Genomic DNA, 72,089 nt, shown 5'->3' on the forward strand with positions numbered 1-72,089 from the left:
ACCATCATTAAGAACCAACAAGAGAGTTACCCAATCTTAAAATGTTACTTTTCATATTGGGCACATAATGGACCCTTGAAATCATTTGATGACTTCCATCTTTAGCACAAAAAAGGATGTTACCTTTCCCTTCATAGGTATTTTTGAGTTATCTCCAAATGAGACATTTCCACTTACTCATTCGTTGACCTCTACGAACATGCTTCTTTTTTTGCACATGTGGTTGCTTGCACTAGTGTCAATATACCATGTAGTTTTTTTTATCTTCATTATTTCCTTTGTGTGCAAGTAATACCATTCCATCTTCTTCGATCTTTGTTTCCACATAGTTAGCCTTCTCTATGACTCTGTTATTGGGACTCCAACAATCTGTAGCATAGTGGCCAAACTTTTTACAATTGTAACATTGAACTTGAGACTTTTCATACCTCGAGTTCGAATTCCTTCTTCAATGGCTCGCGTTGAGCTTTCTCATTTCTCATAGTTGTTGTTAGAATTATTGTTGTGGTTATTCCAACCTTGTCCACAACCATGGCCTCTACCTCTTCCTCGAACTCGGCCTCTTCCTCGACCACGTTGATTTCTATCATAGCCTTGGATTTTTTTTTTTCTCCTTGAGTTGCATCTTGAGGAGTTGTTCGGTGATCCCTTACTTTTTCTTATGCTTATCTTCATAAACTTGCAACGATCCTTGGAGTTTCTCTATCGTCATGGAGTATCTTTTCAATTATTCTAGTATCTTCCAACTCTTCACCGTTTCTTTTTATTTGATTGGAAACGGTCAACACTCTTGTGAAGTAGTTAAAGATAGACTCGAATGCTTTCATTTGTAGAGATTCGAATTCACCTCTTAATGTTTGGAGACAAACATTCTTTACTTGTTTGGATCCTTTGCAAGAGGTTTACAGCTTCTCCCACGCCTCCATAGTGAAGCTTAAACTCAAAATCTTCTCAAAGCCATCATCATCTAATGCTTGATAGATGAGGAAGAGAGCTTCTTGTCTTTCTTTCGCAAGTCTTTTAAACTTTCCTTATTGGTTGTGGTTAGAGTAGCCTCATTCTTTGGTTCGCTATAACCTTTTTCAACGACTTCCCAGACATCATGTGCACCCAAAAGAGCCTTCATCTTGATACTCCAGTTATCATAGTTGTCGTTTTTGAGTGTTGGAACTTGGAAGGAAGCTATACCACTAGCCATATCTCTTAATAAAATGAGAATTTTAAAAGTCTAACTGCATGGATGAATCTCGAATGCTGAAAAACCTTAACTAGGAGTGTCCCAAGGTCAAAATCAACTTACTAAGTCAAAAAATCAAAGTCAACCTCCTAGGTCAACAATCAATAGTTTGGTCAATGGCTTCGTGGCTCAGTTAATAAATGACTTAAATGGTTTGGTCAACAACTTTGACGGCTCAGTTAACGACTTAGTGGCTCAACATGTTGAGTTGACTCAGTGGACTTGGTGGCTTAACTCGTAGAGTTAACTTTGTTGGACTCCGTTGACTAAGTGAGTCAACTAGGTAGAATCTGCAACAAACTTCCGACGGCTCCTAGTGTTACTCTTATTGATTTTGCTTCTCTAATTGATGATATAACACAAGAGAAGAATGTCTATATGTAGGCCATTGTAATCAACCACAACCATATAATTTTAAACAAACTCACTAACCAAACATCATAATTGTCCACTAACCAAACATTATAATTAACCACTAAGCAAACATCTACCCAATTTCTCCATGATTGTCCACTTACCAAGTTGGAGATGAGTCATCAACCCCTTCTTAATAGTTGATGAATCATGGAGGTCTTTAGAAAATAAATTTACAAATCAACACAAAGGAGTAGTAGAGCTTAAATATATTAACAATAGCCAACCAGCATACATGCTCAAGTTTAAGAAGTTTTGTTTGACAATTGGAGTGCAAGCCCGCTTTGCATTATTGGGGGGGGGGGGGGGGGGGGGGGGGGGGGGGAATGTTAGAATAATTCAAAGATATTGAGATATAAGAAATCTGTTAGTCAATTAGCTTTGAGAATAGTCTTTGGAGTTTGGTAGAAAATTCAAATAAGATATTTTGTTAGTCTAAGTCAATTAGTTGGCATATTTTAGGAGTTTGCTAGGATATGCAGATAAGATATTTGTCCCATGTTATTTTTTGTTAGAAAAATAAGGGATTTGTGTAACCAATAGGTGTTGGAAGTCTATATAAACACCTGAATATTGGATTAATCATCATCCAAAAAAAATTCACATCCTTCTAGATTAATAAAAAGTTTTTGTTATCCAAGTTCTTGAGAATATCTTTCAAATTTTTTATAATAACATGGGTGATGTATACTAATGCATTCACACTCCATGTGTGGGGGAGATGGAGATTTATCTAATATTCTGGTATGGCTTACCATTGATTGTAGGCTTTGTTGATTCATAAGGGAAGGGGATTTAGAGCATTAAGTTTTTGTGCGACACGTGTAGACTATTTGGCAATTCCATTGGATCATGCACATAAAAATTGTTACAAGTAGAAGTGGGTAGAACCAACTATATACGATATTAGATGGAATCTCAACTTGAAGGAATGGGCTAAGACACTGTGTCCAATTTTGAAAACATAATATCAACAAGAGTTTAGAAAATGTGGATGTGTTTGAAGAGAAAGACTAGGTGATTTAAGTGGTCTTAAGGTTTGGCATCCCTTCCTATAACCAGCAGTTCACATTTGGAATTTCCCATGTATATATATCATGAATATATAAAAAACAAATGAGTAATCTATCTAGGTTTTAGGAATTTCTTGCAATTTGGATAACCTTTTTTTTGTTTTTTTGTTTTTTCCTTTATAAGGATAGTGATTTGAAGTGACTTATAGTGATGAACAACATTAAGTTTGATAATTTCTAAGCTTATATAAAATTAAGAACATCTCCAAACAAAATGTTGATTAAAAGTCGTATGAATCATGTAGTTGCCCTATCACTATTATGGTGTACAAAATTGATCTGATGACAAGTATTCAATAAATATTCTTTTCAAGGATAGAGAACCAGATCGATTATTTAGGGTTAGGGAAGGGGAAAGGTCTTTCAAGGATAGAGGGAATTCTACAGATGCCCTAAACCTTAAAAGAAAGCAACAAATGATGAAATAATTGAATCAATATATAAAAGAAAATAGTAACAAAAAAAGAAAAAAGAAAAAGAAATGGGCCTTGCTACCCTAAACCCTAGGGGAGCAAGAGGAACAATCAATGATGGCCTAAAAGGAACAATGATTTTAACCAATGAATCAATAAATCAAGTCAAATGGCAACCATAGATGCCTAAATCAACTGCTAAAACCCTAACCTCAAGAAATAATAACAAATCTAATTATTCAACCACACTACAAAATGGGCACATTCATGATCACACCAAATCAATTGCCAAAACCCTAACCTCAAGAAACCATGACAAATCTAATTGTTCAACCACACTACCAAATGGCACAATTCACACCAAATCAATTGCCCAAACCTGAACGTCAAGAAACCATGATAGTTTTAATATTAATGACACTTGTAAATGCCAATAAATTTCCTAGCATTTTTCTTATGCATAAAACTATAAAATGATGTCATTTTGTTTTTAATTTTAGCTAGTGTGGTTGACATTGGCAAGGCCAAAATGGTGTCATTTTGGTCAAGCCAATAACTCAGGGTTTTTTAGGATATTAGCACCACTTGTAAACACTTGCAAATCTTTAACCTTTTTTTTTTTTTAATTTTTACTGACACTCGCATTTTTAATCATATTAACGATGCTCTTGTAAACTCCAACAGATTTATGGAGTTCTCTTTTATTTTTACCGACGTTTAAAAACACCAATAATTTGAGACCTGGCTAGAACTTGCTATGTTGGGACTTTTGGGTTTGCCTATATTTTTTTTTTTTTCTATTGGCATTTCACACAAACACTGTTAAAAAAAAGGTAAAAACACTACCGCAAATCTTGTAGTGTGCATAGTCAAGATTTTTTTTTCCCTTTTACTTTCACGTGGATCCCATTATGAGTGGATACCTATAATTCTACATGACAGCTAAAGAAAATGATTGAGTTGTAACTTGAGAGCCAAACATAAGAGTTGTGAATTGACTGCATCTCTTATAAATCTTGAACATATTTTGATTAATAAAAATATTTTTCATTTAATACTTCTCAATGCGTTCAATATTTTTATGTTTTCCTGTTTAAATGAAACTCAAAGAGTGTAGCGATGTCAATCGAATTATAATGAGATCATACTAATGAGATCGAATGACTTGTGCTTCACTCTTAAACTATTCCTGGTGGTAGGACTATAGAGTGGGGCCTCTATATTACCAACAAGATCGATACACACTATGCATGCTTACAAGGGAGTAGTTTTTCATTAACTACTTGTGTGGTGACACTAATGCAAGTGTAGGTGTTTATTGTTGAATGAGTTTATTGAATGACCTAAACCAAACACCCAAATGGTAACTTTTACTAAATGTCAATTGAGAATTCTCTATGGTGATAGGTGTTAGTAATCCTTTGACTTGAGATACCATGATTGTCTTGTATGAGGAGCATCATGCTTTGATGACACTATACGGGGTCTAGGAAGATAGGTCTCTAATAGGGTGGTTATTGGGTATCATCCGAATCATACAAAGATAGGTGAGTACCCAAGATGCGATCTATCGACCTTTGTAAGAATCTCAAAAGGTATATGCCTTATGTGAATGATGAAGTCACAACTCAAGAAGTCGTTGGCTAACATGGATAGTTGAGAATTAGTAAGAGTTATTAATTCAATTATATATGGTAGTTGTGGACTTAGCATTGGTACACATAGTGTTGGTTATTAGAGGTTTGACATTTCACCATATTTCTAGACCATACTTGGGCATTATGATAGAGGGATCGAATAATACTGGAACTTGTCGCGGAAATGTTCATCTAAAGTGTCGTTTGCATTTCATTATGATACGAGGGCCATGATATGTTACTAGACATCAATCTTGGTTTAAGGGCAAGATGGTAATTTTTGGTCATATGATAACATAAATTATGAATCTTAATCAAAGAGTTTAATCTGGAGTATGATTCTTTAATTTCCATTTGCCATCTTCGTAGTGAACTTATAAGGTCACACACAGACACGGAAAAGCTTTGTGGCAAATTCAATGGGACGGAAAAAATGTTTTGGTTCAGATGAATTTGTGGGTTCTTAAGAAGAGTTAGCACTCGCGAAAAAGTCTACGGGATGTAAAAAATGAGCAAAAAAGAAAGCAGGACAGAAATCGACAATGGCGCATGCATAGCCCAAGACCTACACGTGAGTGGGATTTAGATGAATTCGTGGGTTTTTAGAACGAGTTAGCACTCGCAAAAAAATTCATGGGATGTCAAAAATGAGCAAGAAAAGAAAGTAGGACAAAAACTGGCAATGGCACATGGCATGGCCCAAGGCCCGCACATGAGTGGCCTAGTGTGCAGCCATCGTGTGCAGCCCATCAACGAGCTGGCCGCAGTCCAAAATGTCCAAAAAGTGTCAGGCGTTGATTTCCAACTCTAGTTTGATTCTCTCCCCTATTTAAGGCCATGAATAGCCTTTGTCTTTGAAGGAACAACTTTTGAGAAAAGTTAGAATTGCCTCCAAGGAAGTTGAAAAGAGAGTTTTCAAGTGGCTAAAAAGCTATAGATCTTGCGTTCTTGGTAAAAGAAGATCCAAGGGGCGTTTTCGTTGGCATTCATAGAGTTTCTTCTTTGATGTGTGTAAGTTATAGAAGGTGGGTGACATCTCAAGACACAAATATTCAACTTCCCATGTGTTGGACAACCAAAGGTTAATGATTCATCATTCTTTAATTTATATTAATAAAAAATTATATACTCGTAAATTAGATCCCGTCTTTCTAAATTTCATGATTGACCAAAGAGTTTAATTAATTGAAAAAATTTAAATTTTTACTACGTTTTGTTCTAGGAAACCCAATAGAAAACCCATCCGCCATTCATGTCATGCATAGAATTGGGATGAGACCCAATTGAACCACCACTGATGGGGCCAGAATATAAATAGATGGGGCATGCAGGAGCTTCCATACAGCTAGGGTATCGTTTGCGTACTAGTATCCTTTCTTCTTCTTTCTTTTTTTTTTCTTCTCTAATATATCATACTCTTTATTGATATATACGACATATTTTTTGGTATTATGAATGCTGCACCCCGTCTCCTCATTTTGTCACTACACTCTTTTTTTTTTTCCCACTGCTTTTTTATTTTAATTATTTTATATTCTTTGCATGTGGGTACCAAATTAAATATTGTAGAGAGCCTGGATCTCGATCAGCTGAAGCATGTGCAAAAGTCAACGGTAGGTTTTTTGGATTATGAAATGAAATTAAGAAGGCGAGACAACCAAGGAAAGACAAATTTACTCTGAATTTTGCTGGAAACAAGAAAATATGAAAACAATTAAAGACTTTTTTGGTTGACTTTGAGCCCTCCTCCAAAGAGATAAGAAAGGGGGGCCAAGAAATTGGCTGAGAGAGCTAGAGAGGTACTCGCTGGGTTAGGTGCTGAAAGTCGGGACAAATTGGCTTTTGAAGCACACATTGGAGGGTTTCAAGTGTTCAAATTAAAGGGTAAAGCACTAAAGCTACAAGGTTTGATATCCTCAAACTGCTTCAAAATCAATTGCATACGTTTCCGAAGCTATATATATATATATATATATAGATATGTTTCTTTGACATAAAATACATGTTCAAGCTTCTTGTGTGTTCTGTCTTCTTCGTCTGAAATTCTATAGTTTGCATGCGATGTTTTCATGCTAGCTGCTGTTTTATTTTTGTCGTGAATCATGGTTCAAGAACATACGTGCAATCATAATTCATTGATGCTTATGTATATATATATATATGCACATACACACACATGCATAAACATAATTGAGACAATAAAAATTATATATCTGATGATGGTATTTGAGACCGATCATCACGTGTCGCCTCTACAAATGGCCCTCAGGAATAGAATCTACAAGACAACAGAGTGACGGAACTAAAATCCCCCGGGGTGGACCTTGGAAAGAGGATCTAAAAGCATTGCCCTTTGTTTTTTGTGTGAAAAAGCAGTAACAAGACCCTGGGAAGCCTTTTTTAAAAAAATATATATATATAAATTAATATATGTAATATTTATATGTATAATATTTTGGATATATATAAAGTTTAGATAAAGAGAGAAGAGAACTCTAAGGAAAAACTAATCAATTTACATTGAGAATTTTTAACAATAGGGGTGGCCTTGACGGGACAGATGAAATCCAATTAACTCTTAATTCTTATTTGGGTAAATTGATGGATGTTGTCTGTGTTAAAAATCAATGGATTAGTTGTTCCGCTTAAGAAATAAAATTTTAAAAAATTTCCAACAACAAAATAAATTATATGGGGTGCTATGTATGTGACTCAAATTATAAGAGATCTAGCAAAATTTTCCAATTAAATAGATACATAATTAATAGATGTGGCTTTGATTGGAGTGTAGGTTGTGGCAACGTAATAAAGATGGCATCAACTAATTTATTACAACCTCATTATGATGCCGAGCTCGATTTCATCGACTTCATGGCCACTCGTCTTGGTAATTAAGCTCTCAAGTCATTAATAATTAGTTGGTTAATTAATTTGCACCATCGTGCATTTTCTTCTTAATTATTGTTTTTCTTTCTTAATTTTTATAGTTGATCGAGACTACACAAGGCGTATCCTATTGAACCAATCCTTCCCTGAAGGGAGTCATCAACCTGCGCCTCCCATTCAAGGTACCTTTTCATCAATTTGAAGAATGTGAAAAATATTAAGCCAAAAACAAAGAACGCAGACAATTTTAAAATTTTGATTTCATTGTTAATTGTAAATATTATTATTAATTGCCTTTAATGAGATAATATTGTCAGTTTAAATATGTATGTATAGTTTTAGTTAAGTATAAATAGATTTTTGATAACAATGATTTAATTATTTAATTAAAATATAATATATTACTTTATTTATTACAGACAACAAGTATAGATCAATCATTATTCTATTATAGTTCGTAATGGAAGAAATTTATGATGTCACTATATATATATATAAATAAAGTCGTCTTTATTCCTTACAAAAGTAATCATAATACATGATTGATGCCACCAGGATAAGGGTGAGGAAGGAAAGGAATATTTAGTTCGCAATGGACAAAGTCATATAAGTTATTTCATTTTTTAATTGTCATAATTACGTACTAATTAATTAAAATACCCAATTAACTTTAATTGATTTGGTGTTTATTATTCACCTATCATTATCAAAATGATCTTAGAAAGAATTTTTGTCATAATCTAAATTGTGTTGGACCTAATCTATAATTGTTTTCTGTACCTACTTCAAATTAAACTCCCTTAGCCTTGGTTTTCTAATTAATTGTTTCTCATATTAAATTTGTTATATCTAAATTCTTTGTTTTACTTTATTCCTAACAATTAATTAATTATCCTGTTACTTTGGGTACACACTAGACAAAATGACGATGCAGTTTACCCCAAGAAAGAAAAAAGAATCATTTTTCCTATAAAAAAAAACATAAAAATATTATTTGATTCATGAACACGTAAAAATGCAGATGAGTACTGGAAATACATAGCATTGCACAGAGCTGCTGTGGAAGGCGATTGGGAGAGCGCCAAGAAATTCTTTGAGAAAAACCAAGATGCAGTCACTGCCAATATCAACTCGAACCTGGAGAATGCACTGCACATAGCAGTCCAAGCAGGAAAAAAGGCAATCCATGTCGTGAAGAATTTGGTGGAAGAAATGCCGATTGAGGCCCTCGAACATAAAAATGTTTATGGCCAAACTGTACTTAGCTTCGCTGCTATTGTTGGTAACATGCGTGCTGTGGTTATTCTGGTGCGAAAACATTCCCGGTTGTTGTATATTCGCAACAAGTATATGCTTCTACCTGTCCACTTGGCCGCCACATATGATCACAAGGATACTTTTCAATACTTGTTGTCAGTCACTCAAGACCAGCATGGTGTTGTTAGGCCCTTTGCAGACAGATCTGGGGTTCGCCTTGTTATACAAGTAATATTTTCTGGATACTACGGTGAGAACCTACAACAGTACTCTTATGCATGGATGCATCTATATATATATATATATATATCATCTCTTGTAATGCTTGTTAATTTAATTTGTTTTATCAAGTAGATGAGGCCCTAAAATTAATTGATCGGTATCCCGAACTCGCAAAATTACAACTTCCCAATGGTGATAGTGTTTTATCAGCAATTGCTTTGAAGCTGTCGGCGTTCCCAAGTGGGAGTCATCTATCATTTTGGGAAAGCGCTATCTATTCTTGTAAGGATATTACTTTTTCAATAAATCCCCTTCTTTCTATTTGTGCAAGAGCTTAATTATATTATATATGCTTTTATTCAAGGTGTTCCACTGAAGTTGGACAAGTATGCTAAAGAACGTAGCAGATTTGACATTGAGGACCCAGTACCAAAGCATAATTTGGCTCAAACTTTTGTTCGAAGTTTCTACATTCCAGGTTTAGTTGTGTAAAGAATTAAACTAGTGCCTAGCACAACTAGTACAAATTCAAGGGCATGCACGTTCCAAATTCTGCTTAGATAAGGTAGTTTTCCTAATTGATTTAATTGCTTTGATGATAACTTGCAGTGAGCCAAAGATTACAAGCCATGCTTCACAAAGTTTTGGCCTTCTTAGGTAACGTAATTAATTCAACATATATACACATGGATTTCTAGTTTAATTAGTTGTAACAATTGATTTTGGCTGAAATTTAATTACCGCATTAATTCTTGACTTAATTTTGCAACTCTAGTGCCTCACATTAAACAGATCGGGGAGAAAAAACAAGTGCATCATCAAGCAACTCGGCTCGTGAAATTGTTGTGCCAGCAAATTGCAACTCTAAATGACTACAAGGCTTATGAATCAATTGTGAAAGGCCCACTGCTTTCCGCAGCAAAATTAGGAGTTAAAGAGGTGGTGGAAGACATATTGGATTCGTTTCCCGATGCAGTTTGGTTTTCTGATGATGAATCTCGTTTTGTATTCGAATTGGCAATTTTACATCGTCAGGAAAAAGTTTTCAACATCATATATCAGATGGATCTATGCAAACATCTCCTGTCCCACCGCTTCGACAAGGAAAAGAACAATATCTTGCACTTGGCGGGGAGACTGGCGCCTCCAAGCAGACTAAATCTTATTCCTGGTGCAGCACTTCAAATGCAACGTGAGTTGCAATGGTTTAAGGTACTTAACTCATTTCAGTTCGGTTTAATGATTATTTAGGAAAACATGACTTAGAATTTTACATCCACAACTATCAATCTTAAATTTGAGCTTACTGATAATAAAAGAAGACAAAACACATTTTTAATTACGCTTCTCATTTAGGAAGTCGAGAAATTTGTGCGACCCCAAAATAAACTGGAGAAAAACAGCCAAGGAAAAATTCCTGCAATGCTATTTACTACAGAACACAAGGACCTAGTACGTGAAGGAGAGAAATGGATGAAAGATACAGCAAATTCATGCACAATTGTGGCATCCCTGATTGCCACGATAGCGTTTGCAGCTGCAATCACCAGTCCCGGCGGCAATAGTAGTGACAGTGGCCTCCCAATTTTCTCTAAAAAAATTGCATTCATCATCTTTGCCATTTCAAATGCATTATCTTTATTCACATCCTCCACTTCTCTATTGATGTTCTTGTCCATCCTGACTTCACGTTATGAAGAAAGCGATTTTCTTTATGTTCTTCCTAAGAGGCTGATAATTGGTCTTGTCACCTTGTTTCTTTCCATAACAACCATGATGGTAGCCTTCACTGCTACCCTCTATCTTGGGGCGAGCAAATACAAGGAATGTATACTAATTTCTTCAGTAGCAGTAGCTAGTGTTCCAATCTATATTTTCACCTCCTTGCAATTCCCACTCCTCTTGGATCTAATCTATTCAACATATGGTACCATTTTTGGCAAGAAAAATGATTCCTCCATTTTCTTACAATCACCTACAGGCAAATAGTCTGAGCATTCAAACCTCCTTCTCCATCAGATATGGTCATTGTTTGGCAGAGGGCATTGATGAGGTTGAGTCTATTTTGTAATTAGAAATTTCTACGTTCCATAGACATTAAACATAGATAGGATCGCAAAATTTATACGATTTCATGCTAGTTTGTTTATTTCAAAATAAAAGTGTACCTGAATTAACCGATGATGAAGACGCCATAGCTTTCTTTATTAGTAAAATAATCCGATTTGATTTCTCTCTCTTAGCCTTAATTGATAGCAATGACAATGATGGATCCAATATTTGTTGGCTTTCTGTCACTATATATAGGAAAAGAGAGGACCATAACCGCTCTTAAGTAACAGTTGAACAGTTTCTCCTATTAAGATAATCGCCCCCCCCCCCCACCCACTATCCCACTAATCGGGCCACTTGGAAATAAAACTTACGTTCTCCCACTTGGCCTTATTACTATAATAATAGTGGTTGATAACATCATAGCATAACAAATTGTTCAATGTGAGTTATGGCAGTTATGCATTATTTAATGTCGTGCACTCCCTTCCATATACCACAACACCTACAACTTATCATAAAATTCATAATGGTCCACAATAATTTTCTTAAAGAATTTTCCTGTTTACTTGAAAATAATAATGAGTTCACAAACATAAGAAATAGGAAAATGTAATATATGCCAAAAACACATCATTGTGCTCAGTGTATCACAACATTAATCATCATTACAACCAAGTCCCATTCTATATAAGTGTTTCTTTAATGACTTAGGTTGTGAACCTTTTGTTAAGGGATTTACTATCATGAGATTTGTCCTTATGTGATCAATTGACACTCTCGCTTTTTGAACTTCCTCCTTAGCAAAATACTTCAATTCCATTATATTTCGCACCTCTTGAATATTTTTCGTTCTTTGAGAAGAAAATAATTGTAGAATTATCACAATAAATTTTTAGCGGCTTGCCTATGGTGTTGAGAAACCCAAGCTCTGAAATAAAGTTTTGCAGCCATAATGCATGAATTGTGGCTTTAAAACATGCCACAAACTCTACCTCCATGGTTGATGCAGCAATGATAGATTGTTTTGCACTCTTCCAGGATATTGCTCCTTCTACTAATAGAAACATATATCCAAATGTGGACTTTCTACGTACTGTCAAGGCATCTAGCAAAATCTGAATCCAAATATCCAACTACTTCTAAAATGTTGGATCTTCTTGTAATGGCTCGCCTCTCAAAGCTCCCGCTAGCATAGTAGATCCATAAGAAGGTCATCAAAGAAGTGGTACAGAATCAAACTTAGTTGGAAACAATCATTTCACCACCATGAAATAGTACCAATTTTCAAACAACTATAAGTTTCATCATACATCTCATATTTTTAAGACAATAAGTTACAACATACAACATTTACATTAAGCTTTTACCAAAGAAAGATCACTTCAAGTCTAGAACACAATGACTTCTTCCCTTACAAAAACATCAGGACACCCAAGATTTTTTTATCAGGAGAGCTCTGTACACAGGACTACCACCCAAGGATCAAATATGTGAGGACCCCCGCCCAAAGATCCCAAAAGCCCTTGAGCCCCAGACGGAAGCCTCAGAAGAGAAAGAAAAGACGCTAAAAATCCCTAGCTAAACAACAGGCAAAAGGAATAATATACGAGCACAACAAAAGCATGGCATAAACACACATACAAAACATAAAGGTAATGGGGTGACAACACAAGGCGCACCCCCTATCAAAACCTGGGCATAATGATCATGACATTCAAAACATGGCTAGCAAACTCCTGTACCCCAAAACCATAAAACATTCCCATGACCGATGGCTGGGACAACCCTATACAACCAACTACCTAATCACTCAAACGTTGTTGCCCTCACTTTTCCTTTACCTGGAATGATGTAAAGCAAGCGTGAGTCAGAAGACTAAACAAGAAAACAAAAGAATAACAGTAGGCTAGGAATAGAACTCTCACACTGATAACCACCAACAACATGCTGTGCAATAAATTAAAATGTCACACCATACCATGCACCAAGGTATTCAATTCTCAAAATAAATATACCAAAGCACATAACAGTCCTTAGGGCCCACATAAGAAATGCATAACCTGGAACCCAAGTCCCAACCTACAAACTTACAACAGCCATGATCTGGCTAGTATAATTCACATGAGCCCAATGCTCTCAACATGATCACATGCCGGAGTTCCCGAGTCATAGCTACGTACTCGGAGCCGAGCTCTACTCATAGCTATCGAGGGTCAACTCCATACCACATCATACGAGCCATGCAATGCAACAAATAATAGATGTAATGGCGTAGTAAACATCAGCGTGATACATTGGCCCCCATAATCTAGGTATCAGGCCATACTTCGTCCACATAGGAATACACATCCAATGCAATTCTTGTGCACCTAGTCATTCTAAAATGTTCGTGTCCAAACATCCACCACTTATGTACCCCCCAATGATGCAAGCCTAATCCGTTACAATGTCATGCAGTATGTCATATAATGATAGAGCTGGTCAACAGTGTCCAGGCATTGCTTGACAGTCCGTGACTAAGAGCAATCGGTCGATAGCCTTCTTCGGGCTGGTTGACAGTCTGCTCTATCATTGCTAAATGGTCAACTTGCCTCACCGCTCGACAACTTCTGTCCTCTGTTACGACCACTCACACCTGAGGGACCCATAACTGTACCCCAACCTCTAGGAACCTAGTGTCAAATTGGTTCGATATCATTCCCAAGGGAATAAGGGTTATACAAGTCCCTGTAAGAGTTTAACAAATAAAATCCCTGCAAATCTAATTTAATTTATCCTAAAGAAACCCATAACGCATATAAATAATACTTGGAATCGAATCAGATTAAGGGAGGAAATAGAACTCGTAAAGCGAATGGAATTTGCAAATGAAGTAGGGAGCTTGCCTTTTGATAGCGAATTTTAATGTTATTCTATTCACACGCTGCAACAATAATACACGCTGCAAGATAACATAATTTTACAAAAAATTAATAAAATCGCACTCTAAAATTAAATTCCAACCGTACAGAATTCCTAGTATATTTTTTGCAATTACATTGCTACTTTAAACTTCGTTACACAAATTTTCCTTACATTTTTCTTTGGATTTTCTTCCCTTTTTCCAACTGTTGCACTGCCTTCTTCTTGAATTTTTACCTTAGTTTCCTTGTTGTTTTGCCTGATTACATGTTGGGAAATAGAAGCTTTAAAGGCACACAAAGGTGGGTGGATGAGGGTTAGCTACATGTTAGCCAGCGGTGCCATCGTTTTAGCCCGAAATGACGTCATTTCAGGCTGACTTATGCTAGAAAATCTAACATTTTCTTTCTAGCCCGTGCGTATACTAGCTCTAACCCACGACCTCTCGCTTGGCCACCCGTGTGCGTGCCACCTGGTCCACCAACTCCTTCAATTAATATACACCCCCCATTAATTTTAAAGAGATCCCCGGCCAAATTTTAAAAATTACACATATACCCCATAATTTCCAGAAATTAACACCTATGCCTTACGTTAATAATATCACTTATACCCCAATTCTTTCCAAATAATTACCCATTTTTCTAGAATAAAATAATTTAACATTTTCTTTAAATTAACACCATAAGTTAATAAAATAAATTAAATGACAAATTAATGGGTCATTACAAAATACAAGCTTACTAGGCATACCCTCAGCCTCAGATCCCACCTACTTGGAATGATGGAAAGCAAGAATGAGTCACAAGACTTAGCAAGTATATAGAAAGAACGAGAAATGGTTATGACCGAACTTTCCTAGAATATCATGCATATCATTTCGTATATTGAAACACATGCACGATAATCCCATATATATAAACGACACACAATCCATGCCATGTCATATGTCATATCACAAACCATGCCATATGATTATATATCATGATAACCAGTCATAAAATAAATACATAGATGCACACATGGTCCTTAGGGCCCACATAAGATGCATACACTGGCACCCAAGACCCTGTATACAAACCTGCCAATAGCCAACGACAAGCTACCAAATCAATAATATGAGCCCAAAGCTCTCATACCACATCCACAAATATCATTTCCATCATTGTCATCATCACGTGCCAAAGCACTCACAATCACATCACGTCGAGCCCCCGACTCGTATATTAAGATCTCATACCACATATCAATGAAAGTCGCATTTCCTTTCCATCATTTACCCACAACCTCTCCATACAATGCAACACATAAGGAATGCAATGACTCTTGTAGCCTAAATGTGATGGCAAGGCCCCCATAAGCCAAGCATTAGGCCATGCTACACCCACATAATAATCCACACATGCCAATGCTCTACATGCAGATGCTCGCCTATCATACACAAGTCAACACTCAGCAGAAGAATTGAATAACAACATTTTTCAGAAATTTTCAGATTTCAAGCATATTTTCAAAAATCTGATCCGGGCTCAATATTTGGTCAAATACCGCAAACGATATACCAAATCAAATCCTAATGAGTCTAGTTTCTGGAACAACAACTCGATTTGAAATCGAAAATAACCACAAGGAGATATTCTGCAAAAAACGAAACAAGGCAGAATTCATAACAGTAATTTACAGAATTCTAGATAGAATTCAACAAGGTTGTTATGGATTCAAATCATAACCAAAAATTTCAATCTTATACCGAATCAAAGTCTATGATGTCTAGTTTATAGAAAAATAAGAGGATCACAATTTGGATATATCCACAGAGTGTTATACCCCAAAAACTGAAGCAAGAACAGATAATCCAAAAAATAGAGGAGAAATTTCCAGATTCTGGGCAAGGATTAACAAGGCTACTGTAGGCTCAAATGCAGCCAAAAATTCTAAAAAAATTACCAAACAAATATTATCGAGTATAGTTTACACGGAAATAAACGGATCTCGAATCGAATATAACCACAGAGAGTTATACCCTAAAGAGTACAACAAGGTCAGTTTACTTGAAAGCAATAAAATTTTCAGATCTTAGTAGGGATTTACAAGGCTATCACGGGCTCAAATCTTAGTCAAAAAATTCGATTCTTGTGTCTAAAATGAATCTTAAGATGTCTAGTTTACAACCCAACAAATGGATCTCAATTTAGATATAAACACAAGGAGTTATAGGTCAAAGAACATAGCATGGTCAGTGAATTCGAAAATAAGAATTTAAGAGTAACAACTTAAAATTGAAGGAACCAAGCCTTCTAAGATGAAAACAAGGTTGAAGAACTTACATTAAAAGATAAACAAGAGAATAAGAACTTACACAATCATAAGGAGAAGAAGAAGAAGATCTTGCATATGAAACAAGAAGGAAGAGAACTTGCCTTAAATGGTTACAAATCCAAAGAGATGAAGACACCCCTTCAAATTGGAAATTCTCCACTTGAAACTCCAATGAAAAAGAACAATGGAGGAAGAAGAGACAATCGGGAGAGGGAGAAGGGAGAAGGGAGCAAGAAAGTAAGAAGGAAGAAAATAAGGGGAAATGGGGGAGACTTGTCTCCCAACTCCCTCCAATCCATCTCCCTTTTGATTTTCCCTAATTTACCTCTCATATTAACACACACAATTCAAATATCTCTTACCCCTTTTGGTCATTTTGTCATTTTCTTAATTTTTTTTCTTTTTAATTAAGATACCATTCTCTATGCCATGGCCCAAGCCCAAGTCAAAATATATGGCCCAAGCCCAAGTCAAAATATATGGCCCAATCCAACTAAGGCCCAATGGACTTTTCTTGAGATTTGGATTCCACCCAATTCATTTACACTTAAAATTTAATTATTTATCAATGGCCTAATTAAAATAAGGCCCAAACCCATTTAGCCCACAACTTTGAGGCTTTTCCACACACTTTATTTATACTCACAAAAACATTGATCCGCCTACATTTATCTTCCCACAAAAATATTATTTTTATTAATTTGCCCCATTATCAATGCATATAATATTTTTAGCAATTAATTAATAAAGGCAACAACTCTAACGTGCAAACTAAAATACCCATAACACCTAGACTCACTAACGAGTCGTTAGAACTTTTGAACTTGCCGAGCTAATAGTTGGTGATCTCACAGTTGATAATTTTGAGCGTGATATAATAATAGAGCATAGAAGTAAGGGACTACAAAGGTTTTTCGACCTCCATCCTAGCTTCATGGCACTGAACTATACGCTGTTATTTCCTTATGGTAAAGATGGATATAGGTTAAGAATACTATTGATGGACATTGAAGGAAAGTGTTACAAATGAAACGTTTTGTCAATGCGAAAGTATTATTGCTTTAGGCTGCAATATAGAGAAAAAGAAGGCAAAACACTTTTACTTGTTGACAAACTTTTGCAGCAATTCATTGTTAATGCTTACATGGCTATCAAGGAAGAAAGATTTCAGTGGATAAAAAACAATCAAAAAAAATTACCCAATGAACTTTATTTTGGGCACATGGATGTTGTATATCGTGGAGATTCTGATTGCAACAAATTAGGAAAAACTATTGTTCTCTCTTTCCCGCTAGAAATTTCAAATATTTCATAACCAAAAATAAAAGATAAAGTGGACTTGGTCCAGGACAATGAAGACGAAGATGAACAAAAAAATAAAAATAAAAAGAGAAAATTAATCTACTAAGATTAGATATATCATATAAGATAGAGTATTATAATTTTTATGAGAAATATTTTGTAATTTAATAACACGTGACTATAAATTTAGTTTAATTGCAAGTTTCATTAAATATTTTTAACAAATATACTAAACTACATATTCTTCCATTACAAATCATTATCTAAAATTTTTGTTAATCTATTATTACTTAAATTTTTAAACTTTTATGACGAAAAATCTGTGTGGTTAGGATGCTAGATATAATGGCAGTAGTGATGCCTTAGCGGTGACAGTTTGCAAATAGGCCAAATATTATAACTGTTGTATTATTTGTATACGTCCAAATGTATAAACATGTGACGGTTACACCCACATGTTATATATTAATACAATCCGCATCTCTTTTAGAATTCCTCCTTAAAATCAAATTTTTCAATTTAGTTAGCAGATTATCTACAGTGTTAGGTTTCATATCTTATTATATCTTTTGTAACTGCCTAAGTACTCATAGTGAGTAACAAAAATATATGGTATTTTTTATTATTATGATATTTTCAATTTCTTATCATTCAAACATAATTTATGATATTTTCAATTTCTCACCATCCAAACATAATAAACATTTAAACTTCAACATTTATCAACAAAAGGCATGTCAACAGTCACACCTTAATTATACACATCCATTTACTACAAAAAAATTAAATGGTGCATAGCTAAAACAACAATGGTACTATATTAAAAACTAATTACAAAAAAAAAAAACACACATACATACATAACTATAACTGTACTAAGTTCATTTTATGATCATCCAACTACGATATTGACCTTTAAAAAATATATATATTGTACAAAAAAAATATCAAACAATAAGAATAAAACAATAGAAAATATTTCACACTAATCTACAAAGCTAACAAAATCTATAATATATTCCAAGCAAAAAATTATTCTAAAAAAATTAAAAATTAATATTAACAATATTTATAAAAAATATAACTCATATATCACTATTATCTATATAATAAGGTAAGAGGGTTTTTGAAAATATCTCAAATGTATGAGAGAGACATTCCAATAGCTGAGATCAATTTTCAGTGCATATGAATGGTTGAGATTAATGATGAATTTTAAATATATATGGATGAATTAATGTATAATGTGATTGATAATGATTGATAGACATAGCTCTCTTGCGCATGAGGAGAGCTCACTACCTCTCTCTTTCTCTCTCTCCCACTCCCACACTCACTACCTCCCACTCTCCCTCTCTCTTTCTCTATCTCACAGACCCACTCACCTTCCATCTCACTGTCTTTATCTCTCTCTCTCTCTCTCTCTCTCAGACCCACCCACCCGCCGTCTCAGTTGTTTGCCACCACCTGGAAGTCGTCACCACCTAAAGCTCCACGGCCTCCTCGCTGCTCAAAGTCGCGGCCGCCTCAAGCTCTTCGCTGCTCAAAGTTGTCGCTGCTCAAAGCTGTCTCTACGCCCTGAACCTCAGTGTGTGTATGTATATATTTTATGTATATATTGATTTTGTGAGTGAGGCAAGTTGTCTCTACGCCGCCTGAAGCTCACTGTATATATTGATTTTTTATGTATATATTGATTTTATGTATCACTTATTGTGTGTGTATGTATATATTTTAAGTATATATTTTTCTTCGCCTAAAGCTCCTCGCTACATCACTCACTGTGTGTGTATGTATATATACTTTTCTTCGCCTAAAGCTCCTCATTGTCGATACTAATTTTTCCCTCTCCCCTCTCTCTATATGTCTATATGCCCAGGGTTACGCATGTGTTTATTAACTAGAGATATGTGCTATTTAGTTTTGTTCTATATAAGGAGTCATCTAGTTACTCAAATGCACACTAATAAAAGGAATTTGATGAATTTTCAATTTGCAGAACTAAAGATGTGAATATATAGGGAGCATAAAGATGTGAGTATATGCACGCACATTAAAGATTATGTTTGTGTGATTCTAATATTTTATTGGTATTTTTTATTATATATAATATATGTATGGATTATTTTTGTTTATTATAATGTTATTTGAGATATCATAGTAAATTGTCAACTAAATTTGAGAGATTATATTAATTATTTTTGTTTATTAATTAAATGTTATTATAATATTTTGTGTGTAAGTAGAATGAGCTATGATTTAGAGAGGTGCTAAATTTTTTAATACTAAATTTTTTAATGTAGAATGAGCTATGATTGAATGTTGATTTACAATTTTAATGTCGAATTTTGCTTTTCACCTTTATTCCATTTAATATAGCTTTAGTTTTAATTGACGCTGATGCTCTTAATTAAATTTAGTTTTAATTAAATTTACATGCTAATGCTCTTAATTGTAAACAACTAAAAACAGTCTCTTCATAAAATAAAAATAAAATTAAATACAAAAATAACCCTCATAATTTCTCTATTTTTTTATTTCAAATCTAATGGTAATTTAATTATTATCATCTAATTAAACTAATCATATACCTTAAAAACTTCATTCCAATGGTAATTTCACATTATCTAATCATATATTATTATGCAACTATTGAATTTTATTTTTCACCTTTATTCCATGTAATATAGCTTTAGTTTTAATTGATGTTGATGCTCTTAATTAAATTTAGTTTTAATTAATTTTAATTAAATTTACATGCTAATGCTCTTAATTGTAAATAACTAAAAACAGTCTCTTCATAAAATAAAAATAAAATTAAATACAAAAATAACCCTCATAGTTTCTCTATTTTTTATTTAAATTAATCATCTAATTAAACTAATCATATACCTTAAAAACTTCAATCTAATGGTAATTTCACATTATAAATCTTATATATTTATTTATTATTTGAGTTTTGTAGAGCATTTAATATAAGAAAAATTGTTACAAATTCTTCACAAATTTCAACATAATATGTATAAATTATAATTATATTTTAATCTTAATTTTATTTACACCGTGCCTTTAGGCACGAGTATACGATAATCTATTTATAAGAAAACCATACATCGTGGAGAATAACGCCTAATTTATTTTAAGGTAAATTACTAAAAGAATGCTCAACTTTTACCATGTTTTCAAATTTAAAATCAAGTTTTGATTTTATCAATTAGGATATTCTAACTTTCATTTTTCTTTAAATTATAAACTGTCATTAAAGTTTATTAATTTTTATAGTTATCTAATGATATGGCGGGCTAAAGTGGAATTTTGAAAATGAGGTGGCTACCACATCTTGCCAAATCATTCTCATTTCTTTCTTTCTCTCTCCCATCCCTTTCTTCTTTCTCTCTCTTCTCTGTAGCAGCCATGGAACCCCTACTAAGGCAAAGGCTTTGGTTCTTACACCAACAAGGAGTTTCACCACTGGTGGTGGCAATTTCAGGTAAAATTAATTATATACACTCATTGAACTTTAAAATTGTAATTGTTTACTCAATGAACTTTAAATTCTCCTTCGTAGCGCAATTACTAGGTGCTCGTGGCCCCTGTTCTCCCTCACCACATGGTTGCTCAATGCTCGTGGCCGCTATTCTCTCTCGTTGCATTGTTGCTCGGTTGCAAGTGCTTTTTGCTTCTTTTGGAAGTGAATCTCTCAAGCTTTCACAGTAACCTCTATCCTCTCCATCTCAATCTCTTTCTCTTTGTGTATTTAAATCCTTCCCCCCCCCTAAGGTGACCCGCAGCCAATGTTGCTTGCTTTGTGTATTTACAACTAGTGCTTCTTTTTTCCAAGACAAAGGTGACCCACAAGCAAGGAGAATGGACCACACAAGCATTGTTGAGGACACTTTATTGGAGACCTAAGATGGTGGACCACATGAAGGTATTTTGTTTTTTAACTAAAAGATTTTGCATTCCAAATAAATTATTCGCCTTTTGGATTTGTGTTGAAAAATTTTCCCTTTTCTATCCCTTATTATGTTACATGTGAAAGCTCTCCCAAAACTATAACTGTAGAAATGAAATGTAATTGCAGAGCCTGAGGATGAGTTGGACGATGCTCAAAAAGAGTTTTTTTACTCTGAATATGACATGAACGATGGTGATTTTCAGTATGACAGCAATGCTTCAGAGTGGGTATCGATTGGTCTGAACTACGGCCCTACTGTTGAAGAGGAACGCACAAACATAGTTGGAAAGGATAGTGACTCTGATCGTTCATATGATTTGTTGTCCTAGGAGTTGAACACTGACTACTCATCAGGTGAGGAAGACAATATTAGACTCCCTATATTTAACGAAGAGAAAGAGATGTGGGATCCTCAATTTGAGGTAGGGAAGACATTAAGGATGTCGCACAATTTAGGAAAGCTGTAAAACACCATGGGGTAGCCACAAAGGTGCAATTTGAGGTTAAAAACGAATGACGATAAGAGAGCACAAGTCATATGCAAAAGTGGGTATAAGTGGAGAATTTGGGCGTCGAAGAATAAGAAGTTGAATTGCATACAAATAAAGACTTATAATCTCATCCATACCTATATTAGAGATGGCACAAATAGGCACTGCACAGCTAAGTATGTATCTGAGAGATATTTGGAAACCTTTAGGTTGGATCCGGAATAGAAGATAAAGTTAGTTATGAAAAGACTTAGGGATGACTTGAAAATAAACATCATGAGATAGACTGCTTGGAGGGATAGGATTTTGATTGAAGGGACGGATAGCTACCAGTTTGGGTTACTATGGAGCTTTGCAGAGGAGTTGTTGAGGATAAACCTAGGTTTCACCTGTAAGATTGCAGTGCATGAATTCAAATTCCAAGGAATTTATGTTTTCCTAGATGCTTGCAAGAAGGGATTTGTTGCAGGGTGTAAGCAATTGATAGGATTTGATGGATGTTTTTTGAATGGTACATTTGGGGGCCAGATGTTGGTTGCAGTTTCCTTAGATGCCAATGATTGCATCTATCCAATTACATTTGTTATTGTTTAAAGGGAGAATGCTTCCACCTGGAGATGGTTTATGAGACATCTAGGTGGGGACTTCAAGATTATTAACTACAACGAATAGACCTTTATGAGTGACTACCAAAAATGATTGAGGAGATGTATATATGCAGATGCAAAACATAGACTTTGTGTGTGCACCACATGTACACTAATTTCTTTAGAAAGGACTTTAAGGGATTAGCTTTGAAAGAAATCCTTTAGAGGGCTGCAAAATTAACTACGATTGCAGACTACAACTTTTAGATGCAAGAGATGCAGAAGGAGTCCAAACCTGCATATGATTGGTTGTTAGACAGGCCTGCATTTAATGGAGCAAGTCACATTTTCCAATGAAGGTAAAGAGTGATATATTGTTAAATAACCTATGTGAGTGCTTCAATAAGCTACTTTTGGAAGATAAGGAGAAGTTAATTGTGACAATAGACATGCACATTAGCACAATGAAAAGGATTCAAATAAGAAGGGACAAGATGAAGAGAGTCATAGGAGGAACGTGAATTAAGAAGGCAAATGAAAGAGAGAAGAAGGAGTGGTCGTTCGGGAGAGAAAGCAAGAAAGGTTAGGGTTTTCTTCTCATTCTTCTTCCTTGATTGTTTGTGCTCCAAGAGTTTTGTGAAGCTAAAGATTTCTTCATCTTTTTTTTTCTCCTTTATCTCTTCTTCCTAGTTTCTCTTGTTGAGAGTGAGAAGTAAAGGGATCTTGGAAGCATAGCATCTCTAGTAAGTCATCAAGAAGAGTTTTTAAGGAAAGTTCCAATCCCTCCTATCTCTTAAAAGCTTTTGATCATGGTATTTGGGGATTCAAGCATAAAAATCCCATGTTTTCCTAAAAGGTTGTTTATGTTGAAGGTTATGTAGAAACCATTGTAAATATCTCTTGTTGTTGGTTTGATTTTGTTGGTCTTTCTTGAGTTTCAAAGAAGGGTTAGGTTTACCCTACAATCCTAAAAGGAATGATTTTTTTTGGGTTAGGGGGTTGGTTATATGAGTGTAATACTTAGTATTACATGGTGTTGGAAAAAATAGGATTTTCAATATTTTTTACAAGACCTTGAGTGGTCTGGAGAGTATAAAAAGTTGGTTTTGAGAAATGAATTAATAAATTGTAGAATCGATGGCAGAGAATATCCTAGGACTTGGATGTCCAATAAAGAGGGCATGAGATTGGCAAGCATCTCAAGATGAGCCTAATGACGCTGAACGCAATTAGATCGAGAATAGTTTTCGAAATAGTTTTTTTATAAGCCCGAATTGTTAACTGTACTAAATGGTCGTAAGGAATCTTTAGGTAGTCGAAAGGACCATGAAGGTGGTCCGATTTTATGAGTGAGGCAATCCTGAAGCATTTTCGGAATGTTGGTTGGGAAAGACTTGAGATATTGTGTGATGTTATAGAAATGCATTGAAATTGTCTATGTAGATTTGATAAGGAAATTATTAATTCAATCATGTGGAAGCATATGTTGGAAATGTTTAAGAATTTAGACATGTGTATGTAACCATGTTTGGAATGCATAGTGATACATGATAAATATTTGCACACCTATTATTTTGCGCTACGACGAGGCCACGAGGGGAAAAGGATATCCAAAGTTTGGTGGATGAGGACTTGACGTAGGTGAGCTACGATTATGAGCTCGGTAAATAGGACTCAATCCATAGTTTGATGATTAATTTGAAGGATGAGTGCTTGAAGCGGGTGAGCTACGATCGTGAACTCAATAAGTGGGACTCAGTTTATAAGAAAAAGTTTATTGGCATATATATACATATATACATATTTTGAGACCTTGGGTGTCGATGTGTCATGTATGAGTCTAAGGACCGTATATTGAGTAATTGAGGATGTGCATGGTGTTATGAATTGTTGATTAATGGTCAATTTGGTAAAATTTTATTATAATTATATCTCTATTTTAATCTCAAAATTGATTTTATTTGAATATTTTATAATTATATGCAGATTTAGAGAAAAATGGAATTTAAAGAGAAATTAGGGGTAAACTAAAAATTTTAGAAAAAAAGAATATTCCCCTTTAATTTTTAAAAAGAAATTAAATTGAAAACAATATGCAATATATATATATAATATAATATAATATAATACAATATAATACATATCTATATATAATACATACACATATGCGTGCCATATAATATAATATAGTACATGGCTTGCAGCGTGAAGCATCAACTTGGAGGCCAAATTCAATCAAGCCCATCAATTCAATTGAAAGCCCAAATCGATTGCAATTGAAGGCCCAAGACCCAGCCACTTGTCCAGCGTGAAGCCCAAATCGGCAGCTTCTAGAAAAGCCGATTACGCGGTCCCTAGGCTCGTAATATACATATATATTCATGGCACAGCATAGAGAAGAGCAGTCTCCCAACAGCATTTTCAGGCAGTACTAAGGGAGCACAGTGCGTAGAAAGGAGGAGGAATTCTCAGACAGCAAGGGGGGCGCTGTTCTTCTTTTAATTTTTATCATTCGGTATGTTCTTTAATTTCTTGTTTTCTTCTGTGTTATTTCAATTTTAGATCTTTAATTTTTGTTTTCCTATTCAATGTTCTTTCGTTTCAATGATTGAGAGAGGAATGAGAGAAAAATGAGAAAAAAAAAAAAAGAGGGTCGTGTGTCTCTCATAAAAGACTCTTTTGCCCTTCACTTGCACACAATCACAATTATTATCATGTCCCTTTTGGACATTTGTCATTTCTCATTTTTTTTCCATTTTCTTTATCAACCCATTTATATAATTTCTCATTTACCCTTATCTTTCTCACACTCTACATGAGGCCTCAAACCATTTCTTGACATTTCACAATTAAATTATATTTTTCTTTAATTTATCTCACCACATAGCAAATGAACTCAAGCCCAACCCATTAATTTGACTCTTACTAATTAGGTCCAACTCTCATTAGCCCAACGAGTTTATTTTTTAACTTGGCCCAACCCAATTAATTTGAATTTAACTAAATTCACAACCCACATAATTTAGGTCCAATCCATTAAAAATGGGTTTTATTAAATTTTTAGCTATTACAAGTCTTTGAGCTTTTCACATTAGCGCAACCCATACATTAAACTCAACCCATTTTATTAAATTTTTAACCTCTAGATTTCTTTATAATCCAAGATATATAAATATATATATATTTATCAAAATAAAATAAAATCATTAATCATAATATAGACCCAATAAGGGATGGTTACAACTACACATACAAAATATAATATAAGACAATTAATTATATACACTTTGAATGCACAAGATTGGTTTGGGTAGCCAGGGATCAACTTATTGATGCATATAGTCAGAGCGTAGACCAGCCACCACAATATGGGGTATTGCCTCTGATTTGTTGCCTAGCATATTTAATTTAATGAATAGTAGAGCAACTGTTGTATTTTCTTTAACCTTAATTCATTGTATTTTCATTTACTAGCATCTTTAACCATTGTATTTTTCAATTATGCAAAGTAAACTTCAACCTAGAAGATCTACTACAGTGCCTTCAGCTAGAGTAGCTCTTGACCCCTTGATGGAGGCATCCCAATTTCAATTCATGCCAACTCTAGGCATAGGGCCATCAATTCCATCTCGCATGAACAACGATGGACACATCCTACATACACTCTATTAAGCAAATATCGTTAAAGATCAAGGTCAAAGTTTTTTTATAGACACTATAGTAGAAGACCTACAATAAATGGAACACGTGGAGCAAGCAAAGAGAAAGGCTATGACAGCAAGGATAAAAGAATTGCAAGGAGCTCATTGTCCTTTGTTGCTCATAGGAGCAGGAAACCAGCATCCACGTCTTAGCCTAATAATTTATTACTTTTTTTTGCTATTGTTGCACCCAATGATGTGTTATATAAAATTGGCATAGATGTAATGAGTGAACTTGGTGACCATCGTTTAGTATTGAGTTTTTGTTTTCTTAAGATGGTCATAGAGTCACATTGTTTGGATAGGTAGGTGTTTTGTTTTAGGTGATGATGGATTAAAGATTATTGATTTTTGGCATAGAAAAAATACGATTTTTGTAATCAGTTTTTGTCTCTTGGTCTCATTATTGAATACATTTTTTGTGAATTTCATTTTTTGTGGACCTCATTACTTCTAGTTTGCATTAGTAGTTTTTTTAATTTTAATCATTAGTTTAGTTTTTGGCTTTTGATTTGAGAGATTTGAGAAGCAAGTGATATCAAATGCATATAAGAAACTTTTAATATATTTCAAGATCAAACAGTAATGTAATAGATGATGGATGGTTGACATTTAACAAAATTCAGTGAGCAAATAGTTATAATTCAAAGTTCAGTGAGTAAATAGTTATATTTTTAAAATTCAATGAATGTATATTAAATTTACCCTTATCACGTCGGATTCCGTTAGTCACGTGGGCATTCTCCATTTGTAATATCTGGTAGAGTTGTAACGAGTGATGGATGGTTAAATTACCCTTACCCACATATTTCATACCTTGCGCACAAACACAATCCACACATCGCACTTACCATCGCCTTCTCTACTTGTTGTCGCTTTCTCTCTGTCGCTTGCTGTTTGTTTTTTGCCGGAGTTACCTCGTCTTACCGGATTGTCTAAGTAATGAATTTGAATTTTGGGTTTACGTTGGAGGGTTTCAACGTGGCTATCGGAGGCAGTCAGCATTTCTGAACTCCAGGGTTCGGAGGTAGGCAGCGCCTCCGAACCTCAGGGTTCAGAGGATTCCAGCACCACCGAACCCTGGAGTTCAGAGGCGCTAGTAGCCTCCAACCATGCAACCCATTGTTTCACTAATGCTAACATGCACTTGACCACACACTACAAGAAATTAGGGATATAGCGACGAAAATATTTCGTCGCTAATTCTAAAAATTCATCGCTAAATCAATTTAGCAATTGAATTTTTTTGTTGCTAAGGTCATAGTCGCTAATTTTTTTTGCGACTAATCCATCGCCAATTTAGCGACGAATCAGCGACGAAAATTTTTCGTCGCTAAATGCATTTTCTAAAATTTAGCAACGAAAATTTATTTTAGAGATGGAATATTCCGTTGCTATTTTTTTAGAGACGAAATATTCTATCGCTATTTTTTTTAATTTTTTTTGTAAAATATATTTTTTTACTTTTTTCATATAAAATAAAAAATTAAAAAAATATTTAGCGATGGAATATATTAAAAATAAATAAATTAAAAATTAAAAAATAAATAATTTTTTTTTTCACTACGTTAGAAAAAGAACACTACAATCCTAACAAACATAAAATTATTAAGAAAGAAGATAATTAATTAATATTAAAAAATTAATACTTAAATATTTGAACTTTAAATATATCCAAAAAATAGAATAAAATTACAATCCTAACAAACATTTCTAATAATTTACTGAAAACAAACAAAACATATAAACAAATAAAATAAGGCAAAAAAAACATAAAAAATATATGAATAAATAGTTTTTTTAATAAAATAACGTAAAAAAAAGAACATATAAAAGAAAGAAAAGAACATTTCTAATAATTCACTTAAAAGACCAAGGTTGCAACAAGTAAAAAAGAAAAAAAATTAAAAAAATTAAACAGACAAAAATGAACTGAAAACACTACAAATTTACTAAATTTAACATTAGTAGCAAACAAATTTTAAAAATAAGAAATAAAATAAATACCCAAAAAATAAAAAGAAATAATTTAATACAGCGAGAGAACCTTGGCGAGGGTGAAGGGCTACAAGCGAGAGACGCGGGCTAGGCAGTGAGCGAGGGCGAGCCACGAGCGAGAAACGAGGGCGAGCAACAGAGAGGCGAGGGCGATGCAGCAGGCAAGGGCAATGCAGCATGCGAGAGGCAAGAGTTGCGAGCGAGGGTGAGGCAGCGAGTGAAAGCAAGGGGCAAGAGAACCAAAGAGAGCTAGAGTGCTAAAGAAGGGGACTTAAAGATTTGGGGGAAGGGGGGAAACTTAGGGATTTGGGGGGAGGTTTGGGGACTTGGGGATTTGTTAAGGGGGGGGGGGGGGGGGGAGAGATAGGGAGATTCCCACCTCTTGAATTTTTTTTAATATTTAATAATTAAATAAAAATAATATAATTTATAAAAATAATATTAATAATTATTTAATTAATAAAAATAATGTAATTTAAATAAAATTTTATTATTAAATAATTTAAATAAAATCTTATTGTAATTATCTAAAATGTGATGATAAAATAATTTAAATTATTGTATTTTAAAGTAATATTTATTTAAAAATTTAATTATATTATAAATCTAATAATTATAATAAATTAATTTGATATATTGAATTATTTATTAATAGTTTGTTAATCTGATCAACACAATAGGTTCCAGATTACTTAATTTCATCTATAACATAAAGAGAAAAATAGAGAGGACAAATGATAAAAAGATATATTTATTTTTTTCATAGTCAACATTAATATTTTATACATAACACTTAAATTTCAAAAATAACAATTAACCCCTATAGTTTTTTTATAGTATAACTATTAAGGGGGAAAACCATTCCATATCTTCGTTCGAAAATCATTCTGAACTTATCTTGATACTCTCTTATTCTACTCATTTTAACAAACCTTACCTAAATATATTAAATAAATATTTTTTATATATATTTTTATTTTGTAACAAGAATAACACATGTCACTTCTCTAGTTATTTATTATAAATAACTTAATTATACATTTAATTGTATTACAATGTCTATATATTAGATAGTGACATATGATACTGTTATCAAGTATAAGACACAATGTCATCCATATATTATGATTTTTAAACTTTTTAGCTTAGCAAAAAATTCTCCTATTTATAGAGAGAAAAAGATTGACAAGATAGCTCATAAACTCCTTTCTATATAATGTAATCCCTCAATATTGTTTCATTTTTATGATTTCTAAAATTTAAAATAAAGAAAATTTCAATAATATTATGGTTTTTAAACTTTTTATTTATTTTTCAAATGTAGTGTTTGTTTACATTTTGTACACATTTAATAAATATTACAAATAATTAATTATTATATATTTAATATATTTTTTATTTTATGCACATGAAATATATTAATTGATATAGTTAGAATTTAGCAATATTATGATTTTTAATATTAATATATTTATTTAAATTTTATAAATTAATTTTTTTATATTCATCTCATGTTTAAATATATATTTAATTTTTTATAAAATTTAAATATTTATATATTTAAATATTCATCCCAATTTTAAATATTTATAAATTAATCAAATAAAAATAAAAAATAAAAAATTAACTTTAGTGACAGATTGAATATTCCATCGCTAAATCAGTGACAGATTTGGATAATCTGTCGCTAATTTTAATTTTTTAATGTCTTTTATTATTTAAACTAATTTTAAATTTTAAATTTTTATTTTAAAGTTAGCGACAATCCATTGCTAAATTTTAATAATAGAATATTTAAATTTAAAATTTTATTTTAATTATTTAAACTAATATAAAAATTAATTTTTATTTTAAAATTTTGCAATGGAATTTATTTTTTGTCGCTAAAATTAGTGATAGAAATAAATTCCGTCACTATATAAAAATCTAATTTTTAATTTTTTTTATTATTAAAATTTAGCAAATTTTCCGTCTCTAATTTTAGAGAGGATTATTGTTTCTGTCGCTAAAAAATAATTTTTTTATTTTTTAGCAATCGAATTTTTTTCGTTGCTAAAATCCGTCCCTAATTCTCACAAAAAAAAATCCGTAATCCATCGCAATTCCATCGCTAAAATAGCGAAGGAAATGTCCGTCGCTAAAAAATCGTTGTTAAATCTCGAATTTTTTGTAGTGACAAGTCATTTTCCATCGCAATCAAACCATATAAATATATATATATATATATATCTGTGACGATCACAAAACTAAATTAATAATTAATTAAGGAAATTAAGAACTCAAATTTACAAGAACGAGTCAAATAAGTCTTTTCTCACAGTGTCCTCATAGTTTCAACTCCATGGAAAATGAAGATTAACATCATTAGCCTAATTAACAACAATTAATTATGGAGACCAAATGGAGACCATTCAAAGCTCTTCTCATGCACGTATGAAAAAAATTAAAATATTTTGAATAAAAATTATTAGATAATGTTTGGTAATAATTGGCTATGTTAGATATTTGTCTCAAATAGGTTGCAATTTATTTCTGTATTTTTTGTGAGAAATATATATATATGTGTTGTTATTTAAGTTGGTTATAAAGCTGATGGCAGTGGCAGCATGATGTCCGTTGATTTGCATCACTTGGTTGCCCACATATATATATGCGGACGGATATAAAGAGAAGGCAGAATGCTTTGTCTCACTCTCTCATTTTCTCTCGCCCTCTATTACAGAAACTCAAATCTGAAATCTGATCCCTTCTATGTACTTTTGATGTATTGTGTGTAAGTGATCGATGCTTGTGAGAGTGCTCTTGATTCTTGTTGAGATTGTAAGTTTGTGCTTCTTTATCTGGATCGTATGTCACTGTAAGTTGGGTATTTTCAGTTTATAGGGTTTGGATGATTGTAATCTTATTTTGTATAATCTTGTTGTTCGGATCCAATGGATTGACTAGGGGTCTAAAGTCCCTGCCGTGAGTAGGATTCTATTTTGAATCCGAACACGTAAACTCTTTCGTCTCTTTGTGTGAGTGTGTAAGCATTACTTTATTGTTTTTGTGTATTTGTTTGCTTCAATCTTGTGGATGTTTGGTTTCGGATATTCAAACAGGTTCAACAGGTTAAATTTTAATTTTTTTTAGATAAATTTTAAATAAAATAAGTCATAAATTTATTTTATAAATGAGTTAAATCTTGTTAATATAGTTAATATTTGTTATTTTTTAAGTAAGATAATTTAAAAAATATATTTTTTTAAGGGAGTTAAGGATGTTAAGATATTGACAGAATCCAATTTTATTTGTTGTCTTCGAAATTTGCTTTGATTCTTATTCTTAGGTTTACGGTATTTCATGAGCTTGTTATACACGAGATTTTTTTTTACTCTTATATTTTGGAGGAAGTTTTTTCTTTACTAGTTTCTCTATATAAAGTCTATTTTCCGTTGTAATGCTCAAGATACCCTAATGATAGTTGTAGATGTTTTTGTAGTCTTTCAAAAGTCTTATTAAAAAAAAAAAACACTAAGACTTTGCTTATATAATAATAATAACATAATAAAAAGTAAAACATTGAGGTTGATAGCATAGCTCGCGTTTTGACGAAACGCCACTGACTGTTTAATATATAATCTCTCCCTCGATATATAATATTAATATGTATATATATATATATATATATAGATTGATATAGAAGACATGGAAGGTCGTGAAGTGTAAAAGAGGAGAATTCGGGCAGCCTTCATGGCCCCGAACCCAAGGGTTCGGAGGCGGCCTTCATGGCTCCCACGGGTGGGTATAGTAGCTGCCGATGGATATGGCCGCCGTCTATGTCTATATATATATATATGTGTGTGTGTGTGTTTATGCATTCAGAAGTGTCTATATGTGTGTCTGTGTGACTTCGGATGTGTATGTGTCTGTATGAGTATGTATGTATATATGTGTATATGTATATGTGTGTTTGTGTATGTGTTTGTATGTATCACCATTCTTTTCTATTCTATGGTTGTATTTTCATTCATTTTTTGTCTTCGTCCTATCGCATCCGACGGGTTGCATCATTTTTGATTTGAATAGGCGGTCACGTATGGTGACTGAGAAGCGATTTGTTGAGAAAGAAAATGGGTGTAATAAGGAGGGTAAAAATAAATTTTTAAATAATGGTATTTTAGGTATATTAAATGATGGCTGTAAAGAACAAAATGGAGGCTGCAAATAGAATTTCCCATGGTGATTTGAGTGGGTAAAGTGAAAATTGAATATTTTTTTTTTCATTTTGGCAATTTACCCTTCTGTTAACATAATTAATGAAAAATTATGCATTTATAAATTATTTTAGAAAAACATTTATGATGTTTGTGGAAAACTATGTGTCAATTAGTTTGGAAACCCATTTTATAAATATTTTTATACCAACTTTATATTTTTATTGATTTTATATCAAATATAAACCATTCTATTAGATAAAAATGAGTTTTGTGAATAATTAGTTTAAAATTTTATAATTTTTATTTATTTTAATTACACTATTAGTCCTTAAATTTTATACTTTATAATAAATTTGTTTCTGTATTTTAATTATCGAAAAGAAGATGCTAATCTTTTAGCTTTATTTAAAATTGTAAATTTTAATACTGTACCAAACTCTGAACATTCATCAGTCTTCCATGCCCCTTGGAGCCTGAGAAAATCTACCACAATTTCATCACAATCACAAAAACAACAACAATAAATCATATAGATTTCCAGATATTTTTAAATAATGTATTCTATTATAAAACTAAAATTAACCATGCACAAAATTTAGTATATTATTGAAAAAATTTAAAAAAAAACATTATACAATTCTGCATTTTTTTCAAATATTTACCCCAAATAATTATTTATATATAATTTGACCAAATTGTGTAAATTCATATATAAAAAGTGATCCAGATTATAAGTCTTCTATGAAATTTATGTATGGTTTAACTTTTTGAGATTATCGCCCTTGCGCGGTCCTCCCGCCCCTCGTACATTTGATTTCGATAGAAAAAATAAATCGCAAGTGAAGGCTTATGATGTAACTTTTTCATGCATGAAAAGTGAGCTTTGCCATTTATTTATTTATTTATTTTTTTTGTTATCAACCAATTCACTAGGTCCCCAACTGGATGTAGGTATTGGCCCTGCCATAACTATATCGTAGATCTACCACTACCCATATCGATTTAGAATAGAGAATCTCATACAATTTCTATGCGATCAAGTGGAAGTTGGATTAGGTAGGGGAGTGAGACTACCATTTATCTATACCCATAAGTATCCTTCAACATATGTAATTAACATAACACCATCGCAAATCTTTGTCAAGTTAGATCATTAATAATGTCTTATCTCACTTCCAATATTCCACTCACCCTATGCCCAATCACTTTGCTAGTGCCTTTAGTGTTTAGCCATTCAATTAATTTTAAGAAAAGTGACTATATTACTTGAAATATCTGGTCCTCTAATCTAGCTAGACATAACTTTATGTCAATCTAATTCAAAATCCAAATAAAGATACAAACTAAGCACATTGATTTGGTTCCATTCTCAAACTACTCTTATCGTTAAATAACTACTCTTATCTTTTGAGGGGTTCTCCCTCATTTTCTCAATGTTTCGAGTGAGATCATCCTCTTTTCTCTTTGATTTTTTCACTATCAATTTAGGCTCCTTTAGCCAAGTGTCATTCTTCAACATTAATGCATCACCGAGAGCGGATGTACCACTTGTTCAACTTTTGAGGGGATTCTTTAGAAAAGAGAAAATGAAGCTGGTATTCTTTAACTCATTGGTTATTGTTGCAATAACCAATAGATCATCTACTTTATCAACTTCAAAGACAATGGTTTGAAATTTTTTCATATACTATTTTGGTGTCTCCCCAATTTTGTTTTTCACATGAAGGAGCATTGAACTAGTTTTCGAGGGTTATTGATTTCTTTGGAATCTTTCAATAAACTAGTGTTCCAATTGAGAAAACGTCTCAATACTTCCTTTAGCAAGGGTATCATACCAATTAATCTCGTGCCTTTTTATGAGAAGTACAGGCAAAAGCTCGACAAATCATTGCATCTGGGGTTCCCTTGTCGTCCATGTTGTCTTGATTAATATGTACATGTTTGGTGGGGTCTTTAGTTCTTGAAAACTTATTAATGTGAGAATATTCAAAATAATCAAGAGTAGATTGACTTTGTACGTATTGAGAGAGATAATTCATAGCTAATCGGGCTATTTGGCATCCTTATCTTCCTTAAAGCGTTTAAGATCACAGATGATTTCCTAAACCTCTTTATCACTTAAACTTCAACTTTAGGATCATTAACGACTTTGGCAATAACAATGATCTCATTTCCTTCTACATTCATCACTCTTGGATCATGAGCGATTGCTTCAGCTCTTGTGGTCTCGATGGTTCAACTACTAGTCCTCTTGATTGTGCGACAAAGTTTAACGGGGTGGTGAGTTGCCACGAATTATTCTTTCCTCTTTGTTATTAGCTCAATTGCCAACAGTATAATTTTGAAGGCTATTATTATCTCCCACACTTTGGTTGTTTAGGTTGATTATTGTTCCTAGTATCACTTCCTCCTTGGTTGTTAATAGGGATCTAGACTTGTCTCTTCAACTCATTTAACTATATGAGAAGAGCCAAGGGGTCTATGACTACAAGAGAATTATTTAGTTATCTTTCTTGTGCCTGGATCAGGTGGATTATTGTCAATGATGGGAAGATCAATTGGAAGGCCAACCATCTCGATAAGTCAGAAAACCTTCATTCCTACAGACGACACTAAATTGATAATGTTGAATCAGTCACTAATTAAATATGTACTACTCCCACTAGACTCAAACCTTGTCCTGAACTAATTTGGTCTTGCTCCTCTTAGACATGTGAAAGAAGAATAATTGCCCCACGGCTTGACCAGGATGATTCCATTTTGATGCTTAAGTCAGGAAAGAATTACGGAGACAACTTATAAACTAGTAAAAATAGTGTAGAATGTTGTACCTTTAGCTCACCCTTTTAAGTTCTTTGTACACCTTTTGAGTTGAGTTTCGTGATAAGGATCATGACAAAAATTAGTTCTTTGTACACCTTTTGAGCGTGGAATATCTTATCCCAGGTTGATGGAGATCAAGGCACATGGTAACAAGAAGGCTTAGAATACCCATCCTATGATTCTCCTTGCTAGATTTAGATTTATTTATTTTCGGGATCATATATAGGGATTTGTCTCGTGTTGAGAGCTTAGCTTGTAGTAATTGTCTCTGGAAAAGAGTTTATCAGATATGTGATTTAAAACTTTTTTTCATTTGAATTGTGTTTTATAAAAACTATCTCTATACTTATAAATCATATTATGAGTTGCTACTTAACAAATCAAATGACAACTAATTACTTGAACATAAAATTTCAAGTTTTAATGCAAGGGTTAACTTCCATAAAACTATTATTTTGAGAAAAATATATTAATATTGCTAGTGAAAAGAAACATCAAAATGACCAATATTTAATTAAATTTGATATTTGCATGCGTGTATATTATTGTATTTGTCAAAGATCCCCAAGGAAAGATTAGGCATCTCATAAGAGGCTTGGAAGAATTTGGAAAGTTTGGTTTAGTGATTTTGATGAATCTATTTTAGAATACATTAGAAATAAACTAGTTCTTGATATATATAGATATATATTGAGTGGAGAATGGGAATGGGTCAATCAATAATTATAAAAAATTTAGATTATGTTCTCTTTCGTGTTTTAATTTTTAGTTTTGAATTCATTTTCAATTTTACATTTTAAATGTCTGTTTTGAAATTTTTGAAGACAAATTCTTTCTTAAATCAAAAAATTAAAAAACATGTTTACTTTGTTATTTTGAAAAAAATATTTTATAATATTTTATTCAATAAATTTAATTACTAAATAATAAAATTAATCATTTTTAATAAAATTCTACTATTAAAATAAAACAATAAATTTAATTAATGAATTGTTGTTAGCAATAATTTATATTAAATATTATTATACATAATATATATGTGTAATACACTAAATAATATATATTATATATTATCTTATATTTTTAATTATAATATAGATATACTATATTTTTTAAATTTTAAATAAATATATAATTATATTTTCAAATTTTAAAAATAAATTTTTCTTTTTTTTTCTTTTTTTCCTTTTCTTTTTATCTCTTTTCTTTTTCTACTCTCTGACGTCCTACATCTTCTTCGTCGCTAGTGACCACTGCCGGCCAGAAATTTCAACGTTCAGAGCCTACCATTAGAAACTCTAAGCCAAGCGAGTTAACATACATAAAAATGAGCCAAATTTAATAGTTGAATTTTTGTAGATCTAATTTTTAATTTTCAGCTATAAGACTTGAAACTCACTACTCGTCGCCACCAACCACTGTAGTCTGTGGTTTTCGACAATCAGAGGCAACCACTCGACACTCAAAGGTCCATCAACCAACATACCCAAAAACCAGCAACAAAAGAGAGAAGAGATAGGAGAAACTTACCCAAAAACCCGACACCCAAGGGCTTGCATTGCAGGTGGCTGGCGCTATCGATGACGGTGGTGGTGATGGCGAGCGCGGTCAACAACGGTGGTGATGGCGAGCGCGGTCAACAACGGTGGCGGTGGCGAGCATGGGTGTGGTTGACAGCCAAGGGAGAGAAGAAAGGAAAAATGAGATAGAGAAGAAGCTGGGTGTGAGAGATTTGGGGGAGGGAGTACCGTTTTTTGTGTTTTAGTTGAAAACACTCAAAAAACAAAAAGTTGTTTGAGTTTTCTTTATAATTTTTTTTCTTATTTTAAAAGCGCGTTTTTAAAAATAGCAAAATAAACTCATTTTCAGTGTTTTAAAAAATTGAAAACTTAAAACGGATTAAAAACAACAAAGAGAATGTAGCCTTATATTTTGAGTCAAAAAAAATTATTTAAACATTTATTATAATAAATCTCAATTATATATTTAAAATTGAAATAAATTTAAATTTTTATATTTAAAAGATATAATTATAAGGCATATTTTAAATACTTACTAAATAATTATACAAATAGGTAAAGTGTTGATTTTGATCTTTACTCACTAGTGAAAATGGATAAAATGATTAATATATAAATAACAAGTTAGTTTAACATAAAGATTAGGCCTAATAGACTGGCTTATCCTAAACTTAGGGTAATTTTCTCCTGTTTTGAGCTTCTCCCATTTTGAGCTTTGCTTCAATTTGATCATTGAACTTTAATATTAGTTTCAATTTTATCCTCAATTAGTCAGTCGTGTACCTCAGCATATGTGGCACCTAAGGTGGCATATTGATGTATCTAATAATTGACGCATCAACAAAACAACGTCGTTTTGTCTTCCTGTTGCTGCAAACAATAAGGCAAAACGATGTCATTTTGCCTTAGTTTGAGTATTTTAGTCGTCTTCTTCATCGGACTTCCTGCAACTCAACTGTCGACAACAGCTTTGATCCGGTCACCACTATTGACCACGCACCATCTTTGGCCACTTTCTTCTGTGCCTCCGTCGCCAATGATTGGCCTCTGCCACTGTGTCCGTTCGTTATGGTCGTCGATCGAGTAGGCTTCGTGACTTTTGAAAGCTTCATTGTCGATCGAGTAGGCCTCTGCAAACGTCCAACGATTTTTCGATTTCTACGTCAACCATCGTGCTCTAGTTGTCTTCTTGGCCATCGATTTTGATTTCTACGTTGGCCACCGTTCGGTGACTTTTTTATTTCAATTTTTATTCTCAGTTGTCTTCTTGGTTGACCACCACAGATCGACCTTTCATTTGTATCAGCCACCTTGCTTTGCTTCGATCATCTTCTTCATCCTATTCCTTGTAACATGACTACTGACAACACCCATATTCGTCACCATCGACTGATGTTTTCCTCATGTTCACGATCGTCGATCGACTTGCTCACCATCATCACCGATCTCCCTCACCACTGGAATTGCTTCCAACTTCCTTGTCATCGTCCATCCCTACCTCTGTCTACCATTGAAATAGTCATTCCAATCACACCCAGATCTTGCTCAGATCCAAACAAACCCTACCCAATTTACACATAGATTCGATCCAAATCTTGCCCAATTTTGCTAATGTGTCAATTATTAGACACATCGACACACCACCTAAGCCGCCACATATGCTGGTGCACATGCTTGGCCGATTAAGGATAAAATTGAAACTAATGTTAAAGTTTGATAACCAAATTAAAGTAAAACTCAAAACGAGATAAAATTGCAAAATGAATCTAAGTTCAAGATAAACTAGTCTATTAGGCCTATGCAAGTAAATTTAAAATTTTTTGCACATCAAATATATGCAGCAGAATATATAAATACACACACCATACATAATTTATGTATTTAAACAATATAATATTTTATCATATGAAATACAATAAATTATATACTTATAGCCTGATATCAAGTGGGTATATAATTTCAATCTATTCAAGAATTGTGGAGCTTTTGAGGTGCCTATTTGTTCAAACCCACATGAATTCATCAGTTAAGATGGGTTGTATTTAATGCAACATACTTATCTAAGTATGGCTGGAAGGCTCATCCGAGACGTCTTACCTGAACTTCATTGCTACTTTAATTAGAAGAATTTTGAATTTGTTGGAACGTGATAGATAAAAGACATAACAACTTCGAATTGATTAAATTTTTTATTCTTATTTTTTAGTATTGTTAATAAATCTTGAGAATTATCAAAGTTATAACCTCAATTACTTGCCACAAAATCTCAAATGGTGTTAATGAGGTTTTGGTTGGTTATTAAGGTAGAAACACTAAGGCGCTATTTTCTTTGTTATTTTTAAACTATTTTCAATTTTTAATTTTTTAAAATAGTGAAAACGTATTTACTTTCATATTTTAAAAAATATATTTTCGAAAACAAAGAAAAATTTTGTAAAAAAAAAAAAAACTCAAAACAATAAAAAGTCGTTTTGATTATTTTTATCACAGACACGTTCAAAATTTTTAAAACACGAAAAATATTACAGATAAAAAGAACATATTTTTAGTAATTTCAAAATATAAAACTAAAAATAAATTTAAAATTCAAAACTAAAAACTGAAACATAGAACAACCCCTAATATTCTTTAGATTTTAAATTTAATTTTATTATATACAATTTTTTTTTTTTGTGAATTTCTCTAAATTAGGTAAATTGGAAGAATGAAATTAAGTTTACATTTATTTGGACATAAAATATATGTGCTCAAGAAGCAATCGGGCTTTCGCTTTCACGTGTTTACTTGTCTTACTAGGCATGGACATGAATATATTGTTGAATAATGATGATGATGATAATACTACGACTATCGGATTCAAAAAAATTAAAAACTATTATTGTAATATTTTAAGAGTTTGGAGATGGGTAGTATATATCGAAAATAAATAAGAAAGAAAATAACATTAATTGGATATCTTTTGGATTGAATGTAAGTAAAAAACTTCGAGTTTAAACATGCTTGAGCTGGAGAAGTTCAATGATGGGTAATTCCCTAAAAAGTTTGCGTAGACCTATCAGAATAAGTTGTCTCGATTTTTCTTATTATTCGATAAAAGATGTTACAATTATATTCGACACATGCAAGGGAATGGCATGAGGGGGAGGAACAACTTTCTTCGACATGATCCCCAACCCCAACTGCTCCAGTGCTCCTCCACATCCATTTCTCCGGCGGCGTCGTTCCCTCAGGCAGCTTCTGGTCAAAGGACAAGGAGATCGAGGAGACAGCATAATTGACAAGTGGTGTTGGAATGGAACATATGCTTTGGTTCTCCATAACACAAATCTCCTCAAAGGTAGGCACCTTAGATGCAGCATATACGCACGCGCATTTATCTTCAACTAACTTTATCTCCTTCCTTCTTGTTAGGATAATGTTTTTGCAGAGCATATGGATATGGGTTCCACCTCCCTCAACTCCAACATTACAAATCTTTAAAATATAATTTATGAGATAAATAATATTTAGGGTGTGTTTGATTGCATTATTTAGAATTTAATTTCAGGTAATATTTACCTAGAAAACAAAAATTACCATATCCTCTTGGAAAATGAATTCCATGAAAAGAAGTTTTAAATGTTTGTACCATACACATTTTTTCATAAAAAAATTAAAAGTGTTTGATTTCTTTCAAAGAAAATATTGTAATAATTACATATTTTCTATGATAAATATGTGCAATCAAACACACTCTTAAAATTTCTTAAAGTGAATATCATAGATAAATTATACGTTTTTCGTGAAATGTCCTTGCAATTGGTTTTTGAACAATATATTAAATATATAATATATTATGTACAGTAATAAACATATTTAAATATTAAAAGTTTATATTTAATTTAATATATAATATTTGTTTCTATAAAATATTATATTATAAAAAATATTAAATATGAAATCTACTATCTATATTTGGATGGATCATGTATATATATAATAGGATTTGATTTTTAGTAATTTTATTTATATTTAATACTATAATTGATTAAACAAATTATATTTAGAATGATTATTCTTGCATGATCTTCGGTGTTTGTACCCTTGATTATGTTAGGAGAGGTAAATCACATGTGTGATGCTCTCTCTCACTACGTAGAGCAAGAATTAAACTCACGATTCACTGAATTGATATTGATATATCGTTTATCTGATCGCTCAACTTATGTTTTAGGAGTAAGCAAATTATATTTGTGCCTATACTTGATCATCAAGAGAAGGCATAAGCTAGACAAATTAACTATAGAATTAAATACCTCTAGATTTAGATTTGATTTGTCATTGTTATAATCTGACGTGACATATTTTATTATTTAATTGTAAAAAAATAAAATAAATTAAATAATTAAGTAAAAATTTAAATATTTGTATAAATTTAATATTAAGTCAACTTAATACTTAAACTTTTAAAAAAGTAGTCAATTTCTTAGTTGGTGTGAGTCCAATATTAGTTTAATTATTCAGGGTGATGGCTATTAAATTAAGATAATTTTAAAACTAAATAAATGTTAAATTGAATAATAATATATAATAAAATAAATAAATTCACCTTTTAACTTAAATTAAAATCGACTATGTTATTAATATCCGTTTTAACACAACTTATTAAGTTATACAATATATATAAAATGAAAAATATCCTTTACGCCTAATCGTCTTGCGCCATCTTACTGTTTTAGATGATAGGTAATTTAGTCATGTATCTTACCGGCTTAGATGAAGGATATTTTTATCATTTTATATGCATTATGTAGTTTAAGAGGTAGGTCAAAAAATATTAATAATATTTTCCAACTAACCGTAAGAATCCCAAACAAAACTAACCTTAAAAGTGGAATTGAACTCATTCGCTGTAAGTGGACAAATCCAAATCGAACTGAAATTTGATCGGTCACGGAGATTGTGCCATCAAATTTCAATCAAACCAACGCACCTCTAAGCTTTTAGGACATTGACACGAGTCTCGTGACTATATACAGAAACACCGAATGTTGCCTGGGGTTTATTTTGGAGAAATTATACTTACACCCTTATGGTTACGTTTAATTGCAAAGGCATCCCTTTTATTTAAAAAAAAAATTCAATAACAGCTCATGGAATTCAAAACTTGGTATATTTAATCCCCCACCATTAGATAATTATTTTAAAATTTTATATAATTTTCAAAATGCACCCATGTTTTATTTTTTTCTTCATTATATGGTAATAGTAACAATCATAATGCCTTTTTTTTAATTTTAATTGTGGTTAGAATTTAAGTTTGACTTTTTTATGGTTGAAATTCAATTATTAACAATTATATTTTTTTTATCTTTTTTTAAAAAAATTTATAAAATTAAAAAAAATAGTGAAAAGAGGAGAGAAATAGATATAGGCAGGAATGGTTATTTTACCAGTTTTGTTATGCCAAAAAAGGTTATGGTAATTTGTCAAAATAGAGATAATATTTTTAGAATTAGGCCTAATCTTTGGGAGCGTTAGTGTAATTTAATTTTTATTTTATTATTTAACCCAGGGGCACTAACGTAAATTTATTTCCACTAGACTTCTCGACTCCCGAAGCAGCATAATAACTGAATGTTCCGATCTCCTGAAGACCACCGTCTCTTCCCTTCACGCCACCATGGCCACCACGTTCTCTCGCTTGCATCGCCACCGCGCCACCGCCGGGACGATTGCCGCCGCTGCCGCCGGCGCGTACGCCTGTCTCCGTGACTCTTCCATCTCCTACAACGACCGTGACGGGGACGCCCTGGGGGCCTTCAGGAGGAAGATAGCCGACCCCTTCGCCTCCGTTCCGGCGAGGGGAGTCCAGGAGTCGGCACTGATCGGCGCCAGCCCCGCTAACCCGCTCGACGTACTTGTCGTCGGCGGCGGCGCCACCGGCTGCGGCGTGGCCCTAGACGCCACCACCAGAGGCCTTCGCGTGGGCCTCGTCGAGCGGGAGGACTTCTCGTCCGGCACATCATCGCGATCCACGAAGCTAATTCATGGAGGTAAGTTTGTGAATTATCTGCATTCGTCGAATTCCAAGTGTCTCTGGTTATTGTTTACACCTGTACGTATGTGTGTGGATAATGCATCAATAGAGCTAATTTGAGAGGGGCTTTGGGTTTCGAAGAAGCCATCTTTTAGGATATTGCCACGAGATTGTGCTTTTCTATGAATGCCATTTAGGTTGTGCAACATTTCTAAATCTTCGAGGTAGAGTTTCTTTTGTTTATCATATTTCCTTCTGCTCTTGCTAAAAGATTTGGTCAACCTAAATTTTCTAGTTGGACCATGTTCTGGGGTTACTTAGAAAGTAATTCAAGATACGCCTAAGCAAATTGCCCGTGTATTTGTTCAATTTTGTGGAATGATATGATACTTTGGCCTACAGTTCTTTTTGACCATGTCATCGTGCAAGCAGCAGTTCGGATGCATTTTCTAGTTGGTTTTTATGGTATCTTGGAATAATACAAGGTTTTATTTTGAGTTTATTCATTCTGGTGCCATGGTTTGTGTTTTTCCATGTATATTACATGATTGGATAATTGCAGTAAATTGCTACAAGAGTGTGGGTGCAGCTACTAGGCCCAGCAAGTGGGTCCAAGCTGCACGTGGCAAGGTTGCAGGCCTATTCATCATATCATCTGCTGCACATATAAATATTGGAAAACCTAGAAGGGACATTCAATCCCGTGTAATGATAACCAACTGCCTCAAGCCATGGGACATGCGTTCAGTGCCTCTAATTGAGATCATCTCTTTATGCTCTTTGGAGCAGGCCACTGGGACAAGCTCGCCGTGAAATATTTCCATGATGTGACTCTTCCTTGAAACCTCCTGAACCCAATTGCCTGTTGTCTTTTGGTACCTTTTGAGATCAATCCTTCTAGAATACTGTCTTGATGTCTTTTCAAAGAGGATCTCCTTGGCACATCGTTATGGCAAGTTTCCCATTTACCTATCAAGGGCCTTAGGCTTAAGGCACAGCCCAGGGTCACAAGTCCTTGAATGGGTCTCTCTAGAACTTGTGGATTGGAGGTCAAGGTTAAGAGATTGCTAAGGTGCCTGATCTCCATTTACTACATGTCATGTGGGATCTATGCCTCAGCCAATCAGACAGCACTAAAGGATAGATAGCTTTGTTTACAAATCTAATTACCGTAATCATAAGTATTATAACTAAACCCCTAAGATGTGGGTGGGAACCAAGGTTCTCCCTAGAGTAGTTTTTACCCAAAGGATAGCTCAACTAGGCATTCAAAACAATTCCTTATCCTATAAAAGGTAGCACACCACTATCTTGAGGAGACATGTCCTCTGGACATGTGGCATCCAATGCCTCTTTTTATGTACAAAAAGAGGCTAGACCCACTTTCAATGATAAAAATCCCTATGTTAACACAAGGATCATCACATTCTTCTTCTTCTTCTTCTTCTTCTTCTTCTTCTGCCTCCCTCTCTGTTCAGTTATTCCCTTTGCTCTCTCCTTGATCTACCTCAAGTTGCCTCCTTGTTCTTTAGCAACCAACATTATTCCCCAATAAAACAAACCAAATTTTCATCATGTTTTAGTTAGTCTCCCACATTGCCTTCTTAACATTGTAAGTCATCCAGATCCACAATGAGCAATGTTTTGAAAGAATGCAGCAGGACAGTGGAAAGGTGTTGGGACTTTGTATAGATTCTTTTATTCCATTTGGATGGTTTTTAATTAGATTAGATTAGCATAAAGCATATTTTTTGGTTTTATTTTCCCTGTTTCTTAAAAATTTTTACTAAGAGACAGAAAAGATTTATTTTTAGTAAATATGCAAACAAGGGTGAGCTTAGTTTGGCCATAGTTGGAAAATTTCCAAAAACTTAAATTTGGATAAACTTCACACAAGATTAGAAAAGGTTCCTCTTAGCATGAGAGACTTTCTACTTTGCCAGTGTTGGGGGAGGGTTGTTTTTGTACACAACCCTACCCTTGCTTCTACAAGGTTGCAAACTAACGCAAACCCATGACCTTCCAGTCACAAAATTCCTTGTAGAAAATAAAATTTGACTAGATATTGTATTTGCTGTGTGGACATGTATGTTTCAATGTTCCAGCTACAGAATATATTTCACTTGGAATATGAGGGCCTGTTTGGTTATGGTTACAAAATGTTATATGGTCTTGCAATCATCAGATAAACTCAGGCAAATGGGTTTATTTAGCTAATTCAAAATTCTGTTTAAAAAAAAATTGTTCTTAAAAATGCCTAATTTTAAGAAGCAATACAGAATTTTCTCTGGTTCAACAAATTTTTATTATGCGAAAATAAAAAAAAATTATATCAAAAACGGCATTCTCAAAGATTTTATCGTGTTCCATTCCAGTAAATGAAAAGACAAAGGAAACAAAATAATAGAAATCTCAACCAAACAGGCTTTGAAATTCCTTTCTCATATACATGCATTAACAGAAAAATAAGTGAAGTAAATTTGGAATGTTTTATATTATGTCAACATGTTATAATTGTGATAAGTTATGTTACATAAACTTGGGCATGGATGTCAAGTGCAAGTATATGTTTAAGTGTAGTGCTTATTGAGTTGTCATATTTAACTTAAGGGCACAAAAATATGGATAAATTTTATATTTTTAAGTAGTCTTTTATTTATTTAGGTTAAAACAGTGTTGGCATTAGTTTTAATACATGAATGAGTTTCGTGCAAAGTTTCATGCAAAAATATTATGTTTGCTTGTATTACCTTGAGTTCATGTCCAACCAGTCATGTTGTGTACTGTCATGTACCTAGGGTTTGACTTAGGGTTTGGATTGGAAATCGGAAGAATCCGAGGGAATTAGGACCAAGAATAGAAGGATTGGAGGGAGTATTGGACAGAAAGAGAGAGATAATAGACAGAAATACGGGAGAGTTGTAGATAGAATAGAGAAAGGGAGAGATTAGAGAGAAATCAGAGGGATCGAGAGAGAGATCAAAGGGAAATTGAGAGAGAATTGATTAGAGGGAAATGGCTGAATTCATTTATCATTCAAAACATGCCATTCTCTAACTCCCTTAGCCTATTTATAGGCTTTATAAATGAAGGTACTAACAACTACAGTATAAGAGTACAACTAAAAGAGAAATACATGTAATTCATATTTCTAATCTATCCATGGGGATTCTTGGGGTCATGACATGTACATGTAACATGTCCTATCCCAACTGTCTAACATGGGTATTTAATATTTTTCAAAGAGTCTATACATCCAAAGTAGTCATTGTATCAATTGCTCTTTTTCTCTCCCCTATTTTTTTTTTTTGGAAATTAAAGTTGAAATGCTTTCAGTAATATATGGAATGTAGAGAACTGATGCAGTCTCTTTAAGTTTTTACTAGAATATATGATAGCCAAAATAATGTGTTGATTTATGTAATGACCAAAAAGTAATACATCGATCCTTTTTGATTTATGTTCAGAGAAAAAGAAAGACTACAGTAGGAAAAGATTCTGGAGAGACAGACAATATAATGAAGTAGGGGAAAGATGTCTTCTCATGTCACGACAGTGAATATTTTAATCCTTTAGTCTGATCTTATGGTAAGACTTTCCCCAGCAATATCTGACATTACCAAGTAAAATATGACCAAATATTGGAAAAACAGCTTGGCTTTCACCCATTAATTTCAGCTGTACAACCTTGTACAAGCCAAGCTCAAAATGCTCATCTATGTAATGGGCTGAGCTCAGGGGGTACTCCTACAAATCTTATCAAACTCGAGCAGAGCTTATTAATGAGCCCCATTATCTGAGCTGAGCTTTTGCACATTAACAATTAGCTCAAATCAGTTCATTTTGCTTCTGCTCAAGATGTCGAAGAAAGTGTATTGGCACTGAAAGTGGCTAGCCAATGTCATCTTCCTGGTCTAATTATTATTAAGTGGAAAATTATGAGGCTCTTAATGGTGTCATAATATCTAGTATCTAGTACATTATGCTTTATATATGTGGATTAGCTAGACATCATGCTGCTTTTTGTTACGTTACATCTATTGAGTTGAACCAGAAGTAGATTTAAACTTCTTCTTGGAACTGCTATACTTGTTTTTCAAGAGACAAATTAACATTGATTTTTAATCAATTGCTTTACCTATTGTAAATAAATTACGAATTGTTTGGGAAATTTTGTTCATTTACTGCTTATAATTCTTTGTACTTGGGAGCTTTTGTTTATCTTACGTTCTATTTGTACCGTTCTTTTATTTACTTAGATCATTCATCATTCCTTAAAACTGTCAATATTGTTTTTTTTTTCTTGTCAGTACTTATCTAAATAAATAATTTAGGAGTTCGGTACTTGGAGAAGGCAGTTTTCAATATAGACTATGGACAACTGAAGCTGGTGTTCCATGCCCTTGAGGAGCGTAAACAGCTTATTGAGAATGCTCCACACTTATGCCATGCTTTGCCATGCATGACACCATGTTTTAGATGGTTTGAGGTAGTGTACTACTGGATGGGCTTGAAACTGTATGATCTGGTCGCAGGACCACGCCTGCTGCACCTGTCAAGATATTATTCTGCACAGGAGTCTGTTGAACTCTTCCCCACTCTTGCAAGGAAGGGCAAAGATAGAACCCTGAAGGGGACAGTGGTTTATTATGATGGACAAATGAATGACTCAAGACTTAATGTCGGGTTAGCATGCACTGCTGCATTAGCAGGTGCAGCTGTGCTTAACCATGCTGAAGTTGTATCCTTTCTGAAAGATGAGGGCAGTGAGCGGATAATTGGTGCTCATATTCGAAACAATTTGACAGGTAAAAAGCACCATTTTTTTTGGGCAAGTCATCTTTAAAATGAAGATGTCAATATGTGCATATTGCTTCTTTTGGCCTGTGATGTGCCTTTTACCACAATGTAAATGCAATTAGATCTTATTCTTTAAGACGGGATTATGAGATTTTGTGTCCACTGCATGCTTCATGTTCATTCAAGCACATTGACTTGAAGTCAGATTTACCTTCCCCCACCCCTACCTGATTTTTCACTGAAGGCACACTCAAGCATATGTTTTCTTTTGTGTGAACATGTGTGTGTCGGAAGGAGAGCGGGGGGTGGTGCTAATGATATTGACATCATCTGGTGTTCTGTGTAAGTTTTGCGGGCACACATCGTGGTTGTACATTATGCATTGGCACTTTTTTATGGGACATTGTTTTTGTGTAAAAGAGTGTTTGGGCATTAACTTATATATAGCAGATTAAGAAAAGGATTAAGGGGCTGTTTAGTTAACAGAACCTTTTTCAATTTTCCATTTTGAATTTTGCCCTTTATCCCTAATTTTCCTTTACAACAAGAAATTTGAAAAATGCGTTCAACCGTTAAATATAAAGGACTATTTTTTTATTGAAAATTAAAAAAAAGCTCAAAATGGTTGTATGAAAAATGTGTTCAATTGTTATATGGTACAGTATCTTGTTGTTAATATTAGTACTATAATATTAAATTATTAATAGTTATTTTATTATTATAAAATTAATATTATTAATACAATCTTTCATGATATTATAAGTTTTTGATAATTATTTATTAGTATTAGTTTTACCATGTTAAAATTATGAATGAATTAGATTAACAATGTCATAAGAATTATATTACGAATACAATATTTATGATATTGCTAATATTACAATAGAAATTATATCTATATATTGATTATAAATTTAATTCTTTTCTACGATTTTAGAAATTTTATAAAACCAATACTGTTGTTACTATTTGTCAATACTATATTATCAGTCAATATAGTATCGTAATACTATAATAGTGTAGTATTGTAATATAGTATCGGTAAACAATTATATCTATATATGATTTATTATCATGCCAATTTTATAATTATAATAGTGTAGTATTATAGTATAATTTATTCATAGCTAAATTTTATATTTATTAATATATTTACAATTCATAATACTAATAAGGAAAGATCATTCCCTGTGCACTACCCATTTTGCAAGAGTTGGGGGAGGGTTGTTTTTCTTATGCAACCTTACTTCTAGTTTTTAAAGATACTGTTTCCATGGCTCACACCTATGACCTTCCATAATACTATTCATGATATTAATATCCTCGATATTTTCATATTAGGATATTATTTATTGTTGGTAAATTTTAAAATTCACATGTTTTTTTTACTATTTATCTTGATATTAATGAAAATACAATCAATATAGATTTTGGTTGGCTGAAAAATCATGTTTTCTATTTGGAAAATCTTTTACTTGAGTATGTTTTCCTCTCTCTCTCTCTCTCTGTTTTTTTTTTTTTTTTTTAATGAAAAACTTTTGCAGTAAATATGACTTATTTCCACAAATGAGCAGTCCCTTAGATTTTCTCCTTTACACCAAAAAAAAAAAGTGCATGAGTTTCTCCCTTTCTCTCACCATGTTTGTCCTTTCTTGTTGGTTAAGTGGTTCTCTACCTTTTGCTTGTCTATTCCATGGTTCCAATGCATAGATATTTTTGTAAATCAAAGATAGCGGACATGATTAATTCCATTTTATGGGGGGTCCTAATTGCTCATTAAAATTTTTAGGTAGAGAGTTTGATACATATGCAAAAGTAGTTGTGAATGCTGCTGGTCCATTTTGTGATTCTGTGAGGAAAATGGCTGACAGCAATGCAAGGCCAATGATATCTCCAAGCAGTGGTGTTCATATTGTGCTGCCTGATTATTACTCTCCTGAAGGAATGGGCTTAATTGTTCCAAAAACAAAAGACGGGCGTGTTGTCTTCATGTTGCCATGGTTGGGGAGAACAGTAGCTGGCACTACAGATTCCAGCACAACGATTACAATGCTTCCAGAACCACATGAGGACGAAATTGAATTTATACTGGATGCCATTTGCGATTACCTTAATATCAAGGTTTGTACATTTTTGCTATCTAGATTCCTTGTTCTATGGGTGCATGGTCATAGAATTTTAGGTTCCAAATATATTTGGATTTTAACTTTGATGAAATTCTTGATTAAATTTTCTCTTAAGAACTGTCTTTTATCATCTTGGTTATCAACACAAGGAAAGATAATCTTTTCAGAATCTTGAAGGGTGACAATTGTTAGTTGTCTCCTTGGCATCTCTCATACTCTAAATACATTTGGGATAAAGATTAGCAAGTTTCTTCCCCTTGTTGGTTAATGTCCAGCTTTTCTGTCTGTTTCTATCATATTTTTTTATGTGAACCTAAAATTATGCTGGTATTAAATAAATATCATGCAGCACTTGAGGTCCTTATGACCATAGCCTCAACTTCTTGCTACCTTCCTCTTATTGTTGATGTGCAAGTGCACTTGGCATGTATTTCACTTGTCAACTCCAGTGCCGCTTGTGTGTTGATCCCCATAATTAAAAATTGCATCGAATGTAATATAAAAAAATAATGCACATTTAAACTTCAAAAAGTACTTTTGCTTTTCAAAAATCTTACTATGTAGGTATCAGATGGTTGTTTACACTTATAACACTTAACCCTTACTTAGCCAAAAAAAAAAAAAACACTTTAAAATCCTTGACATACTTGGATATCTTTTCGTGATGGAAGTTGATAGGTTTTATTTTGTCTTCCTTACCTTTTTTCACATTGCTAGAGCTCTGTAGTCTTCTAAACATCAAACAAATGCTATCTAGGTTCAACTTAAGATATGTTTCTTCAATCTTTTCAATTTGTATTCATATGATACCATAAAGTTAGATATTGGCACTTATATTAGCCAGAAAGAAAATGACAAATGAAGCATAGTTAGTGATGTATGAAGAACGCTGGTATGAGTTATTCTGTTTCACTATATCATTCCCTTTATCTGTGTCTGTGTTCCTGCTAACACTTCTGGCTCTAGGTTAGAGTGCTAACATAGGTTCTTCGAAATACTAATTGAAAGTATTTGGAGATTTTGAATTACAGAAGATGAGAAGAAACCTTCCATTATTTCTCCCATTTGAGCATCTTCCTTTCCATTTTACATTCCGATTTTTAGATACAAAAGATGAGAAGAAATTTTCTATGGTTTTTCCAATCCAAGCAACTCCTTTCCATTTCAGAGAGCTTCTCAAATCTGGTCTTAACTCAAGAAGTTAGGATCTTAGTCTTCTTTCAGATCTGTGGAGCAATTATTATTATCATCATTTGTTTTCTTTTCCTTGGTGGTATATGGCTACAAGATCATGCTCTTGAGAAGCAATAACAATTGATGTTCTAAATGTTTTTCTTCACACATCAATATATTATCAGAAAGGTTTCTTACAATTTACTCTCCTAGACTCTCAAGTCTTCTCCATCACATCTATGTTGATTTGTATATTTTCACAAATATTAGGGATCACTATAAGTGATTTGGCCTAGGTGTCTTGTTTTTTTTGTTGTCTTATTAAGCATTTAATGGATTCTAAAATTTGACTGTGACAATTTAGGTCCGCCGTGTAGATGTTCTATCTGCTTGGAGTGGGATTCGCCCATTGGCAATGGATCCTAATGCAAAGAACACTGAGAGCATTTCCAGGGATCATGTTGTATGTGAAGATTACCCTGGTTTAGTCACAATTACTGGTGGAAAATGGACGACATATAGAAGGTACATTCTATTTTGGCCAGTCTATATCTCCATACATGTGCCATTATTTGACAACTGAGAATGACTATGCAATATGCACAGTGGTTCTGTTTTTTCTTTTGGTTTTTCTTAATCTGTCATGTTAGTTTTTAGTTAAATTTTTTTGAGTAATAGTGTGCTATCGCTTCTATGCCTGACCTTTCTTTATGGCTTATTTTTTGATGTACATAACAGCATGTACTGTAAGTGCTGTTTTCTCGATTTATCCTGGAATATTAATATTTGAATTGGGACATCGATACCCTTTCGCCATATCCTTATTAAACCCTTTTTTCATGGGCATGAGTAAGCATGGCAGAAGATGCAGTTGATGCTGCTATAAAGTCTGGAAAGCTGAATCCTACCAACAAAAGTTTGACATACAATCTATGTCTTCTTGGGGGTGATGGATGGGACCCAGCTTCTTTTACAGTCCTTGCTCAACAATATGTCCGCATGAAGAGGTCACATGGTGGCAAAGTTGTCCCAGGAGTAATGGACACAACTTCAGCAAAGCATTTGTCACGTGCATATGGTACTCTGGCTGAACGAGTGGCTGCCATAGCTCAGGTTTGACACCCTTGCTCAATAATTACTTCTGGCATAATTTTTTCCCCTGTTAAGTCGTACACACTTAACTGTTTGAAATTTCTTCTAGAAATTAAATTTCCCAGAGTGCATGACAGAACTTTGGCAGCTGATATTTGTTCTGACACTATTTTGTATTCAAACCCATACAAGTAAAATTAGTAAACAGATCAATCAAAAGATTTTTCCCAATTACACTGTTTGATCTAATGTATTTTTCCCTATAATTTCTCCCTGTGCAAGTTTTTCTATCTGATGCTCACATGCACAAGGCGGCAATGGTTTGAGTTGATTTGCGTGTAGTACCTTTATGTTCTTGGATAATTTGATTTAGGCCTTGTGTCACGAACTTTAGCATGTGCTTTAGACTATAAAGCTTTGTAGACATCAATCTTTGAATTTGCATAATGATGCAGAGATTCTAGATATAGCATGTTAGACTCATCCCCATCCCTTTGCTTGTAATTTTTATAAACAAACTAAATATCAAGGCATTCATGAACTCGGATATCACTGGATAACCAACTGGATTGTTTCAGATCTGTGGTCTAAATTTGTATTCCACCTTGTTTGAATTAATGGATGCATGTTAATCCATCATTAATACACGGGGTTTCTAAAATTATTTTTGTCTTTGTGAAGTAGCAAACATGATAAGGTTGACTTTATAAAATTAATTTATTTAGCCTTTTGAAAAGTTGATTCTTCTAAAATACTCATGGTATCTATTATGGAACTGGATTATAAATTGACTTTGTAAATCTTTTTCCAATGTCTAGAATGAAAATTTGGGGAAGCGACTTGCCCATGGATACCCCTTCCTAGAAGCTGAGGTTGCATATTGTGCTAGGCAAGAGTATTGTGAATCAGCTGTGGATTTCATTGCCAGGAGATCTCGGCTTGCTTTCCTTGATACGGATGCAGCAGCCCGCGCATTGCCCCGCATAGTTGAGATACTGACTGCTGAACACAAATGGGACAAGTCGAGGCAAAAGCAAGAAGTACAGAAGGCTAAAGAATTTCTGGAAACGTTCAAGTCATCAAAAAATGCCCAATTCCATGATGGGAAACACAAGTAGATCAATGTAACCCCAATTTAATTATCTCAACCAATATATTTAGAGATTCAATTTAAATGATCTCATGGTTTACTTCTACTTACTCTGATGCAGGCCGTAGATTTGGATTTCCATGGGGGGCCGGATTTTTTCGCCTTTGAAATTTTCTGGGAATGTTTCCAATTGTTCGTTTGACATCTGTTCTCCAACGCCAGCTAGGCGACTATTTAGGTTGTTCCCTATGCATCTCTGCGAAATAGGCTCGACTCCCTTAAAATTGGTAAGTGGCAAGAATCAGCTATGGTAATACTACAATTGTTGTTACAACATATAGAAATGAATGAGAGCTGTGATTATGATGATTGTTTCTAACATTCAAGAACACACTTTCGGGGATTGCTGGTTTATCTGAATTTTTTGGTTTTACAGTTATGATGTTTAATGTGTAATTTAACTTGGATTTTTGCTAGCCTCTCTGACTTGGCGGCAAGTATATTACAGTTAACACCACCCCCAGTTTGGTGCTTTTACTCAATTTTGTTTGATCTCCCTCCTATGATACGAACAACCCACCCATCTCTTTGTTGAAAAGTTGGAAATAGAAGTAGCGGTGACTTCCCGTGTTGTTAAAATAGCTCTTTTTAACGCTTGTTGATGGGCTCAACAAGGACGAAATGAATGGGATTCACTTAGTCTTTTTATACTCCACTTCATTAATTTAATAATGTTTTTGGAGTTAGATAAGATGTTTAAGTTAGTAGAAGTAAACCATAGTGATCTGATCTTCAATGACACTTGTAAATCATACCAGGCTTCGTGTGAATTGGGCACACCTAAAAGTCTTTTAAGTGTAATTTATTTATTTATTTATTTTTGTTTTAGATTATTAAGTTAGTTTAGTTCTTTAGGTACTTCCCTACCTATTCTCTACATTCCATTTTCCTTTTTCATTCTCGCCCATCCGTCAAAAATTTATTAAAAATATTAAAAATATTTTTTTGTCTCTAAAAGCACTTTGTAATTTATAAGTATGTTTTTTTCGACCATATTATAATCTCACATTCCAAATTACTACTATAATTTCAAAGAATGAAATAACGCAAAACTAATTTAAGGATTCGCAAATAAAAAGATTTTAAAATAAAAATTAAACACAATGGACAAACTCTCATCATGTCAAATTATACAATACATGTAGATCTAAATATTAAAGAGGATTTTGCAACAAATTTTCTATGTATTGGTAAAATCAAGTTTATATCGTTGTGATGACATATGAGAATAAAATATGATAGAGACAATGGCCCCATTTGTTGTAATTTAATTAGAGAAATTATAACTTCTAATTTTTTAGATTATAACTTCTAAAACTTAGAATAAATTGTGAACTTATTTGTTACAATTTCTCAAAAGTTGTAGTTAAATAGTTGTGGTGTTTGATACCATAAGTTGTAAAATAACTTATTTTTGTATAATTATCCATAATACTCTTAATAGTTATAGAATGATAATTTAAAAATTAATTAGTGTATATGTATAAGTTTCAAGTGTTATAAACAAATTAATTAGTGTATAGAGAGAAAGGGAAATAGCAAGAGAGAAGAAGGGATCTGAAAATGAAGATGACGGTGGAGAAAATAGATATTTGATTGCGTGGACAGAAGAGTAATTCTTTGTTAAAAATAGGGACAAAATTGTCATAAAAATATAACTGCTTAATCAGAAGTTGTAGAAGATGGAGTACCACAGCTTTGAAAAAATCAACTTCTACCCCTTCTAAAAGTTAATAAAAATTATAAACTAGAATTCTACAAGATAAAACAAACACTACATTCCTACTTTTTTAAAGCTAGAAATTAAAAGTTACATCTTTTAAGGTACAACAAACAGGTCTAATATGTCATCGGAACAAACCAAATCATGTAGCCATGTCACCAATTAATGTCAGGTTAGCAGAGAACCTTGGCTTTGAATGCAAGATTAGGAAACCTAGTTGCAACATAAGATGGTCCCTCAAGTATATTCCAATAGAGAACCTTGGCTTTGAATGCAAGATTAGGAAACCTAGTTGCAACATAAGATGGTCCCTCAAGTATATTCCAATTAGGGCAAGTACAAATATTTACAATCCTAAAATAAATAGATTTCAAAGACTTATTAAGGTAAATCCTTATCCAAGGCAATCCGTAACATCTAGGGAGACTACAAATCTATATCTAGTGTCATGTGTCTCGACCTCCATATTCAGAAGACAAGATAACAAATACCAACTAACAATTGTTATTCAAATATATCCTGAATTCTAAAAGGAAGAAGAATCAACTATTCCTCTGCAATAAGAGTGAAGCAGACCGCTCTTATCAATTGTCCTCAACTAAAGGGTATTAAAAAACCCAAAGGGAAATACCGATTGTATGATAATCATACCAACTCTCATCATTATTAAAATCTTAATGTAACCTTTCATTGACTTAAATATCATAGCGACAATTTTGGTAACCCAAATAGCCAGGCCCACGGGCCGGCCCGGCCCACTTTGGCCCATTTATTAAGGGCCACAGGGCTGTGCCGGACTCAAATTTCCATTTCCTTGACCTGGCCTGGCCGACCTGTCTCCTTCGTGGGCCAAATTCGGCCCATCCCACCAAATAGGTGGGCCAAGCGGGATGTGAGCTGGGCCGGCCCGTCGTCCATTTCCCATCTTTATTTGCATCTATGTTATCTTGATTAAATCTATTTGAAATGTAAAATTATCGTTTGTAACTATAGTTCTTATCTATTTTAATGTTAATCCTTAAATATGGCACTTTGGCCTGTTGTTATTTATCATCTTTTATATCCTATTCTCTGATCCTACAAAGCTAAAAAGAAAAGAGGGAAAATGACCCATTCTCACGAATCTGTACCCTAGAAGATTGCTCAAATTTAAAAATATTTCGTGAAAAAGTAGTCTCCAACGGATAAGTCTGGGATATTTGAAGTATTTAAGGCCCTTACCACTAGCCAGGAGATTGACTTATTGCTCTAAAAATTGTGAAAAAGAAGGTGTTCAAGAATCTCTCTAGCATTCAAGTGTGGTGTACAACTTGGCTGGTGCTCTTTTTTCATCGTTGTTGTTATAAAAGGGTTGTAAGTTAGAATTTTATTTTACATTTTGTTGTAGTTTGTATCTTGCCTATGTGAGGGCTTATTTTATTTGCCTCAAGTTTAAACTTATTATGCATGGGGATTTGTATTAAGTTTTCTAGCTCCTAATAAAGGCTACCTAAATTTCTCTTGATACTTAGTGGAATTCCCAAGTTTTGCCTCGAGGAAAGAGGATGTAGGTTTTAGTAAGTCGAACCATTATAAAACATGTTGTATTGTGATTGACCTTTCCTTGTTTTTGATTACTCTATTCATCATAAAAATCAAATTAAAAAGGTTAAACTCTCATTACAAATATTTTCTATAAAATTTGTTAAGTTTTCATAAAAATTTAAAAGCCCAATTTATCCTCTTTTGGGAATTTATTTGGCAACAAGTGGTATCAAGGCAAGTATGTAACTTGCTCATAAACTCATTTTTAGGTCATCTATTAGTTATGGTAGTTATTATTAGAAATGGAATTGTTGAAAGCCAATCCACTAACAAGCCTCCCCTATTTAATGGAACCAACTATACCCATTGAAAAGCTATAATGAAGATGTATGCTCAAGCAAATGATTATGAAATTTGGAAAGCCATAACTGAGGGGGAAAACATGCCAACTATAGTTGAAGATGGTATGGTTATTCCTAAACCTGAAGATGGCTATGATGAAGAAGACACTAAGATAACACGGAGTAATACAAAGACCATTAATCTACTATATTGTGCACTTTCTCCTGGTGAGTTTAATAGGATATCATGTTGTGAAACAAGTTAAACAAACGTGGAATATGATTCAAGTCAGTCATGAAGGAACCAGAAAAATTAAAGAAACAAGAATAGGAATGTTAGTTCACAGCTATGAGCTCTTCAAAATGAAATTGAATGAATCAATTTCTAATATGTTTACTTGCTTTATTAATATTATAAATAAATAAAATTCTTGGTTTTGGTAAAGAGTATCCTAACCATGGATTTGCGAGGAAAAACTTTGGAGTGCGTACGCAAGGATTGGAAGCCAAAAATGACAATGATCCAAGAATTCAAGAATTCGAGAACTCTTCGAATGGATGAGCTCTTGGGGTCTCTTAGGACCTATGAGATGGACGAGGAAGAAGAAATCAAGAAGAAAAGGAACATCATGCTCAAGTCTATTGATGAGGAGACTCAAAAAAAGAATGGGAGTGATGGTGATAAAAGTGAGCTAACCATGATCACAAAAAGGTATAACATGTTAATGAAAAAGAAGTTCAATAAGAAAAATTCCATCAAAGGGGTTGATGATTCTCAAGGTAAGGTATCGGTTATTTGCTATGAATGCAAAAAATAGGACATATTAGACTTGAATGCCTCTTTGTAAAGAAGGCAAAGAAATTCAAAAAGAAAGCCATAATTGCAGCATGAGCCGATAGCTAAAAGAGTGACTAAGAAGATGACATTCAAGAGGAAGGCGCCAACATGGCCTTTGTGCCCTTGGATAATGAGGTAAATTCCAATACTCTACCTCATGAACTATCTTATGATTAACTGCTCGAAGATTTTTATGATGTTTTTGATATTCTTGAAGAGGGTTTCACAAAATACAACTCCTTGAAAACTAAAATGGTTTCTCTTAATTAGCAAGAGAATGAAAATTTGAAAATAAAAGTTGAAAACTCTAAAGTTGAAAGTATTTCCCTTATTATAAAAATGGAAAGTTTTGAAAAAGAAAATGAAGATTTGAAAAAGAAAAACTCTAAAAACAATATTGATTTTAAAAAGAGAGAAAATTCCTATTCTAAAACCACAAGAAAGAAACCAGTTTAAAGAAGGCATAGGCAAAAATCTTTTGAAAGACAAAACCATTACTTTTATGGGAGTCTTCCTTTCAATGGATAATGCTTCTCTTGTCATGAAAAGGGACATAAAACGTATACTTGCCCATACAAAAAGAAGAAATCTAAAGAAGTATGGATACCAAAAGATTTCTTCTCCATTTTATGCTAATATCATCGAACCTCATAAAGGTTGGATACCAAAGACAAACACTTGATCCATATGTAGATGAGAATGAGTCTCCATGAAAGTCAAAATGGTTCTTGGATAGTGGGTACTTAAGGCACATGATTGGGGATGAATCTAACTTCCTAGAACTTAAAGCTAAAAGAGACTATGTGACTTTTGGAGATAATGCCAGAGGAAAGATCATTGGTATTGGGAAATATCGATAACTCTCAATCTACCATAATTGAAAATTTGCTTCTTGTTGATGGATTGAAACATAATTTATTTAGTATAAGTTAGTTGTGTGACAGGAGATATGTAGTACTGTTTGAATCCTCAAGGTGCATAGCTAAGAATAACACATCTACCTTTTTTGTTGGGTTTGGATATGAAAACATCTACATAATTGACTTAAATGATATAATATTGGCTAATGTAAAATGCTTTTCTACTACAAATGAAGAAAGTTGGCTATGGCATAAAAGAATAGGTCATGCTAGCGTGGATCAATTATCTAAACTAGTGAAACTAGATCTTGTAAGTGGATTGACTAAAATAAAATTTGAAAAGGAAAAGATATGTGATGTATGCTGATAAGGAAAACAAGTTAGAACCTCATTTAAATCTAATTAAGAATGTTGTCACAACTTTCAGGACACTTGAATTGCTACATATGGACTTATTTGGGGCAATTAAAACACTTAACCCAAGTGGTAAAAGATATGGTTTAGTTATTCTAGACGACTATTCAAGACATACTCGAGTTATGTTTTTGGCTTCTAAAGATGAAACACGAGACTATTTCACTAAATTCTATAGAAAAGTTCAAAATAAGAGTTAATCCAAAATTATAAGCATGAGAGGTGATAGAGGGACATAATTTGATAATCAAGAAGTTGAACTATTTTGTAATGACAATGGAAGATTTTTTTCATTTTCCTTTTGAATGGACATCTGTCTGTTTTAAAAAGTAATTAAGTTAGGAATGAATGGTATAAGAAAAAAACCTTTCCATATATTCAACACTCGAACTTTCGTTTCAAGTATAAGACCCAAGCTCAACTGGAAATTATAAAAAGGAGATTCACTCATAAGAGATAGACAGTGCAAGCTCGGATGGTGTTAGCATTGGCAGAAGATCCTCGATTAGTTTGTACCAAGGATGAGCTTGGTTGCTTCTCCCCCACACTTATTTTTCTTCATGCCCTAATTCGGTTATGCATGCACTCACGAAAGACATAGAACTTGCGGCCCCTAGAATACCTCAATAAAATGGAGTAGTCGAAAGAATGAATAGATTATTCAAAGATATGGCTCGGACTATGCTATATACAAGTAAGTCATCAAAATATTTATGTGTTGAAATTGTTAACATAGCTTGTTACATTCTAAATTGAGCCTTAGTTAGACTAATATTAAAAAAAACACCTTATGAATTAATTAGAGATAAGAAACCTAATGTTGTTCACTTTCATGTATTTGGTTGTAAATGTTATGTTGTCAACAATAATAAAAATTCATTAGGCAAGTTTGATGCAAAGTCCGATGAAGCCATATACATAGAATATTATTTGCACAACAAAACCTATAAGGTTTTTAATTAAAAAAAAAAAACTCAAATTGTTGGAGAGTTTGTACGAGTTGCATTTGACGACTCAATCCCTTCAATATCAGAGATAATAATAGAAGATGATGAGTTAAATCAAAATCTGAACACCACACTAGAAGAAACAATGAATACTGAAACAAATTCTTCTCAAAAACAAAATGATCTATCTAGAGAATTAAAATTTGTTCAAAATCACCCAAAAGATCAAATTTTAGGAAATTGTTGATAGGCTTAAAATGCTATGGCACACACCTAAGAGGGAGTGAATTGGATAATTTTAAAATTTAGTTTAAAACTTGAAATCCTTTTGATGGGAAATAAGAATTCAATGCAAGTGAGGATTGATATTTTACTCTTGAAAAATAAAATAATGGTTTTGATAATGGCTATATGAAAATCAATCTCTAAATCTTTATGAGTAAGTAAATATATATGGACAAAGTTTTTTTAATCAATCTATATTAATGAGAAAAGCAATCTTTAAATCTCCTTGAGCAAATTTATGAAAATTTATATAGGAGAAATGTTGAAGTGTGGTTGAGTGTATTTAGATTCAAAATAAATATGTTTTTAATAATCTCAACTTGCTTTCAAAAGAATCGAAATGAGGATTTGTTAAGTTTTCATTTTTTCAAAATGGATAGTCGACTATCAGGTTCATTCTGTTGACTATGCTTTGAAATAGTCGACTATTTTGATAGTTTTATCGACTATTCAAGCATCTGTCGACTATTTTAACATCTGTCGACTATCGAGTAAGGATAGTCGACTATGCCTTCATATCTGTCGACTATTTTTGTTCATGAAATTCAAAAATTTCTTCACATTTCAGCATCTGTCGACTATTCAAGTATGTCTGTCGACTATTGGATTTTTGTATTAGAAATAGTCGACTATCAGTATATGTCTGTCGACTATTCTTAATTTTACTTGTAAAAATAGTCGACTAATCCTTTTCTCTGTCGACTATTGTGTTTCACAGATTTTATAACAGCTAGTTTTTGGTGCATTAAATGCTCGCTAACCACCCACAACGGTCCAAAATTCAAACATACCCACTATGAACTATAAATAGGTGGTTGAAGATGCATTAAAGGCCGATGGAAAAACATTGAATATCTTGAACGATCGTGCCTTCACTGTTACATTGAATTTTATCTTTCTTTCTCTCTATACTCTCATTTAAGAGGCTTTGATATATACTGTTCTATTACTTTTAAGTCTCGTTTATTTATTTAAAGAGAGAAATTGTAACTAAGAGTTGTACTCTTAGATTCTCTACTTCATTGTTTGTATTTCTTCCTAACAGTAGCTAGAGGGCCCATTAAATTAGGAGGTTGTACATTGCCTAGTCAAGGACTAGAGGACCTACTCATATTGAGTAGAGGGCTGATAGTGATATTGGTTTTAAAATCCTTAGTGGATAACTAAGGTAGTGGATTAAGTTTGGAAGGCTGAACCACTATAAATCTGTGTCTTTACTGCTCTTTATACTTTCTCTTTTAAGCTTGCATCGTTGCACTTTTGACTTTGTGTAATCATCAATAAGACCACATAATTATTCCTCTTTACACAAAAATATTTTCACTTTCCAAAAGAAATTTTTTTTATATACCAATTCACCCCCCCTCTTAGTGTGTGCCATAGCTCCTCTCGTTCTAACAAGGATATTGAAATGTTAACAATGATAAACAAATCAAATAACACAAGCAAGAGAAGAATACAAAGGATTTATTATAGTTCAACTTAAACCAAACTTAATCTACTACCTTAGTTTCTCACTAAGGATTTTATAAACAATCCATTAAAACTCCTCCTATCATTCCGGATAGGCCTTATAACAAGTTAAGAAAAATACAAATCTCCTACTTAGACAAGTAGGTCATCTAACTACCAAAATTAGGAAATACAATAAATGTACAATATGAGAGAATCTAAGAGATAAATCTCTTAGTTACAATATCTCTCAAAAATAAAATACAAGGTTTGCAAATAAATTTACAAAGATAGAGCAAAGTTTTGGAGAGATAAAAATTAAAGCAAAAATATAATAGAGAAAAATAAGAATAATTTGTAAGCTCAATTCACTTCTTTCAATATTTAGATCAATTCATTTCCTTCCATTCTTCTCTTCTTGATCATCCTTGAGTTGTATTTATAAGCATCTCAAAAGATTTAAAAGAAATATAGTCGTTCCGTTGGGATTTGAAAAACTAGCCATTATGGCTTTCTGCGAAAAAAGTTAGTTGACAAAAGAAAATAGTTAGTCGACAAATTCATAAACAAAACAAGACATAATCGATAGAACCGATTTATTGATTCTGTTAGTCGACAAAACCAAAGAAATTGTTGACAGATGAGAAGATATAGTCGATAGATGTAGGTGTAAAAACATAGCTAAAATTTGCCAATAGTTTAAAAACTGAAATTTTTTATAAATTATATATATAAGTTGTTGCGCATAAAAATCAAGGAAACGTTCAGTGGAAGTGGCAGCGCGCAAATGGTTAAGGTACTTAGGTGAGGGTTCGAGTCTCGTTTCGATTTTTTGGGCTCCCGCTTGAATTAATATATATATATATATAATTTTTTTATTGCTTTTGATATTTAATTTTTTTAAGTTCTTTAAAAAATAATTTTTATACAACATTTTTAATCAAAAAATATGATGTTCCAAATGTCATAGAAAATTTTTCATAAGATTGCTGAAATTAATTTTCATTCAATATATTATTTATTTATATATATATTTTAATCAAATAAAAACATAATATATCAAATGTCATTTTAGAAATTTATCACGAAATATTTTGGCATTGTATGTTATTTTCATTCAACAATATTTCAAATGTCATCAAAAAAATTTATAACAAGATTTTATGACATTCAATTGATAAAATTATTATTATGCTTAATTTATCCCGTAAAATTAATTTGAAGCACCAAGTTAATAAAATAACTTCATCATCAAAATATATCTCTCCCTCATCAAAATTTCAACAATTGATTTTCAAAAACTGATTTTCCATTATCAAAATATACTTATTTTTACATCTTCATTAAATATAAATCAATTTTGTTTTTTATCATCAAAACTAAACACAAGAATAAAATATCAATTTTGTCAAGATTAGATCAACCTTAAGAAATATATGTGAAAATCTAGTTTTTGTGTCTCAATAAAGTCTAAAAACTTTGAAGAAGCTAAAAAAGATGAAAGTTGGATGAGGCAATGCAAGAGAAACTAAATCAATTTGAAAGAAATCAAGTTTGGATTTTAGTTTTTAGGTTTGAAAATTATCCAATTATGGACCTTGATCTTAGATCAAGATTCTAACACCAAATGACATTTCCTTTTTATTACCAAATTATCACATGTCTTTATCTATTTTTTATTTTTAATAAAATTTTATTTTTTATTTTTGAATATTTGTATTACTATATTTGTGATTTTTTCAAATGGGTAAATTTCATATACCATTTCTAAGACTTGTCTAAATTACACTGAATATTCTTGCATTTTAAAAAATGACAATGAGCTCCCTTGAGGTTAATTAGTGTACAAAACACACATTCCTTCTTGTTAATTACAGGGGTGTGCAAAATTCCAGTTTAACCAAAATAATTGAACCTAACCGATTGAAATTGTCGATTAGGTTTAATTTTTGATAAAATTCGATTAGTTCAATTCAGTTCATTTTTTGTGTTGGAAATAACTAAAATAATTGAACCAACTGAATTTATAAAATGACATCGTTTTTAGCCCAAGTGCACACACTAAAGAAGAAAGGAAGAACAAAATTCAAAAGACCTTTCACCTTTGACCTTCCGTCCACATTTGTCCTTCCTTTTGGTGGTTTGGCCTTTATCCTTCGACTGATAATCGTTGTCCTCATCTCCCGTTGTCCCAAATGAAGAACCAACTCAACCAAGTCCCTTTCGTCTCTGTCCTTCCCTTTCGTAGCTTTGCATTCAGGCTTTGACCAATAATTGTTGTCCCCCGTCTCCTGTCGACCCGATTGGAGAACCGACTCAATTGAGTCCCCTTTCGACCTTCCTTTCATTCCTTTTTTCCTTTTGCCTTCGGCCTTTGACCGTCATCCCCATCTCTTATCAACCTAAACGAAGAACCAGTTGACACAAAACAATATGTGACACACGACCAGGACTGAGCCACCCTTGCCCTTCTTCGATCGGTGACCCACAACCAACCCATCATTTCCTATTCTCTTTGCTCCGATTGACGACCCATAGAGGTGAGTTTCAGTTAGGATTTTTTTTTAATTTTTTTTTTTGGTGTTTTTTTGGTTTTGTCAGTTTCTTCGATTTTTCAGTTTGTTTAACTTTTAGGTTTGTCAGTTTTTTTAATTTGTTCGATCCTTTGGTTTGTTAAGTTTTTTTTTTTTTTTTTTTTTTTTGTATTTGTTTGGTTTATTTGGTCAATTCGATTTATTCGATTTTTGTTTAATTTTTTCAATTTTTGATTTGTTTGGTTTTTTGTTTGTTTAGTCGGTTCGGTTCAATTTTTTAAAGTAGTTCAGTTTTTCGATTATTGGATTTCTATCAGTTTAGTAGCCGAATTGACCGCCATAGTTAATTAACAACAATTAATTTTTTAAAAATTCACAAAATACCCTTCCTCCTCTTTACTATTTTATAAAATCATAAAAAAATATAAAAAAAAATTACACAATGAAATCACTATTTGGGATCACCCATCGCTCATTGTTAGTGAGAGAAGATGGTAGAGAAAGATAAAAGAGAGAAAGTGAATTTGGGGTTCATCATTGAACACAAACTAATGTAGGACAAACCAAGATATCTAGGTTCATCTTTGAACCCATCAATCATTTTGGGTTCAAATGAATCCAAAATGTATAAAAAGAAAGAGAGAGAGAAAAAAACAATTGAGGAAAGGGATATAGAGATATATATATATATATAAAGAAAGAGATAGAGAGAGAGATTTACCACCAAAGGACCACTATCGTTGTTGCTTCTACCCCAATTAGAGAAGAATAGAAAGAGTTCCCTATGTACGTAATGACTATTGGAAAAAGAAAAGATGAAAATTGGAATGGCAAGTGATGTTTATAGGAAGGTATTCACCAGGTACAAAAGTTAGACAAGGTGGCATGCTCCTTGTGAAAGGAACAAAGAATAAAGAATGAGAGGAAAGAGAAATATGTAATAATTTCTATATAATGGTAAAATGGTCAATTTGCCTTATTGATTAATGATAGGTTTGAAATGCTATGGCACACACCCAAAAGGTGGTAATTTAAAAACTTGATAGAACTTAAAATCTTTTTGATATAAATTGAGGTTTTAGTGATTTAAAAACGTAAAACATATAAAATGACAAATGTAAAGCTAGAAAGATAAATATGTGAACCAAGTGAGGAATAAAGAAATGTTTGGACAGATAAATAGATCAAAGAACATAAGCACAAGATAACATAAATAATTATAATGGTTCGGTTTAACGAAACCTAGTCCACTACCTTAGTTCATTATTAAGGATTTTTCAACCAATCTACTAAAACCTTCTAGTTAACCAAGTAAGCCATATAGTCCGAGACTACAAAATTATAAACATCTTGCTTATACAAGCAAGCCCTCTAGTGCCTAGCTAGGTATTTCAACCCCTTGCTTCAAAAAGCAAGTTCTTTAGCACAACAAGTTAGGAAATACAAGATTTCAACAATAAGAGAGAATCTAAGAGATGAATATCTTAATTACAAGATCTCTCAAAATACAAAACAAGGCTTAATGAATTGATACAAATTAAAATCAAAGTCTTAAAAAGAGAAAAATGAAGCACAATTAATATAAATACAAATATGTATAAGATGTTAGCTTAAATGATTTCATTTCTATCCATTAACCTCTTTTAAGTTCATCCATGACTTGTATTTATAAGCATTCCAAGAGTCTTGCCCAAAACTAGCCCCCTTTTTTTGACCATTGAAGATTGAAAAACTAGTCGTTATAGTTTTCTATGAAAATAGTTAGTTAACAGAAGAAAAATATTAGTCGACAGATTTATAAATAATTTAAAACTTAGTCAATAGAAGAAAAAAGATAGTCAACAGATGCAAGGGTTAGTCGACAAAGCCTGAGGCTTAGTTGACATAATGAAGCATTTAGCCAACAGATTGAGGGATTTAGTCGACAGATTGACATATATATTAGATTGCGCGCATATATACACAGGGGAACTTTCAAATGGTGTGATTCCTTGTTTGTACTTAAGGCTTAGGCTTAGCTATAGTGATATAAGATCAAAACTTTGGAGCAACAATGTTGATTTTATTTTGAAAAATAATTTTTTAAAGCATTTTTAATTAAATAAAAATCATAATAATTCAAATACAAATTTATCACATGATGAAATTAATTTTTATTTAATAATATTTTTTTAATCAAATAAAAACATAATATTCCAAATGCTATTAAAAAATTTATCACAAGATATTTTGACATTGGATTTAATTTTTATTCAATAATTTTAAACATAATATTTCAAATATCATCACTAAATTTATAACAAGATTTTTGACATTTAATTGTATGATGAAATTAATTTTAGTGCTTAATAAATCTTATAAAAGAAATTCAAAGCACCGAGTGAATAAAAATTAATAAAGTAATTCCATCATAAAATACAATTGAACTTCATCAATAAAATTATGTCAAAGACAAAAATATCAATCTATAAAGAGCATGTATAGTCTTTTACCTTTGAAAATGTTTTACTTCATTTATCCAATAGTTCAAAATCAATTTGTAAAAATCATTTGAAAGATTTCATCATAATACATGTTTGAGCAAATCTTCATCTATAGAAAATTATAAATCATTTGGTTTTCATTTTAACAAAACACTTGAAATTGATTTTCGTTTCCAAATCATATACTTTGATTTAGAGTATAAAACCATTTGATAATTTTTATCCTCAAAACTAAATACAAGAGTAAAACAATTAACCCTAAGGGAGGAAGGTGTGAATTCCAAAAATATAAGGATAGCAGGTAAAATTTAATCAAACTTCAAGGGTGGTTCATAAAATGTACCATTTTAAAAATTTACTAGTAATTTAAAACACAAGATGTCAATATGGTAAAAGATAACATGATTGAGAATATAAGATAATTTCTAGGGATAAATTGCTATTTGAAATTTATATAAATTAATCATATATTGAGTACACAATAGGTATTGTATTGAGGACAAGAAACTAACCAACAAGAATAGAAATAAAAATAAGGAAGTAAAATGAAATGCGAGTATTCGATCCAATTTACTGTGATCCATTGCATTGGAGAAATATTTTCATTTAAACTTACGCTCTTTGGTCACCCACCCATTACTATTCTTAGTTGCATTAGAACCAAAAACAAAAATGCACCTTATTTATAGCTTTATTTTTTAATTCCAAAAATTGGAACCAATCTTTTGGTTCTCAATTTCTCATGCAACGTAAGATTGGACTAGTTTCCATGATTTTACCTTTTGAATTATTTTTATCTATAATCATATATTCTATAAATTCATTATATTTCATATTATGTTTAAATTTTTGTAGCATTTGTACCATCTTGCCATAATAGTTATTTAAAATTCATGATAACAAAAATTTAGTAGTTGTTAGACTAGGTGGCTCGTTGATATCCAACTAATACAACTTTTTTGATTTGTTGAAACTCGAAATGAAATGTACAAAAAACTAGAATAATGGACACTTCCAAGCTTCGATACAAAAATGACACGTTAGGTTAGGTAGGAGGATAATAAGGTAGTAATATTACTTAACATGCAAACATGGTTATATTATCTTGAGATGTCATGTCACGTGGGATTAACTAATTTCGAGACTATTTTATTCTCTTAAAGTGGGATAAAATTATCTTACCATCCCATCATATAATTTAATCCTATTTCAATAGTAATACTCTAACCACATCAAACAATTTTGCCCCACATATAAAAGTAAGAGAATTTTCTCTCTTTCTCAAATCTTATCTCTCTCTTTCTTTTTTTTTTTCTCATGTATTTCTTATCTTCTCTAAGAATCAATGGAAAACTCCCAACTCATGTGAGGAGCTTTCCATGGAAAGGAGATGAAGTTTCCAAATCTAGGAGCATTACCTCTCTTACCATGAGAGATGAAGCTCTCTCCACCATGGGAACTTTGTCTCCTTTGTGATAGGAGATGACCCTTTCACTAAACTAGGCGCCTAGATCTAGGCCTTGTTTGCAATGACAATGTTGAAATTGCCCATGAGTGATGGCTCTAGTAATAGGTTGTCATATAAGGTTCTTGATTTGGGATGTTCCAAATTTAGAACCATTGATCGGGAGGATGGATCTTAAACTCATATAGGGTTTTCAATTTGGAATATTCTAGATCTGAAACCATCGATAAAGAGGATTTCTAATTTAGAATAATCTAGATCTAGAATCATTGATAGCAAGGATGGGTCTTGGACCCATACATGGCTTCCAATTTAGAATTTTCCAAATCTGGAACCATTAATAGAGAGAATTTAGAAGCTTGAGTTATAACAAGGTCATGAGTTCGAGTTTGTCTGTCTGACCGCTCAGGCTTAGGGCGGAGGGTCGTAGGTTTTAGAGAGGATGTGACGGTCTTGATCAAAGGCTGTGTATTGATCCAGGACCCCTCGAGTTTTAAGAAAAGAAGCCGTCTAGGGTTTTCAATTTGGAATTTTCTAGATTTGAAACCATTGATAGCAAGGATGGGTCTTAAACCCATACAAGGTTTCCAATTTAAAATTTTCCATATCTAGAATCATCGATAAAGAGGATTCAAGGGCTTGAATTACCACAAGGTTATGAGTTTGAGTTTGCCTTCATAAAATTGTTGATAACATATGTCTATTCAAGGTGCGAGGCCTTGGGTTTCGTCCCATAATTCACCTGTCTGATCGCTCAAGTTGAGGACAGAGGGCAGTAGGTTTTAGAAAGGGTGGAACGGTCTCGATCAAATGCCGTGCATTGATCCAAAACCCCATCGAGTTTCCTACAATAAAAAAAAAGGAAGAAATCATATGGAGTTTCCGATTTAAAATTTTCCAGATTTGGAACCATCAATGGGTTCCAAAGCAAGGAAGATTGAATAAGGAGGAAGGAAAGGGGTTTGTGGTCCAAATCTTGTGCGTTGATTTTGTCCTAGATTGTGTACCTAAGTTAGAAAGTTTTCCACTATAAGAATTAATTGTGAAAAGTAAGAAAAAGCACTAGAGAAGTCAATATTTCTCATTGTTCAAGTGGTAATGGAAAAAAAAAGGGCTCTCGATATCTCTACGAATCTCCATAGATATAACCTTAGATACACAAAGAATGGAAGGGCCAAACACAACGACATAGAATTAGGTGCTTTAAGACAATCCTTCTTGCCTTCTTTGACACCCTAATCTTCCTTGTATATCAAGGGTTAAGTCTATGGAAACTTTAAGGGAGAGATATAGAGTTCTTTTAGGTACATTAAACACTTTTACAGTGAGAATTGTTGCCTTCTTTGGTGTTTTCTCTCACTGTCACAGTTCATATTTGTAATGAAGAACTTTCTGATTTAGATGGACGATCTAAAATAAGATGAAGACAAAATCTCAGCTTTTTTATGGTGCGGTCGCCAGCAACTCTTGCTTTGCTGAACTGAAGAAGAACATGACATTACTGGGTTTTTTTTTTTTTTTTTCTTTGGTTTTGTTGTTTTCCTGATATTTTGTTTTCTAATTAGATTTTATTTTAGGGGCTCAGCATCGCATCTTCGCTTCATCGGACGTAGCCACTCCAAAATCCAAATCCTCGAGCAAAACCTCCAAAACCCCTACGGCCGCCACCGATGGCGGTGATAGCCGCTGCATCCGCCGCATTCTCGGCCATTTTCTCGTCCCCCAAGCTTGCCCGTCCCTCCTCTCTCACTCGCACTGCCCGCCACCTCCGGACTATCACCGCCTCGGCCACTGAGTTCAACATCACTTTCGCGCCCAACAAATCCAGGCCTCCAAGCCCCCGGCCGGACTCTTTCGAGGAGCTAGGGCAGCACCAACTCTTCATCCCATGGATCATCCGGGACGAGAACGGCAACCTCACCCTCCAAACCACCCCTCCCGCGCGTTTTCTCCACGCCATGGCTGACGCCAAGACTCTGCCCACCAAGAAGAAGAAGAAGAAGAAGGAGACCAGAGTGGGTGCCGCGGCGGCTGAGCCCAAGCACTCGAAGGCGGCTCGGAGGTTCTACAATGAGAATTTTAGGGATCCGCCGCAGCGGCTCAGTAAGGTTCTCGCTGCCGCTGGAGGTAACATCAGAATTTATATTTCAAATTGAACTTTGGTGTTTTTTATGTTGGGTCTGGAAAGGAGAAGAAAATCAAGGAATTGGAGTTAGACTGATTTATTTTTGGTTGGTTTGTGAAATGAAGACAAAATGAATATAGATTTTTCAAAAGAAAAATATTTATTTTGGTCCGTCAAAATTGTTGTTTAAGTAATTTTATTTAACTTTCATTATTCTTAGCTTCTTAAATCCTAGTTCAAAAGATGGTGCTAGTGAATTTTAGTATGTTTTATGCTCAGCTTTCTGGTTTTGAATTTCATTTTGTTATCATAAATTACCATTGCCAACTGGGAACTGCTACTGTTCTGCTTGCCTTCCTCTTCATTTCAGAGAAAAATTTGTTATTTTGGAGATCAGGGATTCTACTTGGGAAACAACTAAACAAATGGTTAACTAATGGATTTAAAGAAGAAAGGTGAAGGAAACAAAGGAAAAACGACTTGCTATTTGGTTTTATAGAACTGAAAGCAATATCAAATATATTTTCTAAGAAAACATTTCTCTTCTGAATTTTTTGACCATTAATGCTCTTAATGGTGTAGTGTGTTATTCAGGTTTTGGACACAATTTTCAGGACTGAAATTTATTTACAGGCCAGCTTTGCCAGCTTTTCTCAACTTGCTATATAGCTATCGCTAAATGGGTGGCCAGAGGGGTATGGAATTGGATTGGAACTTGAAGGGGACCTTCACTCTTTATCCTTTTGTGATGCCCTTTGCATAAAAGTTCCTTAGGCTTTCCTTGAAGAGCGGTGTGGACTGAGCCCCCTCCTAGATTTGCCTTTGTTTGGAGAGCCAGCCTTGAAACTGTTTACCATTGATAAATTAAGAAAGTGAAGGCAAATAGTGTTGGGCAAGTGTTATATTTGCAAGAAAAATACTGAGACAATGAATCATCTTTTACTGAATTGCTGAGTAGCTTGGGAAATGTGGAGTAAACTTTGGGTTCATTGGGTTATGCTAGCCTCAGTGAGAAGTTTCTTATGTTCTTGGAGGAGGATCTTCCCTCCTCATTAGGGATTTGTTAATATGACTATTTGTTGATGCATTTGGAGAAAGAAATAATAGAGCTTTTGAGGGTTTGAAGAGTTAGATATTTTTGTCTGAAAGGTTTCACTACTTTGACTTTATTTTTGTGGTTGAGGATGGACTCCTTTTTGCTTGTCCTCCATAGTACCGTTTTTAGATGATCTTCATTTTATTTTTTTAGTTATGTTACTGGGGAACTCCTGGTATCCCGCACCTTCATTTGTACAATGTTTGCAATTCTTTTTAAGTAGTCTTTTGTGATTACTTACAAAAAAGGTTCCTAGAATCAATGCAGAAATGGGAAAGAAAAGGAAACAACTACATGTCAGAGAGTAACTTGAGAGAAAAAAAATGTCTATTTCATGGTCATTTGATGGCTTTATTTGTTTTGAAGGCAATAAAATTCAATTCAATTCAAATAGCTAATTTGAAAGAGTGTTCATAATAAACAAATGGATAGAAGTTTAGATAGAGAGAATAAAGTAGAGTGCTTATAGAAAAAGATTTCAGTGTGGACATACGGGTTTTAGTGGGGATGATCCAAGAATTACATAAGAGGATTTATAGGAAGTACTTCTATTGTTGGGTTCTGTGGATACCTATCTTTATGCAAACATTTATAACTTTTATCATATAAAACCAAAAGATTGGAATAAACAAACATACAAATTTTTCAG

The 72,089-nt window shown here is 33.1% G+C and overlaps 3 protein-coding genes across 8 annotated transcripts in view; all 3 read left to right on the forward strand.

The window, feature by feature from the left end:
- The first annotated feature begins 6,493 nt into the window (after window positions 1-6,493).
- Window positions 6,494-26,789, forward strand: LOC127805935 (ankyrin repeat-containing protein ITN1-like). 4 transcript variants are annotated; one of them, XR_008024238.1, is made up of 12 exons: window positions 6,495-6,679; window positions 7,566-7,661; window positions 7,762-7,842; window positions 8,682-9,167; window positions 9,269-9,421; window positions 9,504-9,617; window positions 9,749-9,796; window positions 9,915-10,351; window positions 21,129-21,206; window positions 21,285-21,429; window positions 21,558-21,647; window positions 24,957-26,789. XR_008024238.1 is itself a non-coding variant. In XM_052342785.1 (9 exons), exons 2-9 carry the CDS (start codon window positions 7,586-7,588, stop codon window positions 19,202-19,204), a joined length of 1,452 nt encoding a protein of 483 aa, XP_052198745.1. In that variant the 5' UTR covers window positions 6,494-6,679; window positions 7,566-7,585; the 3' UTR covers window positions 19,205-19,376. The 4 variants fall into 4 exon arrangements, 3 of the variants coding, with proteins under 3 accessions (XP_052198745.1, XP_052198742.1, XP_052198744.1); XM_052342785.1 differs by lacking the exons at window positions 21,129-21,206; window positions 21,285-21,429; window positions 21,558-21,647; window positions 24,957-26,789 and adding an exon at window positions 19,148-19,376 and having other exon boundaries at window positions 6,494-6,679; XM_052342782.1 differs by lacking the exons at window positions 21,129-21,206; window positions 21,285-21,429; window positions 21,558-21,647; window positions 24,957-26,789 and adding an exon at window positions 10,496-11,368.
- Window positions 26,790-42,590: 15,801 nt separating this feature from the next.
- On the forward strand, window positions 42,591-53,835 carry LOC127806873 (glycerol-3-phosphate dehydrogenase SDP6, mitochondrial). The gene is made up of 7 exons (XM_052344434.1): window positions 42,591-43,028; window positions 47,347-47,820; window positions 49,602-49,933; window positions 51,476-51,636; window positions 51,966-52,224; window positions 53,022-53,327; window positions 53,415-53,835. Exons 1-6 carry the CDS (start codon window positions 42,656-42,658, stop codon window positions 53,319-53,321), a joined length of 1,899 nt encoding a protein of 632 aa, XP_052200394.1. The 5' UTR covers window positions 42,591-42,655; the 3' UTR covers window positions 53,322-53,327; window positions 53,415-53,835.
- A 15,546-nt stretch (window positions 53,836-69,381) lies between these two features.
- The window catches only part of LOC127806803 (putative ribosomal large subunit pseudouridine synthase SVR1, chloroplastic), a 9,230-nt gene continuing 6,522 nt past the window's right edge, over window positions 69,382-72,089 (forward strand). The window contains exons 1-2 of one of the 3 annotated variants that reach the window (XM_052344323.1): window positions 69,382-69,667; window positions 69,797-70,346. In XM_052344323.1, coding sequence (XP_052200283.1) covers window positions 69,890-70,346 — 457 coding nt within the window. In that variant the 5' untranslated portion in view covers window positions 69,382-69,667; window positions 69,797-69,889. Of the gene's footprint in view, window positions 70,347-72,089 lie in introns of all 3 variants that reach the window. The other 2 variants (XM_052344324.1, XM_052344321.1) reach the window with 2 other exon arrangements.

This window comes from Diospyros lotus, chromosome 7, assembly GCF_014633365.1.
Source record: "Diospyros lotus cultivar Yz01 chromosome 7, ASM1463336v1, whole genome shotgun sequence".
NCBI classification, from domain to species: Eukaryota; Viridiplantae; Streptophyta; class Magnoliopsida; order Ericales; family Ebenaceae; genus Diospyros; species Diospyros lotus.

Bases quoted from the DNA above. Each gene is read 5' to 3' on its own strand.
- LOC127805935 (XM_052342782.1), top strand. From the start codon at position 7,586: ATGGCATCAACTAATTTATTACAACCTCATTATGATGCCGAGCTCGAT. The intron at 7,662-7,761 runs GTAATTAAGCTC...TAATTTTTATAG, and splicing joins CTTCATGGCCACTCGTCTTG to TTGATCGAGACTACACAAGG. The intron at 9,168-9,268 runs GTGAGAACCTAC...TGTTTTATCAAG, and splicing joins AATATTTTCTGGATACTACG to TAGATGAGGCCCTAAAATTA.
- LOC127806873 (XM_052344434.1), top strand. From the start codon at position 42,656: ATGGCCACCACGTTCTCTCGCTTGCATCGCCACCGCGCCACCGCCGGG. The intron at 43,029-47,346 runs GTAAGTTTGTGA...TAAATAATTTAG, and splicing joins CACGAAGCTAATTCATGGAG to GAGTTCGGTACTTGGAGAAG. The intron at 52,225-53,021 runs GTTTGACACCCT...TCCAATGTCTAG, and splicing joins GAGTGGCTGCCATAGCTCAG to AATGAAAATTTGGGGAAGCG.